This window comes from Sus scrofa, chromosome 8, assembly GCF_000003025.6.
Source record: "Sus scrofa isolate TJ Tabasco breed Duroc chromosome 8, Sscrofa11.1, whole genome shotgun sequence".
Taxonomy (NCBI): domain Eukaryota; kingdom Metazoa; phylum Chordata; class Mammalia; order Artiodactyla; family Suidae; genus Sus; species Sus scrofa.
The window spans coordinates 35,167,389-35,239,477 of NC_010450.4; the positions used below are offsets into that span (position 1 = coordinate 35,167,389).

The following is a 72,089-nucleotide window of genomic DNA, read 5'->3' on the forward strand; positions in this document are numbered from 1 at the left end:
CAATAAATTTTACCGCCTGTTTCCACTCAGATGTACCTCAATATTAGTGACAGCACAGACAACATGGAGAATACATCTGGACTTCTGGATTTTAAAAGTCACTGAAGTATTTTACCATTTGGTAAGAAGCTAAAACTCAACCTTTTGCTAAAAGCACGACACAGCTCCCGAGAGCTTCCCTCACGTGACTTCCCTGCAGCCTCGCGCGGAGGCACGCTGACGTCACGGCGACGTGCGACGTGAGGTCGTCGACGAGCGGCGCTGCGTCTCCAGTATCCCTGTCGGGGCTGCTAGTTGTGCGGCGCTGCCCAGCTATCGTTTTCTTCTCAGCTTCTAAAAGCCCGATTGAATCTTGTCCGTTTGCCGGGAGCCGGACGGATTTGGAGGAAACTGAGCCGCGGGTGATGGCGCTGTCCCCTCTCGGGACCCTCTCGTGACGTCTCCGCGCGGGGCGATGTGGGCTCGTGCAGGGCCGGGCTGGTGGCCCGGACGGACGCTAGCGGCGTGGGCCAGCCGGTCGGCGGGTCTTGGGCCGCCCGGGGCTCTCCCCGCGTCTGCCCTGGGCCCTGCCGCCGAGCCCAGGGCTCCGGACAGGCCCTTCAGCTCTGCGGACCGCCAGGTGACCCCCCCTGAGTTTCTCCTTGGCCAGGTTTTAAAACTTGGGAAGGTGCTCCTGTTGTATTTGGGAATGTGGACGCAGGTTGCGCTTCTGTAGAGGAGGCAGTGCTGGGACGGGCTCCTCTGGGGTTCCTGAGTCTTCCACTGCTCACCAGTGTGACCTTGGGCAGGTGGCGGCCTCACTTTCCTACTTTGTAATATCAGAACTGTTTGTGTGATGCTTTGGGCTAAATATGTATTTAAGTTTAAAAACTTTTTTTTTTTTTTTTTTTGCTTCTTAGGGCCGCACTCCCAGGGAGTATGGAGGTTCCTAGGCTAGGGGTCAAATCAGAGCTGTAGCGTCTGGCTCACACCACAGCCACAGCAACGTAGGACCCGAGCAATGTCTGCGACCTACACCACAGCTCACAGCAAAGCAGGATCCTTAATGCACTGAGCAAGGCCAGGGATTGAACCCGCAACCTCATGGTTCCTAGTCGTATTCATTTCCACCACCACAAAGGGGAACTCCTGTTTGTTTATTTGTTAAATGAGGTGCCAGTGGAGGTCCCATTGTGGCTCAGTGAAACCAACCTGATTAGTATCCATGAGGATGCATGTTCCATCCCTGGCCCTGCTAAGAATCAGGCTTTGCTGTGGCTGTGGTGTAGGCCGGAGCCTGGACATTTCCATATGCCTCTGGTGTGGCCCTCCAAAAAAAAAAAAAAAAAAATGCTAATAAAACCTCCAATGGCTATGCATGACTTAAGGAGTAGAATTTTTAGGAGTTGCACTGTGGCAAAACAGGATTGGAGGTGTTTGTAGCGCTGGGGTATAGGTTCAATTCCCATCAGGGCATGTCGATTTAAGGATCTGGCACCAACTGAAGGTGAGATATGATCCCTGGCCAGGGGACTCCATGTGCCTCAAAGTGGCCAATAAAGGGGGGAAAAAAGAACTTTTAGTCCAGTATCAAGGATATAATAAGTGCTGAGTATGCCTTAGCTTCTGTTTTTCATTATTTCATTTTACCTCAAAGCAGACTTGTTCATGTCTGAGTATTCTTGCGGTTGAGGAAGGTAGGCGTTCAGCGATTCTAAAACCTGTACTATTGGAGTTCCCTGCGGCTCAGCAGATTAAGGATCTGGCCTTGTCACTGCTGTGGCGTGGGTTGGGTCCCTGGCCCCAGAACTTCCACAAGCTCACCAGTAGAGTCCAAAAAATAAATAAGTAAATTTTTTAAAAAACTGTACTATTTGATAACTATGAAGAGATAATTTAGGCAGTAAAGTGAAGCAGTTAAATGCAGGTTATGAGTAGCTAGGGAAAAAAAAGATTATATATAATTAATCAGTTTATTTATTTATTTTTTTTAGGGCTGCAGTTCTGGCATATGGAAATTCCCAGGCTAGGGCTCGAATCAGGGCCACAGCTGCCTGCCTGCGCCACAGCCACAGCCACACCAGATCCAAGCCTCATGTGGGACCTACACCACAGCTCACGGCAACACCAGATCCTTGACCCACTGAGCTAGGCCAGGGATCAAACCCACATCCTCATGGATACTAGTCAGATTCGTTTCCACTGCACTACAATGGGAACTCCCAGTTTTATCCTTTTTAAAAATGCCTGTGGAATGTAAAATGGATCTATATTGTAATTCCAAGTTCTTAAAAATGGTGCAGTACTGTATGTCTTTTGAATTGAATGGTTGAGGGAAAACCCACCAATAAAACAAATCAGGTTTAGTTTTTTGCAGAATTTTTTTCAGATGTAGCTGCAACCTTATTGTCTGCCTTGTATTGGAGCACTTATAAAGAAAGAAGGAAAGGTTGGCTCATGAGAATTGTGTATTGTAATTTCACTTTTTTTTTGTTGATTATGAGATAAATTTGGAAACAGTGGAATGTTTTTAGTACAAAAAACTTACGTATTTTACTTAGACACTGATTTTTAACAATTTGTAGTCTCAATAAAACAGTAAAAAATATGTGTGCAACTAAAAATTCCGAGTTAACATTTTTAAATATTTTAAAAATTTAAGTGATAAATAAGAACTTTTTTTTTTTTTTCTGATGTGATCATTGTTTTTTCTCTCCCTAGATAAGTTGTCAAGGAACAAAATTGAATCTAAATTAAACCTTTGAAGGTTTTATTAGGAGCACAGTTTTTTGTTTTTTGTTTTTTTGGGGGGTTTTTTTGGTCTTTTTGCAATCTCTTAGGCCTCACCTGTGGCATATGGAGGTTCCCAGGCTACGAATTGTAGCCGCCAGTCTACACCACAGCCACAGCAACGCAGGGGTCCCAGCCTCCTCTGCAACCTACACCACAACGCCGGATCCCTAACCCACTGAGCAAGGCCAGGGATGGAACCCGCAACCTCATGGTTCATTAACCACTGAGCCATGACGGGAACTCCTAGGAGCACAGATTTTTAAGTTGACCTGACTCTAGTCATTAAATGTGTGATGGGAACAAAGATTTTTTTTTTTTCTCCTAGCTTTTCTGTAGCTTTTTTGTTTCAAGAGGTTTTGTTAGACGAGGTGCTCTAAAACTGTTCAGAGTTCTAGGTATCTTGAATTCTCCATTCAGTTCCTTATTGGCCCTCAAAGTTGTGGAACTATTATAATGGACTTTTATTTAGCCCTCTGGTCATCTCTGACAGTGGAAACTGATGTATTTGATGGGTCCTCTTGTAATTCATTGCTTGCAATATGAGTTTGGCCGTACATCTCTTTATTGTCAGGAACATAAGCAATATGAATGAAATCGTTCAAAGACCAAAAGAATATTCTTTGATTTTGTATACTTGTTTCATATTGTGCACAGTTTATACTTAAAAATGTGCTATTTCTCTCCCTTTTCTAGGAAAAAATTGATATGTCTAGATTCCCTGTTGAAAACACTAGAAATTTCAGTATCATTGCACATGTGGATCATGGCAAAAGTACTTTAGCTGACAGGTTCCTGGAACTAACAGGTATTTTCATTTTGTGTTACATAATTATGGTGAATAACTGATAATTGCTTTTACCATGCTTTTAAAGTTTTGGTTTTAATTTTATGTGCAGTATTGTCTCTTTAAAAGCTCATAGAAATATTAATAAATGTTTCTATTATAGGGGCAATTGATAAAACAAAAAATAATAAACAAGTTCTTGATAAATTGCAAGTGGAACGAGAAAGAGGAATCACTGTTAAAGCACAGACAGCATCTCTCTTCTATAATTGTGAAGGAAAGCAATACCTTTTAAATCTCATCGATACACCGGTAAATTGATTATCAGTTTTTGTTAAAGTCAGCATTGTATTAATAGTACAAACAAATCCTTTGTTCAGTTTTTGAACTGAACACTAAACATCTTACTTTGCTTTTTTGTTTTCTCAGTGTTCCAATGTTAGTGTAAATTGTTTCACAAGCATAAGCCAAAATATTTACTAACTTTTTTATGAAGTGGAATAAATAGATTTGCCATAATGTCCCTCCCTAAGAAACATTTAAACTCTAACATTTAGAGGTATTAATATTTTTTTTTCTCAGGGCCATGTTGATTTTAGTTATGAAGTATCCAGGTCACTCTCTGCTTGCCAGGGTGTTTTACTTGTGGTTGATGCAAATGAGGTAGGTGCTTTTAATTTTATTTGATGCGGCATGCTATTTGGTTGTTGCAAGCTTTTCCTTAAAATGTATTTTGGAAATAGAATTTTTGTGTTTGAAGAAAAGATTTATTTTATTACTTAGCCAAAATTATGTGTTTTGGTCCTGTTAATTTGAAGTTTTATTACACTAAAGTGGTCTGTGAAATTGATCCTATTCATCCTTTAAAAAATTTAAGCTGATCAGAGGAATTGTTCAAGAGATTTTTGAAATATGTCATATTACATATACATCCTATCAAAAAAACTCAATTTTAAGCAGTTCTTAATCTGAGGTTTCGATTTCTAGCAAAACTTGAAAATAAATTTTTATTTTTGAGGTTATTTTGGATGTTTTTAAGTAATAAATAGAAAATGTTAGGTTTAAAGAAACATGTCAATAACATTACCAAGTTCTTTGATATGAGTATAGCCATAAAAACATATTGAGGTGAGACTATAAGAGCTGAATCTACTATTTAAAGTAAGCTTTTGATATATTTCAGTTTCTCACAAGTTCTTCATTGAAAACCCGAAGTTTTTTTGTTGTTGCGTTAAACCTTCCATAATCCTGTCTGGGAAAGTTAGTCTCTACATATTTAGTATGGGCTTTTTAAAGTGCCTCTCATGACTTTGCCCTTTGGTAGACTAAGGTGTCCTGGAGGATCCTTGTTTTAATACTTTGCCTCCAGAGCCTAACACAGTGCCCACTGAAAAACGTTTCCTGAACTGAAATGAATTTTCACAAGGAATGATCCAGATGCTTGGAAGTATAGATACCATAGTTTGCCTTATACATTTGTTTTTGATGAAGATGTGTGGGATGATCTTGAATTACAACTTTCGTGATAGACTGTAGAATGATCATCTTAGTATCTTGTTTCTTGGTATTTCCAGGGTATCCAAGCCCAAACGGTAGCAAACTTCTTTCTTGCCTTTGAAGCACAGCTATCAGTAATTCCAGTTATAAACAAGGTAATTTGTTAGCACAACAGTGCTATTTATTTACTTTCTAAAAGTCTTCTATTTGGATATTACTTGTACTATTTTTTATATGAGGAATCTTTAGCTATTTATTAAATGGAGTTGACGCTTAAACATCATGGAGGTTAAGGGTGCCAACTCCCTGTACAGTCAAAGTCTTAATGTAACTTTTGACTCACCACAAACTTAACTACTAATAGCCTATTCTTGACTGACGCCTTACCAATAATTTAAAGTCTGTTAACGCATAGGTTTTATGTTATATGTATTGTACACTTTATTCTTACAATACAGTAAGCTAGAGAAAATGCTAAGAAAATCATAAGGAGGAAAAAAAATATTTACAATTCTCTATCAATATCCTAAGTTTACATCCTTTGTTTATAAGGTGAATTGTCTCTTAATACCTCAGTATTATCTTTTGTGATATAAAACACTTTAGATGTTATATGTATTACTGACACCAGACATCAAAAATAAAAAGATAATGTGAAAAAGAATTTCACATTTATTTGCAGGTGTAACAATTTGTGTATTGATAACAATAAAGCAAAAAGATGATTGCTGGGGAGTTCCCATTGTGGCACAGAGGAAGCACATCTGATTAAATCCATGAGGATGAGGGTTCAGTCCCTGGCCTCACTCAGTGTGTTGGGATCAGGCGTTGCTGTGGCTGTGCTGTAGGCTGACAGCTGTAGCTCAGCCCCTAGCCTGGAGACTACCATATGCCACAGGTGTGGCCCAAAAACACAAACAAACAAATTATATTTTATATATATATATGTAATTTTTTTTAATTGAGAGTTTCAACGTTTATTTCAGGTTCTGTTTTGTTTTGTTTTTTTGTATTTTTTTTCTTTTCATTTTTGCCACACCTGGAGTATGTGGGAATTCCTGGACCAGGGATTGAATCTATGCTGCACAGCAGCAACCAGAGCCACAACAGTGAGAACACAGGAGCCTCAACCGGCTAGGCCATTAGAGAACTCCCTATATATGTAATTGTTTTATAGCATACTGTAAGCTCTGTGATTGCTTCATGGTAACCTAGCATATACACTAATGCAGGGTTATAAATGTTTTATGGCATACAGTATTATGGTCATATTCATAGTAGTATTGGAAACATTGTTACATTAAAAAGAATGCTTATCTGTGATGATAAGCTGATGTGTAGTTTCTCTAAATATGAGAGAGAGACACACTCTATGATACTTTAATTCTTTGAAAGCTGTAAAACAGTAAGGAAACTGACATTACTAATTTTATGTTAAATATCCCTCATTATTCCTGTGTAGGGATAGGCTTATCCACCTAAATACAGGTCTTGCACGTGGTGTTCTACAAGTGTATTTTTATATATTTGTTGCAAAAAATCTGCAGATAAGAGGACCTGTGCAATTGAAATTCTATATTCAATTCTATATGGGTGGGATTTACTTCTTTGAATTTCACATGATAAAATTGTAACTCAAACTCCTATTCCCTGGCATGTAGTTGAGAAGAGAGTCTCCCTGAATTACATGGAGTGGTTGAGAGCTATTTCTGTAGGAAAGGGACGTTCAGAGCAGTCAGAATGTCTGTTAGACTAAACTATGCGAAGGAAAGGAAAAAGAGCTTATAAACTAGGAGGAAACATTGTAACATACGACACCTAACAGTTAAGTGCTAAACTGAGCACTGTTGAGAAACTTTAACATTTATATTTTGAAATTAATAAGAATCTTAAAAATCTGCAAAGCATTCACTTTTATTTTTTGATATTTGAATTGTTTAAAAGAAGCAAGGTTGCTCATGTGTAGGACGGTTATATCTAACATAAAATGAGTTTACATGATGTTAATTGTTTTTTAACTCTTCTGCCGTGCGTAGCTAACCATCTAAATTTCTTGCTTGCTCCTTTATATATATATATATGCCCTCTATCTTCAGTGTCCATACCTCTTAAAATTGTATTTCCTTTTTCTAGATTATTTTTGTTTTAATGCTTTTGAAAATAAGATCATAAAGTGGTCAGTTTGGTTAAAAGTAGGTATCTTTTAACTTTTCCAAATACTATTAATATGTAATACATCTTACTTTCACTATACTAAGACATAATGAATTTTTTTTTTTTTTTTTAAGATAGATCTGAAGAATGCTGATCCTGAAAGGGTTGAAAAACAAATTGAAAAGGTGTTTGATATTCCAAGTGATGAGTGTATTAAGGTAAAATACTTTTTTTGGAAGACTTGGTTATACTTTAAAAAAATCTCAGGTAATTGACCTAAGTAAAATTTCATAGTATTTGATAGCTCATCATTATTATATTTTTACAAAGTCTTTTTACTGATACTTCATTTGATCTTTGCCAAAAGTTCTTGGTTAGGCAGATAGGAATTACTCCTTTGATACAGTTGAAGGAAATAAGGTTCAAAGATTTTATCACTTTCTTAAGATTATAGATCTAGTTAGCTTATGTGCCTGGACTGAAATGTAGGCCTCCTGCAACTCTTTACAGTATTATTTCTTGTATGTCAAATACTGTTTTGCGCCTATGGAAATACTGTCTTTTAAGGGTGGGGTCAGACTAATTTCAAGGCATTTGTACGTATCATTCATAGAAATAGATTTTATTTATATCAGAGGTGATACTATTTTAAATTTGAATTTTTAAATCTACCTTTCAAATGATGGTTTGTGTTAAATAGCCATAGCCAAACTGTGCTTTGCTACATGCTTGTGTAGTATGTTAGTGCAATAATAGAATGTTTAGCTTCCACTTTCAATCTTATTTGATTTTTGAAAAAGCAAGTTTCAGCTGATGAAGTGGGTTTTTTTGTTTGGTTAGTCTTATTACATTGGATGATAATATACAACTTGGTAATAACTAGAAAAGGCATTTTTTAATATATGTACACATAGGTTTTATTATGAAGAGGACCTTGTTGTAAGGCAGTTCTGGAATTGTGATATTATGACTTATTATGTTAAAGTATAATTGACTATTCAGATTTTAATAAATCTTTGCAAAATTCTTTTATATACTTATTTGGTATGTGTCAGCTAGGGCCACAGCAATGAACAGCATAGGTAAAACCTGTCTCATTTTGTATATATTCTACTTGGGGAGGTAGTCATTAAATAAGTAAGAGAGAAGTAAGTATAGTAATTATTGAAAGAGGTAGATGTTTCCTACCAAGGAAATTCATTCAGCAGAGCGTATTGTTCCATGTGGAACTGCCATATTTAACAATGAAAAAAATCATTTTCTTAGAGAAGAGCTATGATGCAGAGTAATTTAGGGAATTCTTCTCTGATGGACTGAGACTTGAAATAAAGAGCTAGGAGAAATGCATTTCTGGAAGGAGAAAGAACAGAAAGGAGGCCAGTTAGATGAGTTGGCTTTGTAGGGATAGGCAAGAATCAAGTTATTTTGGGACTCCTGCTGTGCTAAAAAGTTTGAAAATTATTTTAAGATAATGAAAATTTTAAAGCAAGAGAGAAAAATAAATTAATCATTCAGGTTGCCTTATAGAGAATGGATTAGAAAAGAGTAAGAAGAGATATGGTGAAACCAGCTTGCGGTAGTAGCTCAGGTGCAAAATGATGGCTAAGTATATGGTGGTGCTGATGTTGAAGAAATAGGCAAATTTGATGTGTACTTTGGATACAATAGATTTTGCTGGTGTGCTGTGTGTAAGTAGTGAAATAACGACTCAAGGAGGCTTTGGGTTTGAGCAGCTGGTTGAGTACTGACATTTATTAATATGGAGAGGACTCGGGGAGGAACAGATACTGTGGGAAAATAAATAGCTCTGTTTTGGACACAGTGGGTTTGAAATGTCTCTTAGACATCCGGTTAGAAATAGTGCATAAATCTACAATTCTGGCATTTGTTGAGAGGCTTGGGTTGGAGATATTTAGGAGTCATTAGCACGTAGTTTTGAGGCTATGGAAATGGGTCCATTTCCTAGGGAGAAGTGTAGGTAGAGAAGCGGTTGTTGAAGTAGACAACATTATTGTCAGTTTGCATGGTGTTGTAGAAACTGAGGAGGATTAAAGAGGAGGATTCAGAAGAGAAGGGTGCAAGGGTTGCATTTTCAGAGATGGAAATACAGATTGTAACAAGGGAGAAGGCAAAGAGGTTTTGGATATAGGTGCAGATGGATTTGCATGTTTGGATAAAAGAGTTTCTGATGTTTTCTGTTTCCTTAAATGAAATAAGAGGGAAAGTTATCAATTGAAAGTGAAATGGCCAGAGGGGAAAGTATGTAGATTGAAAATGAAGGTAGTGTGAATTATCTTAATGAGTGGTAATGTGAATTTAGTAAGGGATGTGTCCTGAGGCTGTCAAAAAGTGTTAACTGCACGTTGAGGTCTGTGGTTGTGAATTCACAAAAACAAATAAGACTGTTTACTTGATTTGCTCCAGTAATGTTAAGCTGCTCTGATTATAAACATAGAAAAGGCAAAGAGTTGGATGCAGTCACAGTTGCGGTTTTACCAACTGCTTATGGTATCTATATATATATATGGTATGATATATATAATGCCCATGATATATGTATACACACACACATATTTGTAATGCTTGTGAAGATAAGAAGTAGTTGAACAAAATGATTTTAAATAGTGGAACCTTGGAGTCTCTGCTGGGAAAAGAGCTAGGGAGCTAATGGATAACGAAAAAAAAAAAAAAAAAGTACTCCTTGATTTAATGGATTGGAGTTTGTGATCTTAAGAGATTGTTGCAAAGAATGTACTAGAGTCTGAAGCAGTGATTTCTCATTAGGGGGTAGTTTTGCCCCTCCAGGGAACATTTGGCAGTGTCTGAGGATCTTTTTTGTTGTCACACTGGGTAATGGGTACTACTGGCATCCTATGGGTTGATGAGACTCCATGGATGCTGTTAAGCATCTTAACGTACACAAAGCAGCTTTCAAAACAAAAAATTGTCCAGCCCCAAATGTCCTTAGTGCCTAGTTGAAAAACTGATCTAGAGGGATTTTGAAAGGTAAGAGAAAATATTCAGGGAATTAGATTTGAAGTCAAGATTGCAGAGGTGGTCCAATTATTGGTAATGACAAAAGTCAGATGCACCTGTGTTTTGAGTCTTTTGGCCTGCTTTTTCAGTAGGAGAACAATAGCAATAATATGCCCTAGAGTTACCTGTATGCCATCCATATATATTGTTTATTCACACAGTAACCTTGAGGTTTAGTAAAATATGAATACTTCGTTTATCAGATGAAATTAGAAGTTTAAAGAAATACATCTTGGTGGAAGTTACAGTACATGTAGAGTCATGATTAAAGCCCAGATTTTCTGAACTTTTAGTCCACTGTTCTTTCAGTACCATAATCAGAATCTCTTGTAATTTAATCCAAGAACCAGAGAATCACCTAACTGTATTAGAAGGGCATAATATGTGGATATATTATATGTTTTATGACTTCTTTTATAAGTTCTTCTTTATGACTTCTTTTACAAGTTCTTCAAGCAAATTGAGAACTTTTAGAATTCTTTTTTCTAATCGTAAAGTTAAGTCACAAGGTTAGAAAAATAAAGTCTTAACTGTTTATTTGTTTTACATACATATTTTTAGATTTCTGCTAAACTTGGAACGAATGTTGAAAGTGTTCTTCAGGCAGTCATCAAAAGAATACCTCCGTATGTATTTTGCTCTTTTTATAATAAACTATTCATTTATCTCTAATAGTACAAAGCCTGTCAGTTTGATCTGTTTTTTTAGCGTAGTAACTATGGTAGATGCACTCTGTGTGGTCAGTGAGAGTAAATTTTTAATTTATTTTTAGTAATATATAGAAGGTGAAAACAGTACAGAAAAATTTTTTAAAAAGCAAGGATAATATGGGTCTCATCAGTTATTGTAATAGACTTGAATACATTGGTAATTATTGTTTTCTGTTTTAATCCGGAACAAATGTATTCCATCAATTTCATAAGTAATTTAAAAATGGTCACTTAAAATGTATTTAAAACTTGAGGTTGAATTAAAACTAATATAAATATAGGCATTATACTTTACAGAAAGGTCCTTTGGCTGTCAGTTACCAATTAAGCATAATATTTGAGTTAAAAATAAGCATTTTATTAAGATTTCAATTTATTAAGTGTGTATTCATTCCTATTTTTAATAGTCCTAAAGCACATCGCAAAAATTCCTTGAGAGCTTTGGTATTTGACTCCACCTACGACCAGTACAGGGGTGTGATAGCCAATGTAGCATTATTTGATGGAGTGGTTTCCAAAGGAGATAAAATTGTATCTGCACATACTCAAAAGACATACGAAGTTAATGAAGTAGGAGTTCTGAATCCTAATGAGCAGCCAGCTTATAAACTGTAAGTAATCTGCATTAGTAACTGAAAAACACTTGTATGTGTTTCTGTCCCTGCCTTTCTTAACTTAGTATGCTTCGAATGATCTCAATATGCTAACCTAGGGGAAAAAAAAAAGCCTGATTAGGAAATGCAGCTACATGGTGAATGCTCTTTTCAAAAGGAACGTCTTGGGAGGGACAGTAGGAATTCTTTGTATTTTTTTGTTTTTATTCCTTTTGACCAGCTGTAACTAGTTTTATGTTCTGGTGCAGACTGGGTCCAACACTGATGTATTGATGAGGTAGTGGAAGAGATCCCTTATCCATATCCATACTGGGTCACACTTAATATTTGAATGTTGTGTGTCTCAAACTAGCATTATTTTATCTTTTTTTTTGTTTAAAAGTCATAAAGACTTTTAATTTTTACTCAAATATTTCTAAAGTTTGTATTCTTATGTATAGTTGATTTATATGAATACATTAGTTTCAAGTGTACAGCATTGCAATTCATTTTTTTTTATAGATTATGCTCTCTTAAAAGTTATTACTAGATAATGGCTATAATTCCTAGTGATGGTCTATGTCGCATGTGTATTGAGGATTACTGAATCTTCAGTAAAGATTTTTGTACCTCATCCTAAATGGAAATTAGTTTCTCTTGTAGGAAATTTCCTTTTAAAAAAAAAAAAAAAAAACTAAGATGAAATCTGAAATCTTGAAATTTGCCCTTTTCCTGCAAGAAGCACATCAAATAGATAATCAGATTTGTTGACATTTATATTTTTTTGTTTGGTTAAAAATACTGGGTTTTTTTTGGTCTTTTTTTAAAGGACATTTCTAACACTAAGAAATATTGCAAGAAGTGTTTATGTTTCTGCACTTTCCAGTGTCACCATGTTTACATAATATTTTAGAAGCTAGTGTTTAATATGTAGAAGTGGGCAGGGTCATGAGGAAGGGCCTAAAACTTGTGGATTGCAGAGTCTTGGATTGTAAGGCATGGGATGTTCTTTTGCTGACAGTCTTTAGGGTTGAGAATTGATATGTAGCACTTGGTTTCGGCTTGATGAGGTTTTGTTTGGAAAGTGATCATTTCCTGGAAAAGTAGAGCTAATTATGCATATGCACTTGAAACATTAAAACAGTAAATATTTCCATATAATAATTTTATTTAGATATGCAGGACAGGTGGGCTATCTGATTGCTGGGATGAAAGATGTCACTGAAGCACAAATAGGAGATACATTATATTTACATAAACAACCAGTGGAACCCTTGCCTGGGTTTAAATCAGCGAAGCCAATGGTATTTGCAGGTGAGGAGCTCACATATTCAAAGGATAAAGGCCAATTTATTCTATAAATTGAAATAAAAATTAGTAGAAATACTCACTTTAAATAACAGCTAATTCCTGTTTAATAGCTTCTCTGTTTTTACTTGTGTGTGTGTGCTGTTTACGTATTGGTTAATTGCATATATATGGTGAAACTTTATGTGGGAGATCATGTCCCAAATTTGTTAGGACTTCTTAAGAAATAACCTCTTGAGAAACAAGTTCTCTGATATTTGAAAGTGCACAGTAATATTTTCTTCTTGTTTCATTAGAGAGTAGGTCATTATATTTGAAATACTTTTAATTAGGATAATTTTATTACTTATTATCACTGGCATTTACTGAATGCCTTCCCCTTAGTTGGCCTGTCTTTAATACTGTATTATACTAGTGTAGACATGGCAGAGGATAATGTCACCTCACAGGTGCATAACTTCAGAACCTTTTACTTCTATGTAGTATCACAGACATTTGAAAAAGGAAGACTTGATTGAAGGTCATCAGGTTACACTGTGCTGGGTATCCTTCCTTGTTTTCTCAAACAAAATTATGAGTTTTGTTTAACTCTCCCTGCCCCTATTAAGACAAAGTTAGTCATTTGGATTTTAAAGGATTTAAGAGGTGAGGACTTGGGGTTGAGATGAAAGAGAATCTGATGAATCAGTAGTTTTTGGTTTATTTTTACTCCTGTTTTTTAATCTGCTAATGGAGTTTCATTTGTGGTTGTGGGATGGCTTGCACTTCTGTTTCCTAAAATAAGCACAGGGTATTTTCCTGTTAGGCCTAATTCCCATGGTGGTTTTTCTTTTTTTCTTTTTTTTCTCTCGTATATTCTTTGCAAAAATAAAATCATCACTTTGAGTATGAATCCAATGGTAATTTCAAAAGTCTTTGAAACTTGCAAAATATTTCAGAGCTAATTTAACTTAATATTCATAGTTTTCTTGGCAAACCAATATTTTAATTAGTGAAAAACAGAAAATAAAAACAAGTGATTAATTTTGTACTTGGCAGCAGTGTATATTAGGTTTTCTAGGCAGCATTTCACATGTGATAATTAGAAACCATTGTGCCCCCAGGTGTGTACCCTATAGACCAATCTGAATATAATAATCTGAAGAATGCTATAGAAAAACTGACTCTGAATGATTCCAGTGTGACAGTTCATCGAGATAGTAGCCTTGCCCTAGGCGCTGGCTGGAGGTAAGATTCATTTATGTTGTAGGGTTCCATTTTTATTGAAAAGTAAAGTTTAAATGGTTTATTGCTCTTAAACATTTCTGAAGATAAGTTCATAGTAGTGTAAAGTGAACTGAAACAGTGTCTGCCTATTTCTCACTGTGGATTCATATTCTTCGGGTGAGTTTTATAGCTATTTTAATTAATCCCAATGGAAAATTTAATCTTATTTAATAAAATTATGCTAGCTTAATTGATGTGAATTGATTTGCTCTCTTGATTTCTACCCCTCCCCCCAAAATTAACAATATATTTGTCAAAGAAAATAGAGCCCATGGAACATAAACATTTTGGAGTTTGGCTTTTTCTCCCCCAGGTTAGGATTTCTTGGACTGTTGCATATGGAGGTTTTCAACCAGCGACTGGAGCAAGAATATAATGCTTCTGTTATTTTGACAACCCCTACTGTTCCATATAAAGCAGTTCTTTCATCAGCAAAATTGATAAAGGTAACTGTTGTGAGCCAGCATACAAGGGAAAACTAAATAAATGTGTGTGTACGTGTGCATGCAGAATACAAGAGAAACATTTTAGTACACCAGTAGCTAACTAGTTATCAAAACTAAGTATTTCTGGATTAGTAGTAATAAAAGTTGAATTACCTTATGATGGAGAAGTTGAGAATAATTCATGCAGTATTTTTCTTAACCTGATAAAATTGCCACATTATTGCTAGTCTTTGACTGAGGGTAAAAAGTAGAATTAATACTGAAAATACTGTTCTAAATTCAGCACAAAGAGTAAGAATATAACTTTGGTCATTATGAAAATTGAAGTATTCTACATGGTTGTTAACAGTAGCTTGTATTCCATCTCAGTGGCAATCTGATCATTTTAAACATATTTACTGTGGCATCTGTAAATATTTCCTGACAAAATTAACTTAGGAAACTATTTACAGTGCATTATAAGGGGTAGATTAAAATGTATTCTTATATGAAATGTGTTTAGTAAATGCCAATAACCAGAATATATTAATAATTGTTATTAATATTAAATTATTACAATTGGAGAGGGGTTTTTTTGTTTTTTTTTTTTTAATCTAAAGTATGTTAGGATAATATTCTCACCTTTAGGAATTCTTCTGTTTTCATTAATTCCAACACATTCAGTAACAAAATTCTAACATACAATATAATTAACAGTAAATCTTAAAGCATGGTAATTGTTAAGATATCTTTAGTAATTGGTGATTTTTATTTTTAGGAATACAGAGAAAAGGAAATTACAATCATCAACCCTGCACAATTTCCTGATAAGTCAAAAGTAACAGAATATTTGGAGCCAATTGTTTTGGGCACCATTATCACGCCAGATGAATATACTGGAAAAATAATAATGCTTTGCCAGGTATAAATGTAAGAGAGGTTAATGCAAAAGTAAATTTTAGCCTTCTCAAACAGTGGTACCCAGCTTGGGTTTTGAACAGTTTCTCTCTATAGAGCACATTGAATTTAAAGAAATTTTCATGGAGCTCTATACTTGTATATGTAGATACACATAATTAAATTATTTAGATTTTTAAGAAGGTAAAACCAAAGTTTTTGCTCATTTCTGTTTACTGAATTGATATTTTAGCCTAAAGAAAATAAATTTGATGCCTTTTTATCCTGAATATCTAAAAGTATAATTTCCCTTAGCTTTTTTGAGTATTTGAAATTGAGTATTGTTTGAAAGATACTTATAATACTTTAGAGACCTTTCATTGGAAGGTATTCCCCATTTTGCTTTGGTTTTTGCCACATTGTAATAACTGATTTAATCCATAAATTTGATATAATCATAGTCCTCAGAAAGTACATATTTGAAATATTCTGACATATTGGAAAGAACTCTCAAATGATTCAAATGATGACTAGTAGACTTGTATTTTAATTCTCTTGTCACATGAAAAATTTAACTTTGGTCACTTAATTTCTCTGGACCTAAATTTCTTTTATTTGCATAATAAGAAATTAGAACTTTGACTTTATCTGTAGCTAATTTGATTTATTGTTAAATGAAAAATTCTATAATTAAAAAAGATAAAAATGTTAAAGACCAAGGATTAAAACTTTGGTAATAAGTATATTGTAATTGAAATACAAAATGGGGAGTTCCTGTCGTGGCTCAGTGGTTAACGAATCCGACTACGAACCATGAGGTTGTGGGTTCGCTCCCTGGCCTTACTCAGTGGATTAAGGATCTGGCGTTGCCGTGAGCTGTGGGGTAGGTTACAGACGCGGCTCAGATCCCGCATTGCTGTGGCTCTGGCGTAGGCCAGTGGCTACAGTTCTGATTTGACCCCTAGCCTAGGAACCTCCATATGCCATGGAAGCAGCCCAAGAAATGACAAAGAGACAAAAAAAAAAAAAAAAAAAAAAAAGAAATACAAAATGGTTCTCCCTGTATTATAAATACTGGTCAGAAGTTTTTACTAGACTATAAAATATTCCTTCGTTCTGGCCTCTCTTTAGTAGGATTTATAAGGAAATTGTTAGGTTGAAGATTGACTTCTGTCTGTGTTCATTAAGTAAGTCATTATTTCAATAGGTTTTCGTTAAATACATTTCTTTCTTCCCTTTTCAGGCCAGAAGAGCAGTTCAGAAGAACATGATGTATATCGATCAAACTAGAGTGATGCTTAAATATCTCTTTCCTTTGAATGAAATTGTGGTAGATTTTTATGATTCTTTGAAATCCCTGTCTTCTGGATATGCCAGGTAAAAATTCAATGGGAAACTCAGATACCTGGACAATTTTTTTGAAATATTGACTAGCAAGAATACACTAATACAGCACTTCCTTATCCTCAGTGCTTCTAAAGATGGTTAAGAGTCACACTGTAAAGTTAGAAAAGCTTGGGGCAGCCTTAATAGTGTTAACAGAGTAATTTGGTTAATGAAAGAAGGAATTCCTTTGATTCATCAAACTATTAACTCCTCTCTTAATGACAAACATTTAAGTGCCCTTTTCATGGGAAGAGTTATACTCCTATGTGTTGATTAAAAATTATACATAATTTGAAAAAGTTACTGAGTGACTCTTATGACTCAGTGGCACTTTTAAAATGTATTCGTGTGTTACATAATCCTGGGAGCATCTGTGTATATTGGGAAAATAGAAGTACATATTTAGTCGGTAGAAAGTGCTGGCTATGCCCCAGTGTTTGAGAACACTTCAGTAACATGTTCTTCCTAGGAATAATTGAAAGCCATTATTTTATCCCATAGGAGTACATGGAGGAATAGTGTAAAAAAACTGAAGAGTTAATATTAAATAACAAAGAATTCCGTGTATAGCAATTTGGAATTTTTTTTTTAGGGCAAATATCTCTAGATGCCCTTAATATCCTAAAATCGTAACATTACTGGGTAGCATATATTAGAGTATGAAATATAAAACATAATGGTGGTAAGTTGAGAGACAAATGAATGTTCACATCTGTAAAACACATGCACACATGAATATGCATGCACATTTAAAATTCACATTCAGAGAAAATTCCCAGTTTTCAATGAACATGCTATCCTGACCTGGAAGTTTACTTTATGAAATGAGTTTTTCAGTGAAGAGAGTCAGCATGACTTATGATACAAAGGAATCTTTATGTTTATTTGTATTGAGAATTTATATTTTCCTGTTAGGTCACTCAGTTTTTTTTCTGTGTCTTCTTTCAGACAAGACCTCGAGCAAATAAGTAGCAATATGATTTAAAATAAAACAAATTGAGGCAGCATGTTGTTAAACAATTACTGTAATTTAAAGAATAATTACTAGTGTTATAAACACTTCTAGCAAAAGTCTGAATTCTAGTTTGCATTTGGGTACCACTTTCTGACTTAGGTGGTCTTAAAATCTTTTAACGTGGAAACTTAAATGTATTTCACATTTAGTGATAGAATGTGGTTTATTTTAAACTAAGTTAAAGTAAAATAATTCTGGGTTCCAGAATTAAGGTAATTTCATATTGTTAAGAATGCACGTGGATATTTTTTCATATTCTAAAAACCTATAAAATTTTGGCATCACAGAACATTTTAAAGCTGTAAATAAGGTGAAAGCCTAGGGACTATGTCTTTGTCTTATCTCTCTATTTTGCATAGTACTTAACATGGTACCTTTATGTAGAACATGCTTAATGATGTATTTATTTATTTTTGTCTTTTTGCCTTTTCTAGGGCTGCACCCATGGCACATGGAGGTTCCCAGGCTAGGGATCTAATTGGAGCTGGAGCCGTCGGCCTACATCAGAGCCACACAACGCTAGGTCCGAGCTGCGTCTGAAACCTACACCACAGCTCATGGCAACGCCAGATCCTTAACCCACTGAGCAAGGCCAGGGATCAAACCCGCAACCTCATGGTTCCTAGTTGGATCCGTTAACCACTGAGCCAGGATAGGAACTCCCAAAGTAATCTATATTTAGAGAGTACTAATAAATAATCTCTTTTTAGAGAGAGGTCACCTTGTGACTTTCCTGCTGAAAACCTTTAGAAGCCAAACACTTGCAACTCTAGGCACTGGTTTGTTTTAAAATTAAGGCAGTAGGGGGAGTTCCCATAGTGGCTCAGTGGTTAACAAACCCAGCTAATCCATGAGGATGTGGGTTTGATCCCTGGCCTTACTCAGTGGGTTGGGGATCCTGCATTACGGTGAGCTGTGATGTAGATTGCAGACGTGGCTCGGATCCCTAGTTGGCTGTGGCTCTGGCATAGGCCGGGAGCACAGCTCTCCGGTTCGACCCCTGGCCAGGGAATGTCCATATGCTGAGGGTGTGGCCCTAAAACGACAAAAGACAAAAAAAATAAAATTAAGGCAGTAGGAATACACACATTTTTGGCAATAATTACAAAGACATATAAGCATAATTGAAGTTTTCGTTCTCATCAGATTTCAATTTGTAAGTTAAACCTGCCTGCTTTGATTAGCATTGTAAGCTTTGACCATATTGGTAATAGGAATAGCTAACACTTACTAAATGCTCATATGTGCTAGGCTGGCTTTGTTCTTAACGCTTTTTAAGTACTAGGCAATGTTCAGGTGATTTACATGTATTAATTCATTTCGTCCTCAAAAAAGCCCTGTAAAGGTTCATACTGAAGAGCCATTCGAGAAGTCTCATTTATTAACGGCTGTTTATCACTGACATATCATTTATTTAACTAGTAATAGGAAACTAAACAGAAACCCAACTCATGAATCTGAGAAAGACTCACTAGTATATAGTCTACCAGCCAGCCAGCTGCTAGGAGGGAACATTGGGAAGATGGCATTTGCGTTCAGTGATCCATCCTCCCAGCCTTGCTTAACAGTTTTTTTTTCCTTCCTCAGTAAAGCATGTTCCCCTTTGTACCTCATTTCATATATGTAGAAAGATGAGGGAGTTTGTTCCTTACTATGGTCATTTAGATCCATTCATCTGAAATGTCTTTTGTAATATTTTGTTGGAAAATTAGATCTTTTGGGGGGAGTATGGGAGGAGGTAGAAAAAAGATATTCTGAAAAGAAAAAATATGTAATCTCTTGGAAAATAGAATGTTTATCTACCACTTGAATTTTTTTCCTTGTTAGTTTTGATTATGAAGATGCAGGCTACCAGACTGCAGAACTTGTAAAAATGGATATTCTGCTGAATGGAAATATTGTAGAAGAGCTAGTAACTGTTGTACACAAGTAAGTTGCATAGAAACTAATTACAGAATGTGAAAGTAACCACTTTTGACATATTTTTATTTAATGACTGGTTGCTTATTTTTATTTGACAGCTACATTTTGCAAACTTAAAGGTAATTAAATTTCCAGGTACTAGTTTTTCCTTCCATTCTTTTTCCTTGCTTCTCTTTCCAAATTGTTAAAAGGAGAACAGAATTACAATAAACAAAAAGAGTAGTGTCATGGAAAGAAATGTTTACCTTATTATCAGGTAAGAAAAAATAAAAATGTTTTTTAAACTTTGATAGATTTAGAATAGAGAACAAAAGGTTTTATTTTCATTAAAAATTTTATAAAAATGAAAAATGAAATCCCCTTTTCTGTAATAGATCATGTTCAAGAAATAGTGGATTGGTTAAAATAAATTGTGGAGCACCATATAATCTATCATTTTAAGCCATTACAGTTATATTGTAGAGAGGAATACTTAACGTAAAATTGTCTATTAAGTAGAAAGATAGAATATAACATAAACACTATCATCCAAACTGTAAAAACAATCAATATGTATGCAGAAAAACAACTGCAAGGATGGATTTATGTTTAACATAAATATTGTAAAATGTTTAACAGTGGTATTTTATAGGTGAGGGAAGGGCATCAAGAGTGGTTTTATTCTCTAATGTATGTTTCTGTAGATTTTTCTGTAAGAGATTATGTTATTTTTATAATCACAAGAGGTCATATATGATCCGGCAATAAAGTAGTGTTTATGATAAACAAGTTATATTTTCCTCTCCTTAATAACCTTTGCTTTGATAATGTGTATCAATCAGAAAGCTACTTTAAATATTCTTATTTAGGATTTATGAATAGTTGCATTTTTTTCCATCTCAGAGACAAAGCATACTCTGTTGGCAAAACCATATGTGAACGTCTGAAGGATTCTCTTCCAAGACAGCTGTTTGAGATAGCAATTCAAGCTGCTATTGGAAGTAAAATCATTGCAAGAGAAACGTGAGTTGAAATTCATTTTTGTTTCCTGGTTGTTGTTAGCAATGATATACCTAGAAAGTTAAAAAATATTAAAAAAAATTTAACTCTACATTGTCCCAAGATTTATTACTATTTTAGAAACATCAGTCTCTTAATTTGACTAATTTGAGTGATGACTGGTACTTTGAATTACTTAAATGACAGTTTGGGATGGTAGTTATTTATAGTTATCAGTATAATGTATATGAGTTTGAGGAATTTTATTTCTGCTTGTTTTATTGAATGACACCACTGAATTTTCTGGTTAAGGAATTTCTGTAAAGTTTCTTATAATTTGTTTTATCCCTTCAAGTAGATTATAAACTAATAGGAACAGGAATTAAAAAGGTTTCAGAGATAGGCTTCTAAAAGCCCCCCCCCCAAAAAAAAACCCTAAATTATGGTTTTTGCTTGAAGCATTTGGTATCACTTGCTCAGAGCTAGTCAGGTTCTAAATTGGAAAGTTGGGAGAGGAATGCTGATAACATGTTAGGCTTTGGGGTTGTCAATAGTCTTGGGATAAATTTAATGCCTGTATTTGCAATGAACTTCATTTTCTATACTATATTTTACTTTAGTTAGTTATTCTGTTTCATGATTACCCAGATATTAAGCAGGGTAGAGTTTATAGTCAATATCCAGAAAACTATAATTTAAAATAGTTAGTGGATAATCATTCAAACATAAGTTTGTTAAGGTAGAGAATACCTTAAAGAAAAAGAAGAGATTTATTTTCTTATGGTATACAAAAAAGTAGAGCTGTTTTCAGATTTTTGATCCTCTCAATTTCTCAGCTACAACATAGAAATGGATTTGTTTATAGCTGCTTGAATGAATATATTAAAATTATTTAGTTGCCCCTGAAATGGGTTTTATAAAATACCTGTTGTTTGTATTCCTAGTCACTCTTGACCCACATTTGATATAGTAATGAGATAACTGTTTCAGTAATTTGGGAAGTAGTAGTGACAGTAGTATTTTTAGGTTGAGCTGGAAGTGACCTTATATAATCAAGGTCATACCATGCATTAATTTGGCATCTTCAAGACTGCCCACAAGCCTTGATTTTTTTCTGTTCTTAATAAAGCCTGTATTGATATTCATATTGAATTAATTTTCTATTTTGTTAAAATACATGAAAATAAATACAAGAGCATTTGAGCTAATTATTTGCTAATGGCAATTTTATGTAAGTATGACCTGGTCTTAGTATCTTTAGTAAAGGGGAGATTATTTTTGAAAATGAGTACTTTTAAATAGTATAATTCAAAGTTACATACTTAACGCAAAATTTTCTTTTTTACAGTGTGAAAGCCTATAGGAAAAATGTTTTGGCCAAATGTGTATGTATCTACATGTGTTCTACTTTGTAATAATGTATTTATTTTATAAGCTTAAAATCAAAAAGGGTATAAATATATTGGTTTCTGTTGTTGGTTTTTATAATACCTTTTTTTTCATCTGCACATTTTCTTTTCAAATAGGGAAATTTCAGCTTGACTTTAATGATAGCAATTCATTTTGATCACATTCTTAAATATTTTCCTGTCTTATAAAAATTTCCTTATATGCAACTAAGAACATTTTTTTAACAGTTATGATCAGGATAACATTTTATTCATTTAATTTCTAAGGAGAGATTGTGAAGACAATACTGTCTTACAGTGGGAGTTGAAATTGAAATCCATCTCTCTTACATGCTTTTCCAAGTCTGCTATTTTATCTATTAAAAAAAAAAGATTCTTATTATGAGAATTAAATGATAAATTTTCTAAACCCTTAGCATAGGGACTGACACATGTAATCCTATGTGAGTTTCTGTACTAGGCTACAGCTTTACAATCCAAAATTTCAAACACTTGAGTCAGTAAGGAGATTGATAACTTTTCCTTAACATGCATATTACAGCAATTGATTTCCTTGAGGATCTTCATTTCCATCCAAAAAAAAAAAAAAAAAAAAAAAAAAAAAGACTCATTCTTTGAGAAGATAGTAAAATTAGGATGTGCTAGGAGGGGGATTGGAGGTAACTTTGCAGATGTCTGCTTCACAGATAATAATTGTAAAGTTGTTGTAATTGTATTAATGTTCCTAGGTAATTGTAAGATTTTCTGTGGAGTGATTTGGACTTCCAATTCTTAAAAATATTTTTCAGTACGGTGGTGATATTACCCGAAAAATGAAACTTTTGAAGAGACAAGCAGAAGGAAAGAAAAAACTGAGGAAAATTGGCAACATTGAAGTTCCAAAAGATGCTTTTATAAAAGTTCTAAAAACACAATCTGATAAATAATTGGTGGGGATATATACATTTCATACATTAAAAATTGTGTATCTTTTAATTTTTCTTAGTAATTTATAATATGTTGAAAACAACAGAATGAAAATTAAAAATTTTTTTTGTTACTTTCAAGGTTTTCAGTCTTGGGTTTTTTTTTTTTTTTTTTTTTTGGCTGCTCCTGCAACATACACAAGTTTCTGAACCAGGGATTGAATCTGAGCCACAGCTGAGGCAGGGTGGGATCCTTAAGCCACCACACTACAGTGGGAACTACAGGTTTTCAGTTTTAAATAACTTCTTGGCTTTTCTCTGAGAATAGTGGGTAGTTAAGAGTTTAGATTCTGTAGCCGTATTGCCTAGTTTCAGATTTTTGTCCCACCACTCACTAAGCAGTGTGACCTTGGCCAAGTTATATATTACCCTATGTACACTGTAGTAATATCAGGATTATACTGTTACTTCCATGGGCTCTGAAGATTAAAAGAAATATGTTTCAAATATTTAGAAGACTACATGATACATAGTAAGTGTTCAATCTTAATTTGTTTTCAAGCATATTCCTTCCTCAGGCTAAAAGGCCCCATACTTAAGATTCTATCTAGTTTCAAGGTAAAATATTTAAAAAGTCACATTAAGTATCAGCTTGTTAGCTGGATATATTTAGATGATACATATGAATATATTATTAAAGTCAAATAACATGGTATCTAGACATGCTCTAGTTTTTCCTGTAGAACGTTTATAAACGTTTCTTTGAAACTAGACAGTTTACATAATAGTTAAAATAAGCGTAGAACAAAATAGTCTAGAAATACCCACAAAATAACTTGTGTTTTTTTTTTCTATAACATGCAGTTTAAAATAAGACTTAATCTCTACTTGGTGAGAATATTCCGTGTCATTGGTTACCTCCGTTCTTGTGTTTAAAATGGGTTAAAATCTTTTTATGCAAAAAAGAGAGGGGCAGAGTGCTCTCTTATTTCTGAAGATTAAAATGAACTTTTGCGGGAGTTCCCGTCGTGGCGCAGTGGTTAACGAATCCGACTAGGAACCATGAGGTTGCGGGTTCGATCCCTGCCCTCGCTCAGTGGGTTAACGATCCGGCGTTGCCGTGAGCTGTGGTGTAGGTTGCAGACGCGGCTCGGATCCCGCGTTGCTGTGGCTCTGGCGTAGGCCGGTGGCTACAGCTCCGATTCAACCCCTAGCCTGGGAACCTCCATATGCCGCTGGATCGGCCCAAGAAATAGCAACAACAACAACAACAACAACAACAAAAAAAAAATAAAATAAAATAAAATGAACTTTTGTAAAGTAATGTTTCTTATATGAGCAGCTGTTATTAATGATGGTTTAATAATTACTAATGACAGTATTTGATAATCCAGGTTTCATAATTGAGGAGACTGAGCTTTAGAGTAGATAAGTAACTTACTTAAGGTCACATAGCCAGAAAATGGCTGTCTTACTTCAAACTATGTGCTTTGTTTACTCAGTCAGTAAACACACCAGAGGGCAGACTGTGTTATATAGTAAGATAAAATAATTTAGCCATTGATTTTTGTCCTTTACCTTGAATGGAATGAATGAGGTTAAATGTCTATTATGGATAAGAGAATCAGTGATAAACTTTATACAGTTATTATGAGATAATTATAAACTCAGATAGTAGGGATTTACTTAAAATTTTGTATGGAGGTTAAATAATCTGTGGCTTAATCCTTAGTCACATGAATTAGTCAACTGTCTTTCCTGTTTCTTCTAGTTCTAGTATAACAGATGAATTAGGAGATCTCCCGACAACAGTATTTTGGAAAATGGCAGTATTTTTGAAACCAGATAAGCATTTTTAAATAGTTTTTAAGACAAGATGTTCTCTTCTACCCTTACCGCCAGGGGAAAGTTATAGGCTGGTACCTGGCACGTAGTGTGATCTGCTATTTAACATTTGTGCCTTATTACTATGCTTACAGTTTAGACACATGTTTTTTTCTCTAACCTCTGACTTTTTAGGAAAATTTTATTTGTAGTAATAGTACAAAAAGTGTTTTTCTGATTTTTTTTTTTTTTTTCCCAGCATACTCCTAAGTTCTCTCCCCTGGCCACTCTCTGAACATGATTTCAAGTTGTGTGTCCCCCAGAGGACCTTATATTATGAAGATTTGGGGGTACATTAAGATAATGTAAACTATTAGAATAGCCACCATTTATTGAATTTACTACTGTTGACAGGTAGGATTCAAACAGTGGTTTCTTTCTGCTACAGTGCTTTCTTTCCTTTTGTGGAGATATCTTCAGTAAGCTTGTTTCTTTGCTTAACAGGACAGCTTAGTTCCTGAGTTAGCGTGCCAGAGTGGCCAGAAAGCATTTTGGTGTGGACCTAGAGAACATGGACTCCACAGTGAAGAAAACGAGATCTTTCAGACTTTGTTTCAGCTAGCACATTTAAACCATAGAAATAACAGCTGAACCGTGCACCAAAACAGTTTAGCTTTTTCACTGACACTGTGACCTTCTAATGTAGTCTGCAATAATCAATACTTTATTATCAGTTATAAGACTGGGAGATGATACTGATTTCACTGGTTATTCAAAAACCATTTATAATACTTAAGGCTCTTAGAACTTTATTATCTAGAATTAAAGCAGTATATTTTATCCTATTACTTTTACTTATTTTTATTATTTTTTAAATTTGGTTGCTATTTAAGTATTTTAAGGAATGTAACTGCAAACACATTTCAATTACATAAGCAGTTAAGCAGGTATATAAGTGATGCTTCTACTAGTTGGACTTAAAAGAAACAAAAGATACAGAGGAAAAGGAACATTTTTTTTTTTTACTCCCCAAGGAGCAGAACTAAGAAATAATAGGCAGAGACATTGTCTTTTAACTTAAGTCTTCTAATTGGATGATGACAGCAAATAAAAAGTAAAGGCAGGCTCATAGCTACTATTAACTGTTAGAATCTTTCAGATGCATGTGTTCACTTTCACTTCTAGAAATAAAATTTAGTAACTTTTGCTTATTATAAGCTTTATTTGAGTTAAAGATAGAAAACAAGGGAGTTCCCGTTGTGGCTCAGTGGAAACAAATCTGACTAGGAACCATGAGGTTGCAGGTTCAATCCCTGGCCTTGCTCAGTGGGTTAAGGATAAGGCTTTGCCCTGAGCTGTGGTTGTAGGTCGCAGACACAGCTCGGATCTGGCCTTGCTGTGGCTGTGGTGTGGGCTGGCAGCTGTAGCTCCCGTTCAACCCCTAGCCTGGGAACCTCTGTATGCCATGGGTGTGGCCCTAAGAAGAAAAAAAAAGATAGAAAACAATATATTTTTATTTGCAATTTAATGATGCAAGTTGTTATGGCAATCTAGTTTACAGTAATTCCTTTTATATTATACTTCATCATATTATCCTTTTAAACATTATATGTAAGGAATAAAGCTAATCATTTATGAAGTTTAACAATAATCAGAAAATTTACTTCAAAAAATCTTCCTTAAGTGTGTTACTAGGTATAAAGCTCATAATTGCCAAAATACTTATATGAGGTGCATGAACCCAAATCATTAAATAAAAATAAGAGCACATTTGTAAAAAAGTGCTATAGAAGAAGGTGCACAAAAACATGCACTTACACATACTTTTCAAAAGGGTGTAAACTGTATTGTTAGGCACAGCCATATCTTCATATTTTCTATATCAACGATTTATAGCAGGACTTTTGATGTCCAGATGCTACTGCAGGAAGATGACTAAGGCAACCACGTGCAGAAAGCTTGTGTGTGATGAAGAGAAAATATAAAGATAGCATTCCAGAAGCCTTGCAATGACAGTTGCTTGATACCTGAAAGGCTTGGAGTGTCTTCTGTATTTAAAAAAATTGAATCTAATAATGCCAATTTGAGTCATAGGAATGGTACTTGTAGAGAATCTTCACCTTTAAAATTACTTGAAATTTGTAAACAGGCAGACATTTCATTTCTGTGCTGTTTTATGTGGCTTCTGTAACAAACAGCTGATCAGTTGTGAGAGCCAGGTACTTCTCAACCCTAGTATAAAATGGATATTCTAAATATGGAATGTTTAACATATAGATATTAGACTTCAAAAAAAATGACAATATTCAAAAATTCCCCAAGTTTTTATCATATTGCATAGCTGAAAATTCATCTATAATATGAAAGTATACTGTTCATTCAAGCAGAATTTTGATCCAGTCTCCTTCAATTTCCTTCTTTCATACTGTATAGTGGATCCACAAGTTTATTGTGCACATGCATTAAACCTTAAAGAAAAAAAAGCACAGTTCTAGTTGTATTTCTAATTTTGAACTAAATCTCATTTACTGAAAAAAAAGAATAAGATACAAGTATCCTGCTTCCCCTCTAATATAAAATAGTTAAATTTACTGAAGAAATGCAAATAAAAATGTTTCAGAACATTTAGTTTTAACTACTTTAGGAAGTATCAGTTATTTATGAGACTGTGGTACTAATTATGCCTAAAAGTCTGGTATTTTTTTGTTTGTTTATGTATTTTCATCTTCCTCCAACTCCCATCCCATATCCATGACATGCAGAAGTTCCCTATAGCAGTGACAGTGCCAGATCCTTAACCTGCTGAGCCATCAGCGAACTCCCTGAAAGTCTGTTGCATCTGACTTTGGCAGATAATCCACCAGACTCCCAACAAGGGACTCAGAACTACTGTTAGACTAGTTCTCCAACATACTACCTTATACATTCACCTGGAAAATTATTTTCCACTATTCTGACGTGAGTATTTACAACAGAGGTTGTTTACAAGCCACATAGGGAGTTTACTAAAACAAGTAGATAACCTATGTAAAATACTGATTTCCAAGTAAATTTTCATTTCATCTTATAATTGGTATGCTTGTAAATTGTCCTTACTAAAGCCTCTTAGGAAATATCTTCTAGTTACTCATGCCTTAATGCATATGTATTGTATTTCTTTGGGGGGGAGAATCGTCCCAATTAATGAACTAGATTTTATATTTTGGAGGTTAAAAAAGTTCACTTTACCAGGTTGTTAAGAACATGGAGGCTAGGGAAAGGGATTCATAACGTGGTTTTCTTAGGAAATGGGATTAATGGATTGAGGAGACCGGGTACGTGTTAGTAAGAAGGTGTTTTATCAGAAAGGCTGAAGAAGGGTTCTGAAATCCAAACTGTAACAAGACCCCCTTTTAAGAGGTAAGTAAAGGGACATGCAAAGAACACTAAAGTGTATCTGTAGCAGGAGAAAAAACCAAGAGTGGAACAGTCTTGAGGGGAAAGAGAAATATTCACTAGTGTAATTGAAAGGATTCTAACTATTCAATAGCCTACTTCAGTGTCTTGATTAGCACTTCAGACTTATTAACAAGGTTCAGATCCATATTTCCCCTCTAAACCATTTCTTTAAAAATCTTGGTATGTGGTGTTACCCTTCAATGAACTGCTAAAGCCAGACATCTAAAATTCTGTAAATTTTTTTTTCTTTTTTAATTCAGCAGCACTGGTTGGCACTACTTTCAAAATATATCCCAAGTTAGCTACAGGTCTTCATCTCCACAGCTACTGTCCTAGTCAAAGCCACTTTCATCGCTAATCTGACTACCAACTCAACACTCTACTTTCATCATTTTTCTCTGTTCCGTCATATAGTTTTCGCACAGCAGGCACTATGGGTTGTTTTTTTTTGTTTGTTTTTTAAAAGACAGAAACTAGATTATAACATTTCCCTACTTAAAATTCTTGAATTGCTCCAGTTACTTAGAAAATAATTTAGGTTTTATTCTACTGTCTTTGTTTATCCTTCTGAACTGACATCCTCTCACTTTCCCAGTATTCCCTTTTGTTACACTCAACCTTGGCTTTGTTGCCAATAACTCAGAAAGACTAAGCCTGTTTCCAGTACAGGGTCCTTACACTTGATATCTCATTCAATCTGGAATGCTCTTCTCCCTGAGCAAGGCATGATTATCTCCTTTTGCCTTATCAGGTCTCAACCCAAATGTCATCTTACAATGAATTACTATTTATCTTTCTTTAGAGCAATTTTCACTCTTAGAAAATATTTTTCCTCCCATGTTCCAGGTCTAGGACCTTATTAAGTTCACTGTTCTAAGTCCTGGGCCTATAAAGGTCATGACATGGTGGAAGAGCAATAAAAATTTTTTCAAAATCTGAAGGTTCAGAGAGATGGCCTCTAGCTTTTTTTTTTTTTTTAATTTAAAATGAATCTAGAATATATATTGTTAAAAAGGAGAACATGGAGACAGATTCTGTAATTCAAGATCCTTAAGACTGAAAAGCATCAAGGGCACTGGCAGAATGACTAGACATGAATGGATGCTTAATGATTAGTATAAGTTTAGGATCTTGGAGGTAGAACTGTGGAGGGACAGAAGTTAAGCCTTCCATGCAGCACGAGGGACAGAAGGGACAAAAGGTTAAAGTGAGTAATAGGAAGAGTTTGAAGACAGCAAAACAAGCACAACTAACCCGGTAAATGAAAGGGGTTTTGTATAAAAAGTACTAAACAGTCTAAAGGCACCTGATTGATTCTGCTTCCACCTCAGGTGTATGGCAGTCATTTAGCTATCTGGCCTTATTTATGAAATGGAGTAATAACCTCAGCTCAAAAATTCAAAATAGAAAGCAACTCACCCAAAATAGTGTATAAAAGTCTTACAAGGATGTTAGGTCTATATATATTAAATAATGTCATATTATCTCTAATACTTGAATGTTCTATAGTGACAGTTCCATAAAGATATACAATCCTCCCTTCCATGCTTACTAGTGGCTTTGAAGACAAAAAGCCAATGATAAAAATCCATGAATATGTAGACAAACCAACAAATACTTCATTCATTAGACTGTTTTATGCAAGCTATCCCTGAGGCTGGATTTGAAATACAGTGATTTACTGGCATTTGTTCTTTGCTGAAAAAATGTTAATACATAAAAATATTTTTCTCAAGGCTAATAACCCCTCTCCTCCAATACTTTTTTGGTGCTACTAAGGCTGCTGCTAATTACGTATCTTCATAGGGAAGAGACTAGCTCTTGGGTGTTCAAATGCAAGAATTCTAAGGGAAGCCAGGACAGAATGAATCTACAAGCCTTCTGTCTGTGAATATTCTCTGTGTTCTTCATAGAACCTAGTTTTAAACTGCACTGGCCCTTTTACATTTGGGCTATGTTCCAGTACTGAGATTCCCAAGGTTAAAAAGAAAATCCAAGGTACTATCATTATTTAAAAAGTTAAACATTCCATACTTAAACATAACAAAAGAGTTAAATTTTGAATGCAGGAAAAAATAGAGCAATAAATACTGAACCATTCTGACTTGCAAACTGATGACAATTAGATGTCTTCTTGGAAAGCAATCAAGTGTATCATGAACTCTTAAGTAGAGCTAGAGAAGGTTCAAGGAATTCTCAAATCTCTCCAGTTAATATACAAATGTGTGTGTACATATGTGTATACACACATGTGCATTTTTTGAAGACAGTCTGTTCACCAAATTCTCAAACTGGTCCATGACCCAAAAATGATGGAAGGCCACTGACACATCCTCATTTGCCTTTTTGTTCTTAATTTATACATTCCCTTTTGTTTTTAATGTATAAGCTAGCCCCACTGTATCAATATATTTTGTTCCCTATTCTACTGAGGAGCCTTTTCTGCTACCGTGTTAGCTCATCCTTACATCTGTGCTGTTGATTATGCTACTTCCTTCTAATCTAAATGGGATTCATCTTCCACAACTCTAGTCCCATCACCTCAAAGTTTTCTTCAACTACTACTATAAAAATCTCTCCTTTATTTAATATCCCTTGGACTTCACAATGATTTACATTAAATTTAGCATGTAAACTAAAATGATACCATCCATGTAGTGTGTTCATCCATCTACCTGCCTAATTACCTACAGTTTTCAAATGTCTGCAATGTACTACGTACGTACACCTTGACATGCTGAACTAATGCAGTGAACCAAAGCTAAAGTTCCTACCTCCATGAGCTACATTTTATTTTCTTAAATCACTTAATGAGCCACTTTTTATGAAGAATGCCAACTACTTTCAGGCAGGGATACCTCGTTTAACTAATACCACATAACACAATATACTGGAAGACACTGTAACCCATTTTCTTGGCTGATGACACTTATGTTGAAAACATAATTTACCTTTACCAAAAACAGTAATTTTTTATACTGCACAAGTTATCTACTAATGAAAAAAATTACCAATTTTTTTAACCAATGATCTCCAAACAGAACCAATCTTATTTAAAACAAGATTTAACTGAAAGGTTTAATCCATTTTCAACAACCAGTATGTAAGAAGCAGTGAAATGGAGATTGGAAAGACCTGAGAGAGCACAACAAAGACAACGGTAATCTCATCCATATGGTGTAGAAGAAGTCTTCTAGAGTATCAGCTCTTAGAGGATTATCTACTTGATATAATTCATCTATCATTTGTTTAAAGCTTTGGCCATGGAAGGAATAGATTAAGAGCTTAAAAATACATGACTTAAAACATTAGGATAAACATTAAAAATCCAGTTCCTTCGTAAAGTTTTTTAAAAAAATCAAGCCTTGGCTATAACCTATATTTAAGACAGAGCTAGTTCCAAACTAGAAATTATTTTGGAAATTTTAGTACTGCTTTTATATTTCAAATTACTAAGAAGCTAGCAGTTTTCAGTTTAATTTGGTGTATTTATGGCTTGCTGGAAACTTGTAATTTAACTAATAAAATTTGGAAGTAATCCAAGTATTTAAAAAGGAAACATTTAAGTAAAATATGATATGTATATTTTATAGCCATTAAAAATACTTTTGAAGAATAATAAAACGGGGAAATGCTCACAGTAGATAAGTGCAAATTCAGAACTCTATACATATGATCAAAATTTCATTTAAAATATTAGACTTTTTCACTATTTGTCAAACTTCATTTGTGTATCACCTTCAAAAATTTTTGATACACAAATATTTAAATGAACTACAAATTACTGGTTTCCTTTAAATCAACTTAAAATTTTCAAGTTATACACTATCTCATGAATATGAGATGTTAAAAACTCTAAGACACACTATTTAGTAGTACTATATTATGTACTACTAAGAAAAAACTGCTACCAGGTAAACTATGGTATGACACTAATTTTAAACATATCCCAATTTTATATGAGATAAATGTGAAAAAAGATGTCTTAGAGGTGGTAAAAATATGGTAATTTCTTTAGCTTTGTCAAATCAATGATATCCATGAAATACAGGTTTGATTGGTTCAGTACTTTTTTTCTAATATGCATTAAACACCTAGTTAGAGTAAAAAGATTAAAAATATATTTTCATTCACATAATGTTAGCAGTACACATACTAAATACTTTGTGAATTACTGACCTGTATGTATGACTGATTACATAATATTTTCATGTTAGCTACACAGATACACGTGTGCTCTTGTAAAGATTACCTATTTATACAATTTTTTTATGTGTGTTTATTTACATGTGAAGTTGACTCTTAGCCAGGGAATGGCTTGCAAACTTGAGTGTAGTCAAAAGTTTTCCTTGAAAATCTCTTATACAGCTATCACATCAAGTACATATGGTTTTATATGTATGTGTGTGTGTGTGTATAACCCAGTACAGTAAGGTTTAAAAATTACTGAACTAGACTACAGGAAGAAGCAAAAGGAAAATAAACATGCAGAAGTCTTGGCAATCAAACTCTTCCTTACTTGTAGAATTTACTCCATACTGTTTGACATTTAGTCATTACAAATTTAATACACGGGGATAACTATTTGAAATTGTGACAATTATATGAGAGAGTGGGCAACCCATCTTATGCCCTGATTTCATTCTAAATGTAGCTGGGGGCATGGGGTGGGACAGGTAAATAATAAAAAAAATTAAAAGGACATATACTAATTTCCTTTGGGGTTATTATTGTACACACAATATAAAAGTAAAATATTTTATTAAATTTTGGATTTCAAGAAACATCTTGTTTACTGAAAATATAGACTGAAGAGATTTTCTTCAAGAATAAACATTAGGAAACTACTTTGAAAGCTAGTATTCTCTGAAGTGAGACAGTTCTCTTCCTCAGCATAGTACTAGTTTTCAGTGGGCCACAATGCAAGATGTAACTCCACACCCAATTAAGTTTTATTGACATCTGCCATGAAACATTTTCACAGTCTGGTTTTGAAATTTCAGTGCTCACCTTTAAAGTATTTCACAGTTTTAACTCTTAATTCTAAAGTAGCATCTTCATCACATACAAAAATAGTTCGGGGATGCTGCTGGAAAGCTGAAACAGTCCACATGTGATTGACTCCTTCTTCTATTGCTTTGTAGAGAGCAAATGCTTTGTGTGCACCTGTTATAAGGATCATTACCTGAAAAAGCATGAATACTAACTGTTAATTCTTACAACTTGTTCCAAATGACTAAGCAGACCTATTTTTATTTTAAACACAGACTTTAGCACCAATATTTTCCTGTGGGTTAAAATAAATACCTCCATAGTTTAAGGTATTTATTTCTACTCTTTAAGGTAACAGGCAAGTACAAAGTGTATCTCTTCTTCTGGTTGAATAAAGTAAAACAGTATTTTGTCATGGAGTAGTACTGAATCATAATGCCTATGACAATTAAGATTAAAGACTGATGTGCAGAAGAGATCTGGGAGAATGAAGAAAAAGAAACTAAAGAGCTGTTTTGCAAAAGCAGTTACAGATCAAGAAAGAATTTCTATAACCAGGAATGATATACCAGTCTGCTCTAGTCCAGATAAGCAACAGACAGGAAAAGCAAAGGCTAAAATAATGGATATTTTAGAAGTAATCTAGGAAAAGGAGCCTGAAGACTGTTTCACTGCATGTGTGCGATCTAAAAGAGTTTTGAGACAAAACTAGATTTAAAGAAAGATTCAGAATCTACTTAACTGCAGGAACTGTCCTTTAAGCACTCACAATGGAAACCACCCTTATGTACAGAAAATCCAAGCTCCTGGTCCTAAAGCCCTAAACAGTGGATGAAATAATTTAAAGAACACGCAAATGTGAGTGTACAGATGTCTGAATGAATCTACCATTTTTGACAGTAAATCAATCCCATTTAACAAATTAGTTTATGTAATCAATCTTTCAGTATTTTTTCTCACTACAATAGTTAACTAAAAAATGAATGTTGAGGTGGTTGTAATTCTAAAATATCTGTAACAAATAAAAATTCTATCTTTCATATTTTATAACCAGACCTTATTAATGAAAGATTAATCTTAATTAAAGATTAATGAACCAGCTATTACTGTACTTCTTTTATATTAATTTTGAAGCTGTTTCTTAATATTAAAGCCCATGGATACATTAAGATATGTATGAATTTCTACTGTTTTTATTGATACTACTTTTTCTTACATATAGAAATCCAGGCTTAGTGAAGAATTAATATGCCATCACCTATAATTAAAAGCATTCTTTTTAAAATTAACAATGCTTAATATAATAAGGTAAGCACAACACTGATTAATGGATATATCAATTAGTTCTCCTTGCTGAAAATTAATATTTTTTTTTTCCTTAAGACTGATACATATGTCACAGAGGAGTTTTTTTAAAAAAACAACTAAGGAGTTCCCGTCGTGGCGCAGTGGATAACGAATCCGACTAGGAACCATGAGGTTGCGGGTTCGGTCCCTGCCCTTGCTCAGTGGGTTAACGATCCGGCGTTGCCGTGAGCTGTGGTGTAGGTTGCAGCCGCGGCTCGGATCCCGCGTTGCTGTGGCTCTGGTGTAGGCCGGTGGCTACAGCTCCGATTCAACCCCTAGCCTGGGAACCTCCATATGCCACGGGAGCGGCCCAAGAAATAGCAACAACAACAACAAAAGACAAAAAGACAAAAAAAAAAAAAAAAAAAAAAAACAACAACTAAACATTTAAGTTCTTTGCTCCATCCTGTCTTCTAATTCAGAATCTTTGGGGTCAGGGTCCCTTTAAGAGATTATCATGCAATCTGGCAGAAGTCCTCAATCTAGCACTTGAAAAGTCTCTAAAGCTACTTTAACACATACTACATTAAATGGGAATATGTAGTCACTGCTGATGATGGATATTTTCTAAGGTTTAATTTATTTTAGGAGCTCCGAAAAGTGATTTGAACTTAGCACTTTCCTTGATTTATTTCATTCAACTCCTCAAAACAATACCATGAGATAAACGCTATTCTTATTCATATTTTTCAGGTAGGGAACAGATATTCTACAACTTGCCCATGGTCTTGGTAAGGCTACTATATAAACAAGAAGTCTGATTCTAGCGTCCATATCCTTTCAACTACAATAAAACACATACAATCTTTAATTGAGAATTAAGAAGTATCTGGAAAAGAAGAAGTTGAAAAAAATACTCTCAGAATATAATCCGATGTGGGTAATATGTGATTAGTTCTACTCTGTTCCACTATTCTCAAAGACAGTATTCCTCATATCCTGAAAAAGTTCTAGAGCAGCTCCTCTCTGAAACCAAGTCTTAAAGATAAACCGAAAAGGGGACATTTCAGACAGTAATGGGGAGGTCAATTAAAAGCTAGAAGTTTGGTAAGGCTGGAGCATAGGTGACTGATTTGATGTGAAGAAACTGAGAATGACATATTTTTTGAGCTCAGATAATTTTCATGGAGAGTGCTGCTATTCACCAAGGGAGGGAAAGACAATTCTGATAGAAAAGAAGATTTAAATTTTGAATAGTTTAAGGAGTCAGGTGGATATATGAATTCCGAAGCTTCAGAAAAAAACTGGCTAAAGATACGTGTTGGTAGTTAGCACTGCATTCAGAAGAGTTGATCTTTTTAGAATAGTAATAAAAATACTGAGAACACTGCTCTAAAGTGTGAGTGCTACTGATGAGTTAATTTAAAAAACAAAAAAACAAAAATAAAAACACAAACAAGAAAAGGTAATGTATAAGACTGCCCAAAAGTATACAGGGTGAGTATACAGTGCTCGGATGAGAATTCAGAGAACAACATTCAAAAGTCAGATAGAAGAAGAGCCAGGGAAACAGTCTGGGAATGGCTGGAAAGAAAGAATAATGGTAGAGTTTTAAATGAGGGAAGAAATAGTTCATAGGAATAGATGATGAAAAGGAGGCTCAGTGGGATAAGATCTGTAGAAATGATGATGGTTTTAACAATAAAGAAATCTCTGGCCAACTGATCTGTAATAAAGGAGGCAAAACTACACAATGTGCAAAAGACAGCTTCTTTGTCAATTGGTGCTTGAAAAGGTGGACAGCTACATGTAAATCAATGAAGTTAGAACAAACTCTCACGCCATACACAAAAATAAAATCAGAATGGGAGTTCACTTGTGGTACAGCAGATTAAGGATCTGGCTTGTCACTGCAGTGGCTCTGGGTCGTGGGTTTGATCCCTGATCCAGGAATAAATACATGCTGCAGGCATAGCCCAAACAAACAAACAAACAAACAAAAAACCTCAAAATGGCTTAAAGACTTAAATATAAGACATAACATCATAAAACTCCTAGAAGAAAACATAGCCAAAACATTCTCTGACATAAATCCTTCCAATGTTTTCTTGGTCAGATGAAACAATGCCTCAAAAGAGATGGTGCATATTTTTTTAGTTTCCAACTTAAGACTTAATTTACTTGAATTCTAAAGATGGCAGTGAGACGGACAAATTACTGAAAGCTAGACAACAATTTATATTGCAAACAGGATACAACAATATCACTTACTCAACTCATAGACATCAAAGGAAAAACTTGAAAAAACTATAATTCTTACTTCTCTAGCATCCATCACAGTTCCCACACCAACTGTTAGAGCCATAGTTGGCACTTTTGATAAATCTCCATCAAAATATTTAGCATTTGCCAAAATAGTGTCCATTGCCAGAGTCTTTAATCTTGTCCTTGATACTAAACTGGATCCTGGCTCATTGAAAGCAATATGACCATCTGGACCAATTCCTTTCAAAAGAAATACATAGACACACATATATACATAAGTAAATAAGGTTTCTCACATAAAGTAAATTAAGGTTTCTCAAAGTTCAACATGATTTTTAGACCAAAGAAACAGTCGTAAATATGCTTACCTTGTTTTATTTCATAGCTGAATCTCTAATGCTGCAGTAAAATATTTGTTCCTGAATTTGACTCAAGTATTTCAATGTTTTCCATATGCACAGCATTGAGCTAGCATGAGTCTAACAGCAGCAAAATTAACTATCACTTGCTATTAGAATATTTTATACTTAAAGCATTTTCACATTTATCATCTCAAGAACAGATATATTTAACATTTTTCTGATGGAGTCAGAGTAGGCCTATCTATTTGTCTCATCTCTCCAACCTTTTTTTTTTTTTGTCTTTTTGTCTTTTGTCTTTTTTTGTTGTTGTTGTTGCTATTTCTTGGGCCGCTCCCGCGGCATATGGAGGTTCCCAGGCTAGGGGTTGAATCAGAGCTGTAGCCACCGGCCTACGCCAGAGCCACAGCAACGCGGGATCCGAGCCGCGTCTGCGACCTACACCACAGCTCACGGCAACGCCGGATCGTTAACCCACTGAGCAAGGGCAGGGACTGAACCCGCAACCTCATGGTTCCTAGTCGGATTCGTTAACCACTGTGCCACGACGGGAACTCCCCCCCCCCCAACCTTTTTTTTAAGCTTAAAAGGAAACTTTGCTGCTCAAGGATAATATTTGTTCAAGGTAATAATTTAGTAAATATTAAGACAAAACTCAATCTAAATCTTCTGATTCCCAACCCAGTGGTCTCTATATTCACATTTTAACTTGTCTGGTTATAATCTAGATGGGGCAACTATTGGACCTCCCTGTAGTATAGTTTCTGGACTATAACTACCGGACCTCCCTGTAGTATAGTTTCCTCCTTTTAAAAATGTCTAGATTGGATAAGGTATTATCTAAGGCAGTAGTTTTTTTTCAGACTTTTTGGACTGCAACTTACTACAAGAAATATATCTGACATTGCAATCTAGTACACATACAAATACAATTAAAACAAGAACTGCATGAACTAATACTTACCCGCACTAGGAGCCATTCAAGCTACTTTTGATTACATTCCATTTCATTAACAAAACATATAAAAGGATGCTGGAAGTGACTGACCACTCTGATTTAAAGACCTAATGATGTGTGATAATCACAATTTGACACACTGCTTTAAGGAGACCCCATGCCGGCTCTAGTATTCCAGGACTGCCTCTGAATTATAGAAGGTATATGACATTTCATATGTGAAAGAAACTGGAGGTAAATCTTTTTATAAAATCAAAAAATCTCTCTATGGCATAAGTAAATCAAGCTTTATATACATGGACCCTACTTGCTGGTCAGCTTTCTGGCAACTTCGGTCAAAAAACAAACTCAGGAGTTCTCTGGGTGAAAGTTTCTCTTGTACATATATATTATGCATATTTAATGATAGATATGTATATCTTATTGGCTCTTAACACACAATTCTAGGAAAATTTTCCCAGGCTACAATAAGGTAAAATATGACAAAAAGTAACCTGGTTTTGAAGGAAGAAAGAAGAAATGAAATCTTAGGAAGCAGATATGAACCACCAAAGCACAACAATCTAGGAGTTCTTTAAAAAGTACATAGAGTCAGACCTATACGTGGTTAATGTATGGTTTGTTTCCACTATTAAGTATGTAAGTTCTTTAAGTTTTAAATCATAGCTATGCATATTTCTCTGGATTTGTAATTCTATTCTTCTTTTTCTCTTAAGTATACATCTGCCCAGATATTCTGATTTATATTTCTCTATGGAGAAAAGGATGGAACCAAGAAAATAAGAGTTCCAGAAGTCCTCAAAGATCAATACTAGTGGTGTCACTGGTACAGCCAAGCTAAAATTATCAATCAGCAATGGTTCAGGATGGAGAAGGGTCAGTACATTCCCTTACTCACCATGAGTAACTAGCAAAAATTGAGCTTCCTCATAGAAAATTTGGTTTTTAAAATGTTCAGAATATTTTACGAAGCTTTATAAAATTTTCTTAAAAAATAACCACGAACTCTAAAAACTATGGTTAATTATCATTCAGCCTTTAAGTCTAGACTAAGATACCAGCACCTTTATGATAAAACACCCCTAAAACCTGAGTCTAGACTGTGTCTTTCCTCTGTCTATGGTAGTTCCGTGGGCTAGAATGTACTGCATGAGGGTAAGGACCTTCTCTGCTTCATTACTGTATCCTTACTATTTAGACAGCATGACACATAGAAGGCCCTCAATAAATAATGGCTGAATAAATGAATGAATGGGTAGTTGCTATTCTCTGTTATGTTTAATATAGCTTTTCCCTCCTTCTTCTACCCTGCTCTGTTCCCCTCACAACAGGGACTAGATAAACTGTAACACCCTATATCTCATCCCTTTTAGGCAGAACTGCTGTGATCTAGGGATTAATACCTGTCCCAAGCTGAAACATCAGAATTTTTCTCTAGAAATCTGAAACTTGACCAGGGATAGAGAAATAAAGCAGGCATTGAGAGCTGAGGCATTTGATGACAGCACTGCAGAGAAGGTCAGGTGAGTCCCTGCTTTGATGATCTGAGGCTCCTGGTTCTTATTCTAAAGACTTGTTTTTTTCAACTATTCTATCAATTCTGTGAGTTACCCCAGAATCATTCCAGTAAATTCACTTTGGAGCCCGTTGATAGATTACTGTTACTTACAAATCAAAGAATCTAATCATGTAACTAAAGTAGAGGGGTGAAATTTTCTCCAGTGTCTTCATTTATTTTTACCTTTTAAGTGCAAATTATCTTAAGATAATTTTAAAGTTAATAATGCTTTTAGAGTCTATTTATAGATCTCCATGTTTGTGTATTTTATTGCGGGGGGTAGATTAGGAATTGCATGATACATCTTACTCTTTCTCTCGACACTTTTGTCACTAAAGGAAGAACAAGAACTTCTGAGAGTAGGTATTTCCTCCCTTCTCCTCTCTACAGAGGGAAAGAAATCTCACTCCATTTCCCAGGAGTGAGCAATGGTGGATTAACACTCTTGAGCTCTTCTCTTGTCCTACTATTTCCAATTCAGACGGGAGGAGTAGGAAACCCCATTCTGGCCTCAAGCCCAACCTGCAATCTCTAATCCAACTTTACCTTTAATAAAGCTGATATTTTGATCCCATTTGGCTCAGTTCTTAGTGTTTTTATTAACCAAACCCTGGAACAAAAGAAGGGTAAGTGGTAAGACCCAGATACCAACCCTCATCTTGAAAATCCAGTGACAACAACCTAGATCAACAAAGGCAAAGAATCAAGTGAGATTCTTTCATGAGTACACATCAAATAATAGAGTACCCAGAACAGGAAAAAGGTCAAAGAAAATACATAAGCCGACTCTTCATTCCCTATATACAATTACATGTCCTTGGGTGATAAATATGAACTGCCAGACCCTGGATTATCCTATAACTAAGTGAATGAGTTGATGGAAGAGGAAAAGAAATCCTCTTAAATTTTTTGCAAGGGGAGAATTAAAGGAAGTTTAAGACAAAAACTGGTTAAAAAACAAATTTCTTTTTAGTAGTAAGAGTAAGTGGTAAACCAATAATGATGTTTTTGTTCCTTTAGTTTCAAAGGGAGAGCTAAGGTGGGTTACTGTGAGGAAATGCACCAAACATTTTTAGCTAAAAAGAAACAAGAAAACTATGGGGAAAGAAAATTCTACTAGAAATCTCTGAAAAGGGAGATTAAACCTTAAACATTACATAAAGCTAAAATGGGCAAAAGTAGGGAAAAGGACAAAATGGAGTTAAAGAGATCTAGGTTTTTTCCCCCCCAGTAAATTCTACTTCCTGGCATTGAGTGCCCAAGGGATTTGTCACGAGGATCCTTAGGTAAGTTCAATAAATTAACAGGAAAATGTAATTTCTCAAATAAATAGTAAAAAAAAAATTTATGTTATTTATGAAGACATTTTTTACTATTAAAGTTTTAATAACTGCCTTATCTTTTTGTGTAATGGTAAATGAGGACTGTATTTCTTGATATCACTAAGATAAACAGTTTAAGTATATTATTTTTCAGTAATTTACTTGCTTTTAGTGTAGACTTCAGAAAATCTAAAGAATGCACAGGTAGTGCACACCTTAAACATTTTAAATTTATCTACTGCCTTGGCCTTGATATTGGTAAATGCAAGTGGTAACTACCTTAGAATTAAGTCATATGGGCAAAACTGGAATGCAAATGGTATCTAGGAATACTGAAGGGATATTAGCAAGTTTTATTTAAAAAAAGATACTTTCTACTTTGAAAAGCAAAACAGTCTAACTTGTATTCTTGCTCAGAAAAAAAACATCCCATCTACTTAAAATAACTGACATTAGTTCTGCTGGGTAGAGATAACAAATTCCTCAAAGAGAAACTTTCAATCTTGCTGGATACCTTTAGAAGTAAATCAGTAAAACAACAGGACATTCAATGAACTAAGGAAAAATTACTTCACAATCTACCTCAGAGACAAAGATAAGAGCAGAGTAACACTTCATGGATTAACAACTACACACCAAGCACTGCACAGGGCATTTTGTACATGTTATAACAGTTAATTCTCATCCATTCTGAAATGGTTAATATAAATCCTATTTTACAATGACTTTATTATACTGAATTAATATAGTGAACTCAGGAAAGTTCCCAAGATCTTATAGATAGTAAGTGGCCAAAACAGGATGCTAATTTTTTTGTCTAACTGTAAAGCCTGGTTTTCCCCAAGGGCAACCAAAACACCTCAGCAATACCTGGCCACCTCAACTATGAATCAGCCTCAACACAACTCTATAGAAGATCCAATTCATATAATTTTGAACAGTCTTCTAATAAATTAATTATAAGATATATTTATATTTAATGGATCTATCTATCTATATCTAATGTTAATTTAGGGCTTTAGTATGTTTAGTTAAAAACTAAAGAAACTGGCAAAAAACAACTTTGGCTTCAGTTTATATGATGTACTATCAGATGCTTCATACTGATGACAGAAAATAATACTGTCATTACAAAGAAACTCTTTACCTCTTTTCAATGGCAGATCATAAATACAACATAAAAATCACATACATGTGTGTGTGTGCACGTGCAGACACATACGTATATTTCAAGTGGAATTTAGTTAACTAAACATTCATTTACTTTAGAGTTTATTAAGACAATTACAGAAATTAGTTTGTATGAACCACAGGCTAATGATAAATTAAATCTTACATTCTTAACTAATAACTTAATCCAATGAAGCAATTTAAATTATCAGTAGAGAAATGTTAAAATCCACCTGTTCTACATGCAAACTTTTATTAGAGATTTAGCATTATAATTTGATAAGAAAGCTGGGTTGGAGTTTTAAAGAAACAGTAAAAGAATAAGAGTATCATTTAGGAAAAACACATCACTCATTTTGTTAGAACTGGTAAACTGTCCATTTTAAAGAGATAACTAGAGTTATTTAGCAGGGATTAGGGTCTATTTCTCAAGGCATGATTTAAAAATTCCAACTTGTGACATTCAGGTTATTTCTTGATGAAAAGAAAGTAAAACAGAAATCAATATCTAAATAAATGAGTACTACAGTCACAGGTGTTCTTTCCATTACACAATGGTAATTTTTTTTTATTTAAAGCACCTAATCCAAATACTAACAAATGATCAATGACAAAATGTTTTCCATACCTCCAACAAAAAGATCAATTCCTCCAGCTTCCTTTATTTTCTTTTCAAATGATTCACATTCTGCTTGTAAATCTGTAGCATTCCCATCGAGGATATGAGCATTATTAGGATCTATATCAATATGCTTAAAAAAGTTATTCCACATGTAAGAATGGTAGCTTTCAGGATGATTTCTGGGAAGTCCTAAATACAGAGTTAATGAATAAAAATATACTATTTCCAGAAATTAATCTAAAGTTTACTTTTCTAATTAAGCTGTAATTGCCATTTAAAATATATAACCATTCTATACCATATTCAATTTAAAAGCATTTTTATATGGAATATATGCTTATTATGTTCCAGGTCATTATTTTAACCACCGTACATGTATGTATTAACCCAATTAATTTGTATGACATCTATGGAAATACTAACATCAATCTCATAGACAAACAGAGTCACAGAAAAGTTAAGTAACTTTCCCAGGGTCACAAAGCTCATAGAAGGGCTGGAACACAGAAGTTTAGTTCATGTGCTTTAAATCACTATCCTCCACTTCTCAAATACAAGATATTAACCAATAAAACTGATATATGTGTTAAACTCAACATAAATTGGCCATACAACTGAAATCTTGGTCCATGTTCTTCCACTGTTATTCCTATTTGCATGCAAGATAAATTATAACAGTTCTTTGGCAATCACTTAGGCTTCCATTAAAAATGTATTCCTACAAAATTTAAATTTTAACACAGAGTTTACATGTATCTCAAATCTTCCCAGTTAAGCAAGTTAACAATCAATAAATTATAAAGCTTCATGGCTACAATAGCCTTCTATTTGAAAAGCATTTTACTAATTACTTTTACATACACATTATTTAATTTAGCTCCACAAAAAACATTGGTTTTAACCTTGCCTTAAGAAAAGAAGAAAAAGCAAGAATGAGAAATGTAAATGAACTGGCTCAGAGTTGATAGAGCTCTGACTATTAACTGGCACAGCTGAAGATGAATGCAGATCTTCTGATTTCTAGTCCCACATTCCTTCCACTATGCCATGCTGTCATCACAAAAATACAGCATTTTTACATAAGCCTCCCAACCCCATCACAAGGTAGTACATTATACTCTAAAAATACATTCATAGTACCTTAAAAAATGTAAATATATTAATATTTTCAAAATATATTCATTTTATGTAAAATATAACATATGCAAGTAATACATTCAAATAACATAGCTTACCTACATATTCATCCATGTTAAAGGTCTTCACATATTTAAAAGAAAGATCTCCATTCTTGTGATATTCTATTAGTTTTTTATAACATCCTAAAGGTGTACTCCCTAAAACAGATAAAGATTATATTTGCTAATGTAATTTGAAAATCCAATTTTAAAAAAGTTTATATTAACCTTATTCTTACTTAATGGTATTCTGTCAATTATTAATTTAAATACATATTCAATTAACAAATAAATGTTGAATTAGTCTCTTTACAAGGTACCCTAAAATTTTATTAAACTAGAATTTGCTGAATAAAGTTGGGAATCTGACAAAATAATGTATAGTTTGGAAAATTATTCCTTTTTTTTGTCTTCTTATGGTCACACCTACAGCCTATGGAAGTTTCCAGGTTAGGGATCAAATCGGAGCTGCAGCAGCTGGCCTATGCCACAGCCACAGCATCTGCAACCTACACCATAGCTCATGGCAATGCTGGATCCTTAACCCACTGAGGAGGTCAGGGATTGAACCTGCAACCTCATGGATACTAGTCAGATTCATTTTAGCTGAGCCACTACAGGAACCCCTGAAAAATTTTTCTTGAGTTGTTGGATATTTGGAATTAATGTTGTATATTCTAGGACTAGAAACTCCTAGAGAGTACATTTGAATCAGAATAAACATCCCACCTTTAAAAAAATATTTAGAGAGGAATTTGTAGCATAAATGATAATATAAATAGGTCAAGTGATGACCATTAAATGAACCAAAAAGGGAACCAAAGCTAAATTTAAATATTGCCCCTACTTTCAAAACACACTGGCAAGGTTTGAGTGAGGAACACTTGTTTTTAACTGAAGCACCTGTTTCTCATTTTGTGTAACTGTCAGCATGTACCAGCTAAAATGTATGAAGTAAAATGATTTCTAAGAAATGGGATCTTAGCTTTGGGTACTTCATCTGAGTTCTTAATTTTATTATTTTATAAATGTGATTCTTTTATGTTTTATAAAATTAAGATCTATTTGAGAGTATAGTAGTGCTCCATGAAATACACAATAAAGATAAATTCATTTAGTCACGTGAGGATGGCCTCCCCTTGTTTTTAAATTTGCTGTATTTTCTCATTTTAACTATAAATTTGAAGACTAGACTAAGCACATTCTTACAGCAAGCAATTTGGCCCACTCAATCCTGGTTGCAATATTGATTCCTAGTCCACCTACCCTCACAAAACACCTGCACACAAAATTTTTACTCAAGAGGCAGGGGGAAGTATGGCAGAACCAAACACTTTCTGGGGAAAAAAAATACAGAGCCAATTCTGGAGTAGTAAAAAGACTGCCTCTTGTTTAAGATGACAGAATACAAGTGGCTATAAATAATAAATATCACATAGACAGGTTCAGGGAAGAGAAGACTAATAGGTTTTCTTAAAGTTAACCTTACATATTGTTTTAAATTGTCATTAATAATTTAAATTTATGTAGTTAAACTTTACAATTCCTTCTCAAAGAACTACAGCCCACTAACATGAAACCTGGCTAAAAGATGGATAAATACGCTTTTCCTTTTTCCTTTCTAGAAACATAAGAAACTTTCTTATGTCTATCTTTCAATGCCAAGAGAATAGTTATAGGACTCCCTCCTTAATTTAAGGACATATGAATTTATTTATTTATTTATTTTATTTATTTATTTATTTTTAATCTTTTTGCTATTTCTTGGGCCGCTCCTGCGGCATATGGAGGTTCCCAGGCTACGGGTCGAATCGGAGCTGTAGCCACTGGCCTACGCCAGAGCCACAGCAACGCGGGATCCGAGCCGCGTCTGCGACCTACACCACAGCTCACGGCAACGCCGGATCATTAACCCACTGAGCAAGGGCAGGGACCGAACCCGCAACCTCATGGTTCCTAGTCAGATTCGTTAACCACTGCGCCACGACAGGAACTCCAGGACATATGAATTTAAAAAGGAAGAAGTTCTCACAATGGTGATGACCAAAAAAAACACATTCATTTTCTACTTTTTAATCAAAGTGACTGAAGAAAAAAAACAATGAAAGATATAGTACAGGGTGAACTGGTTAAAGAAACTTCATTCTAATATATTTACTTTGCAATACTCATTTACTAACATAACTAATTTAGCAAGTGCTTGCTATGATTAAGACTATACCCTAGAAGAACTCATAATACAGAGATAGGCAAGTACAATATAACCATAACACAAGGGAAAATATTATGAATAACCTATAAGAAGTACAGAGAACTATGTGGTGAATCAAAGAAGAAAAGACTATAGTCTTGTTTGCTGGAGAAAGGATCAAAGATGGTAGTTCAACTCTGTCTTTGAAAAAGGCATGAAATTCCCACAATCTAAGAATGGGGTAAGTTTTAACTGAAAACAGAAAAAAAAGGGGAGAAAGGTCAGAGATGACATTTATATACTTACCATCTGCTAGATGCTTTGCTGATGTTTCATATATTAGCTAATACAAATCTCCCAAGTTGGGAAATTGGCATTATATCCCCCATTTTGAAGAACTAGGTCAAAAAGGTTAAGGAATGTACCAATTATCACACACATGGCAGTGAAGCCAGAGATTCAAGAGCTTCTGCCTGGTCCGAGCTCATAAAGTTTTTCTTACACAGTATGCTAGCAATATGAGTGAAAAAAAAGCCAGCAGGTTCAGGCCTGTTCTTTGAACCACAAGCAGTCTAATTTGCCTCTCATGAATCAGTGTAGTGGAATGGTGGAAATAATTCCGGAAGGCAGGTCAGGCCCACAGCACGCAGACCCTCAAATGTCATGCTTGTCAACATCGACAAATACATACTGAAGAGATATTCCCCAGAACTGGGCTTGGAGGGGCATAATTACAACACTGCATGTTATTTACAATTATAGAAATGTATGTTCAAATTTCAAAAGCACAGGATTAAGAACGGGACATGATTTAATACCGTCATCACTCAATGAAGGAGAAAAGTGGAAAACATCAACAAAGGTTTTAAAGAAATACACCCTTGTCAGGTATATCATTACAGTTATACTATCCAAAATAAAGCAAGAGTATATATCTAAATATACAAAAACATGTTTAGCACTACTGGCATTTATGACTGTGAAACCTTTCTACCCCACACTCAAATTATGGTTTATTTCTTCAAAATTAAAACAGTGATTAAGGCAGCTAGTCTGAGCACAGCCCAGGTTTACAGTGTGCAGAAGCCATGTTGAACCACTGAGGCTCACACATCAGGACAGTGTGTGCTGAGGGGGCCCATTTCTGGAACTTAAAAAAAAAATCCCTCTTTGCCATTCTCACCAACATCTACTGCTTTGGACCAAAAAACAAAAAGCAAAACAACAAACAAAAAAAATCAATCTGGTGAGCTAAAGAGAACCTTTCATGGAAACTATGTAAATAAAAAAATTATGATCGTAGCTTTATGTAGTTAGCATGTATGGGGGAGGAACAAGAGGAGAAAATACTGTTTAAATAAAACACACTTATGAGAACCTTAAATTTATATATACAGTTTTACAGCATACAAGAGACTTGCTCTTATTTGAGTCTCAAAACAGCATTTGTGAGCTATTTAATTTCCTTATCTTCCTTGATGGTAAAGAAACCAAGAATTGGGGTGTAGAATAAATGCCCCGCAGTCACCAACAAAATAACTGCTCTGATTCCACGTCCAATAATAGTCTTTCCTGTAGAAGTCAACAATATTAAATAGATTACCAGGACATCAATGACACTACTTGGTCATTTAAAAAAAAAAAAAAACTTTAACAGAGAACTAAATCGAATAAAAGATATAATTAATGTTTATATTCATTCTGTCATGAAGACATCTTAGGCTTCAATTTTTCACTTATAATACTTCTAAAATAGAAAGAAAATGATCTCAGTAATAGCAAAGGACTAATAAGATAACATGAAGCATGTGAGGTTAAATTAAAGGGCAACAATACATACTTTAGGTACCTCTTAATGATCAATAAGAAGGCTAATCTAAGAAGCTGCATGAATAGTGAAAGCAACATCCCTAAATATAAACAAAAGACTATTAGACTATTACAAAAAGTACCCTGATCATTATTTGAGCTATTATTTGGCACTCTGGAGCAGTAGGTGAGACAAAATTTTAACAAATAGTAATGAAGTGTAGATATTAGATATGGCTGTGTTTGGCTTGGAGTTCCTGTCGTGGTTCAGCAGAAACGAAAACTGACTAGCATCCATGAGGATGCAGGTTTGATTCCTGGCCTTGCTCAGTGGGTTAAGGATCTGACATTGCCATGAATTGTGGTATAGGTCACAGACCCAGCTTGGATCTGGCGTTGCTGTGGCAGTGGTGTAGGCCAGCGGTTACAGCTTCAATTCGACTGGTAGCCTGGGAACCTCCATAATGTTGTGGGTGTGGCCCTAAAAAGACAATGTATCTGGCTTTATATACTAACATGTTAAATCAGTGATATGACAAGAAATAAACAGGGAACGTATTTTACTAAGGAAAATACCTAAATCCCACAACTTTGTTTATCTAACATGGAAAAAAGGGTGTATTACCTGTTGGTAATCCCAGCGTAAAATATCTGTCCTGTCCAGGTCTGAACTGAATGATGCGATTACAGATGTATTTGGCTGCCCATTCACTAGCCAAGTCATAGTTATCAAGAATTACAAGCCTCATTATGGTGATGCACAGCTTCTAGGAAAAGAAGTTCAAACCTGAGAAAAGTCCATCATAAGCACTTTAAGTAATTTATAGACAAACAGAAGTTTAATACATTGATGACTTTCAAAAGGACATTACCTAAGAAAGACATGCATGTATACAAATAAAAGCTGTATTTTTTAAACAGCTGTTCTCCTCTGACAGTGGGTTAGGTCATTTAAGTATTAATCTTTATAACAACCTTCTGAAGTAGATACAATGTCCAGTTTTAGATGAGGATTGAGACTGACAGTTTGACTGAGTTCACATAGTTACTAGTGACAAAGCCAAAATGTATCTTAAGACAAATTTACTATAAAGACATTACACTGCACTGTCTCAAGGGGATATTATATTAAGCAACATAAAACAAATCTAAAGGCAAAGCAGCACTCGTTTATTGATTTCAAGTTAATGGTAGTAATGATTACTCAGCAACTTTTGGGTCACTTACTAAAATCCAGAACTCTCCCAATGAATGATATAATAACCAAACCTCCCTTCTGTTTAATGGTGTTTTTATAAAAGTGATACCTGTACTTTACTCTGAAATAGTTCTCATTACTATTAGGTACACATCATTCTAGGTATCTAATATACACATATTAATAGGATGTATAGAAATAATTTCTAACAAGGATATCATAATAGACATGCTATTTTTAACAAAAAGTGAAACAAGTATTTCTGCATTCAACAGAAGCAAAAGAAAATAGACTAAGGAAACTGCTGATCTCTGGGGAAAAAAAAGAAATTCTTCACACAAAGCAATTTCAGTTCCTAAAAGGATATTCTAAGATTAAGAAAAAATATACTAATATTAAGGAATCAGTCATGTAAAAACTATGATTCCATTTTAGACCATGTGGATTGACCAACTAACAGGAAAGATGTGAAAATTGTATTCTTACAGTTCCACCGCCTGATTTCTGTGAGATTAGTTATTTTTATTTATTTATTTAGTCTTTTCAAGGGCCGCACCCAAGGCATATGGAGATTCCCGGTCTAGGGGTCTAATCGGAGCTGTAACTGCCAGCCTATGCCAGAGCCACAGCAATGCGGGATCCGAGCCATGTCTGCAACTTACACCACAGCTCACAGCAATGCTGGATCCTTAACCCACTGAGCGAGGCCAGGGATTGAACCCTAAACCTCATGGTTCCTAGTCGGATTCGTTAACCACTGAGCCATGATGGGAACTCCAGATTCATTATTTTTATATTGTCAAGATTTATAACATTTACACTATGCTCTACAACCATAATTTCCAGATTTTTCTTAGTTTTATATTTAAATGGATCCATTACCTACACCAATCCTTTTACAAATGGCTTCAGCAGTCCTAAATTATGTACCCACAAACCTTACATACAGTAGTAAGTAAAATTCTTTACATTAATGGGAGTAGTATGTCTTATTACAATAAATACATGGAATCTAAATATGTCCTTAAGAACATAATGACTTAGAATTCTGGCCTAACAACCAAAACAATCACCATGATCTAGAATTCTGGCACAGTAAAAAGAGATAAACAGCATTTACAGACAGTAATATACATAATAAGTCACAAATCAGTCCAACAAATGGGCTTGACCTCCATTTAAATTCATTAATATTCTAATGCCAGAAATAATTTCAGAGTTACACCAAAGAATAAGAAACATTTCCTGGCTGTTTTGACCATCAAGAGATGTACTTATTTCTAATATGAGAACTGAGCAAAATGACTATGGATAAAAAGGGGAAAAAGAAATATAAAGTGAGGAGGAGAAAGATACTAAAGCCTTCCAAGTGTCTGTGTTTGGGACACGCTATTTCTTATCTCAGTTCAACACACTTAGAGCTTGTCCTGTTAAATGCCATGCACTAAGCTCTGTAGACACAAAAATGACTAAAATAAGGATCTTACTATCAAAGGCTTAGATTCATTTAATAGGCTTTGGGGTAGAACTTATCTTCATTTTTCAGATATAGAAAACTGCAACTCAGAAGTTTATTACTGAAGTATAAAGCTATTAAGCGGTGGAGGATCTATCTGACTGAAAGATATATGCTCCAAAAATGCCTTATAAAGAAGAACCATTTAGAATCCTTGTTAAAAAGATTCCCAGGGCCCTTCCCCTGGACATGATGTTTCAACAGTTCTGAAATAGGGTCCAGAGAATCTGGACCTTTACAAATACAAGTGATTCTTACAATCAGGATAAATTTGGAAAAGAACACCATATAAGATGAGTTCATTGCACAGAGGATCAAGAAACCTCTCAGACCAAGTACAGGCATGTTTTGTCCTCTTAAACTCTTCCCTGAGCTCACAGTTCACTTCCAAATTCCCAAATGAATCACTGCACCCAGAAGAAAGTAGAATGTTTTTGGAACATGTGTTTAAATTTTAAAATGTGTCTTTTGCCAAAATGTGGTTTTGCCAATCCTCAGAAGTCCAAACTGCTGTGGCCCTCGACCATTCTCTGATATCACGACCCAATAGCACTCAGAAAATGACACAGCGTCACCCTGCCCTCATATTCCTCTGGTGCTGATTCATTTGGGGTATGGATCCCTTGGAAAAAAGAGCCATGGAACACGAATCTGAGAACTCTAAAGCTGGATGGGAACTTCTAGATGACTTGAGTAACACAGCTATTTTAGAATCTATACTAGAATCTGGAATCAAGACTTCCAGAATCCCTGCTCTGAGCTTTTCCGAACACCACATCACAGCTGACCTGAAAAGACCTCTGAAGCCCGACCAGGAAGGGGGCCTGCAGGGCAGGGGTCTGGATCCCGACGAGGGCTAAGAAGCGGCAGAGAAGGCCGTGGTCCCTACCCAGAAGGCGGGGGCTGCAAACCCACACTGCCGGGCTGCCAGGCCCCCGTCTCTCCGCAAACCGTAACGAATACAAATGAGGATGACTATTAGGAATTTTTAAGAAGTGTCAGGAAAAGGCCGCCAAAGGGAGAGACGGCTATAGCCCTGTCCCAGAGACCCAGTTCGAAGAGCACACCCAGCCAAGTTGGAGGGGGGTAAGGCTGAGGACACCACGGCCCCCGCCTTGAGACTTCCCGGATCCTAATCCGCCCCGCGTCCCCATCTCAACATAAAGCCCTCCCACGGGGACGACGCCCAGCGGGGCCCCTAGCCGACTCCCCTTCTGGGTCCATCCCGGTGGACTCACCCGCCGACCCACTGACTCTCCCGACGCCGTAACAGGGGGAAGAACCAACACCCAGCCACTCTGGAACCAGCAGAGCCGGGCGTGGAGCGCGGAGCTCAAGGACCCGGATGTAAACCTGGCGCAGAAGGGACGGCGGCGCGGCCTGTGGGTGCTGCGCATGCGCGCGCTTCTTGCTTGCTAGGGATGAGCCGCGTAAAGGTCCTTGTGAGTTAAGCAATACAGGAAACCCTGCCTTAACGTGAGTCTCGAGATCCTGGGCCCTTGCCTCCACACTTTTTTTTTTTCATCCCTCAGAGGTTGAATTGCGATAGAGTCTTTGGGTTAATGAGATTTAGCATGTAGGACTGCAAGGCCCGTACATCAGCATTACTTTAGTTGCTGCTTATAATAGCAATATGAATTCTCTCTCTACTCCAAGCTGTTGAATGTCTCCTTTGCAAGCAGAGTGACAGCTAAGCGCTTTTTATCAATAAGCTCATCAAAGTCAAGTTTAACGTGCTGCAGAAGGGCAAACTGTGTACCATGGGAAACCTTGAAGTGGTTCAGAGGCGATTTTGATGAGATACGAACTTGTGCTGAGGTTGTAGGAAAGGGAAGCAGAATCAGCTTTGAACTGAGTATTGCAAATCTTTGTTCATGAGGGAAATGAGGAAGTTGTTAAGAAAGTATCAGTCACTCAAAGAAGTATCATGTGAGTCCCAATAGGAACATTTAGAATTCTGATAGGACCTATAATCTGACTACCTGCATGAGGTGACAGGCAAACTCGTTTCCTTGTACACTACAAAGTTAAGATAAATGTGTAACACTATGTCCCCAAATTCCTTAACTGAAGTTCTGCACCTGAGTTGTAAATCCAGCCAGCTTCTCTAAGTCAAATGAATCCCCCAACTTACATTTTTTAAGGCAAGAACAGTGTTCCATTTCCATATATAACTTCAAACAGCAACGTTTCTCTGCACTATAGCCTTGAGTTAGCTTACAAAGGCAGTTTTTAATACCTCCCCAGTACTATAATTTATCATCTAACAAAAATCAATTGTACAACTACTGTAGTCAAAAAGACCTGCAAGTAAAAAAGAGCCTTGCAGGGAATATTCTTGGACCACAGAGGGATGTTTTTGTAACATATTCTTTCTCAGCGGTTCTACTTATGTGTTTCTAACACTAGAAGAATAAGTTCTGCTCTTGCTATAAGTGCTAACAATGGTTAATTCTACTTTAACTGCATTGTGTCATATCCTGTCTTCCTTTTCTCTCAAGCTGGTGTTTCTCACCTCTTGCAACTCATATGCCATGCTCTTTGTACCAGGATGAAAGCAAGCAATTACTGCCATCAAAAGCAAAATATGTAATACTAAGCAGGAAAATTGTTTTGACAAGGACAGGGATGAATGTGCTGAGTCATTCATTTGTCCATTCGAGAAATGTTTACTGTTTAAGTACCAGACACCAACACAAGGAAAGCGGACACATATTTCCTTGCTCCAGGTAAACCAAGAGTTTTGTGGGGATACAGACATCACCTAGCAAATCCTAATAAGGGAAAGTATTCTCAGTCATGAGAATCTAAATTTGAGATATTACTTTATGTTTGGGAATGACCTGAGTGTAGAAAGGACCTGTGTCTTGTCTTCTAAATAAAGCCCCATGGAATGACAGGGTTACCAGAAAGTTCCCCTGAACCAAGGTTTTGGATGAAGAGTTTGGTAGAAAATTTTAACAGTCTGTCACCCAGGGAAGGTGACAGATTTACAGGAGCACAGGAGCAGTACAGTAGAACTGGCCAAGTAGGTGACAGGAGTATATGCCTGATGACAGCCCTGGTCTACTGCAAGTCACAGAGAGAGAAGCATCAGACAGCAGTCATACTCTGTGATCCTGAGTTGCTGACTTGCAGCTGAAATCAGCTGGTAGAGAGCCTGAAATAGTGTTCACTCAACATGTATCATGCAAATGGATAATGGACAAAAGATGTTTCAGGAGACACCAATGGGGATATATATACTTAACACCGAACACACAGGAAGAGATGCTTGTCCATTAAATAGATGTCAGAGAAGAGAAAATGACTCCAGCACAGATTCCTTCACTGATGTAGACACCTGTAATCTCCCCACCTTATCCTGAGTGAAAGGTGGGGAAGAGGGATACTTACAAATGATAGACTTTACACTTGAAATGGCTAAGGAAACCCTAAAACAATTAAATGAAGCTGAAAATAACTTTTAAGTTGCCTGCCCTCCTGAGAATGGGGCTTGAAGGAAAGATTTAAGGAAAAGTTCCATTAAAGCTGTGTATTATGTAGCTATATTACAGAAAAATAAGAGAAGTCACATTGGAATTTACAGCCTATGAAATTTCTATGTGCTACAAAATGTTTTAGCAGGGGATGTACTGTGATCAGATTTGTGTGTAAAACAAAAATCACCCTGTATACCTGTAAAGAACAGGTTGAAGTTGGGTCAGGAATACATCAGAAAGGCTGGATTTTGTCCTTACAGAGGAGGACCCTATAACCCACCAAAATAGTTTATACCAAGGCAGGAAAATGAAAGACACACATATGGAATTCTGAATGATTCCCATGTGACTAAGAATAGTATGTAGAATAGGTGGGGGATTACATTATAGCTGTGAAAATCCAGACACAAAAAGAATCCAGGCTCATTTTGTATTTTCTCTGTCCCATCCCTACTAGTAGGCATTTCACTAGTGGCTGACGGTGTTTGGTTTTATTTTGTTTTGTTCTGTTTGTTTTTTTTTTCATCAAGAATGTTGGGTTTTACCAAACACTCCTTCCATGTATTGAAATGATGGTATGGTTCGCTCTTTCAATGTGTTGGTGAATTACAGCGAATTGATTTTCGAATGTTAAATATGCCTTGCATTGCTGAGATAAGCCTGATGGGGGCCATGATTTTTCTTGGTCAAGGTGATGGACTTTGTGCCGGAAGCAACATTTGCCTGTAAAGTTTTTGACAAATGCCTCTTTTCCTGTGGGAGTGGCTTTAGCACTAAACAGTTGTTGGGAAAACTAAAACAAGCCTTTCAGTGGCTTCTTTGAAGATTCTGTCTTAAACAGAGACTAAGTAATAAGAGCTGTTCTTTGGGAATGAGGGTTTGAAAGTATTCCTGCCCAGTTTTTCTACCTATAGTACCAGGAATGTAGGATTATTTGTCTGCTTATATCGGCTGATTTTATGTTACTTATTTTATCAATTAATGAGAGAGTAGTGTTGAAAATATAGACAATTATTATGGACTTGTGTATATTTTTGTTGGTATTTTATCAGTGTCTGATTCATGTCTTCTGATACTCTGTTATAGGTGCATAAATATTTAGGTTTGTTATGTATTCTTGATGAGTTAACCACATTATTACAAAAGGATCTTTATCTTTGGTAATATTCTCAGTTTTCTTTGTCTGATGTTAATATCATCATTCTAAAAATTTTTATTACTATTTAAGTGCAATATATTTTCCATTCTCTTATGTTTAACTTATGTCTTTTTGCTTAAAGTTGTTTTTTAAAATAGTTATGGAGGTATGAGTGCATGTATTTAAGGTGTACAGGTGGATGAATTGGGGCATATGCATACACCTGGGAAACCATCATCAGAATCAAGGAAATAAACATACCTATTACTTCCAAATGTTTTCTTATGTCCACCTCCTGCCTTTAGTTAATATGAGATCTACTCATTTAACAAAAATGTTAATTAAGTGTGTGGTACACTCTTGTTAACATAATAGGCAATATGTTACACAGTAAATCTCTAGAACTTACTCATCTTATATAACTGAAACTTTATACACATTGATTAAAAAATTCCCATTTCCCTTGCCACCTAGCCTCTGGCAGTGAACAATATATTCTCCCCTTCTCTGTGTCTGGCTGTTTTAGATACCTTGTATAAGCCAGATCACACATTATTTGTCCTTCTGTGACTGGCTTAATCTCTATTAGCCTAATGTGCCCAGAGTTCATCCATATTGACTCATATTGCAGAATTTTTTTTCATTTGAAGGTTGAATGATATTTCATTGCATGTATATATCATATTTTATTTATATATGTTCATTTGTTGATGAACATTTGAATTGTTTCCATATTTTGGCTTTTGTGAATGGCTCTGCAGTGAACATGGGAATGCAGATATATCTTTTGATACATATCCAGAAGTGGGATTACTGGATCATATGGTAGTTCTATTTTAATTTTTTGAGGAATCTCCAGACTGTTTTCCATAGTGGCTATACCATTTTACATTCCTGCCAGCAATGAACAAAGGTTCTAATTTTTCCACATCCTCACTAACATTTCTTATCTTTTTTCTCTTTTTTTGTAATAGCCATCCTAACTGGTGTGATAGGATATCCACTATGGTTTTGATATGCATTTCCCTCATGATTAGGGAAACTGAGCACCTTTTCATTTTGGTCATTTTTGTGTCTCCTTTGGAGAAATATCTATTCAAGTCCTTTTCCCATTATTTGATTGAGTTAGTTATCTTGCTATTGAGTTGTAGGAATTCCTTGTGTATTTTGGATATTAACCCTTTACTGGATATATAGTCTGAAAATATTTTCCACCATCCTAGGTTGCATTTTTTTTTCATTCTGTTGATTTCCTCCTTTACTGTGAAGAAGGTTTTTGGTTTGATATAGTGTTGCTTGTTTATTTTTGCTTTTGCTGCCAGTTATTTTGGTGTTATCTCCAAGAATCATGGCCAAACCAATGTCAAGAATATTTCCCCCTATATTTTCTTCTAGGAATTTTATCATTTAAGGTCATGTATTTGTCTTCCATCTATCTTGAATTGATTTTTGTGTCCAACTTCATCATTTTGTATGTGAATATCCACCTTTCCCAGCACCATTTGTTGAAGACACAATTCTTTCTCCATTCTGTGTAGTTAGCTGCCTTGTCAAAGATCAGTTGGCTGTTTATGCATGGGATTATTTCTGGGCTCTCTATTCTGTTCCATTGGTTCATATGTCTATCTTTATGCCAGTTCTATACTGTTTTAATTACTATAATTTTGTATTATATTTTGAAATTGGGAGGTGTGGTGCCTACAGCTTTGTTGTTCTTTCTCAAGATTGCTTTTGTTATTTAGGATCATTCTGGGTTAATATGAATTTTAGGACTTTTTTTCCATTTTTATAAAAAATGCCATTGAGATTTTGAGGGGATAGCATTGAATTTGTAGATTGCTTTGGATAGTATGGACAGTTTAACAGTATTAAGTCTTCTGATCCATTAATGTGGGCTATCTTTCCATTTATTTGTGTGTCCTTTAACTTCTTTCATTTGTCTTTTATAGTTTTCAGTGTATAAGTCTTTCATCTGCTTGGTTAAATTTATTCCTAAGTATTTTATATTTTATTTTGGTACTATTGTGAATGGGATTGTTTTCTTAAATTCCCTGTATGGATAGTTCTATGTTAGTATAGAGAAATGCAACTGATTTTTTAATGTTGATTTTATGTTTTGCAACTTTACTGAATTCATGTATTAGTTCTAACAATTCTTTTGTAGAGAGTTTTCTGCATATGGGATCAGGTCATCCACAGACAGACATAATTTACTTCTTTCCTTACATTCTGGGTGCCTTTATATATTTTTCTTACCTAATTGTTTTCACTAGGGCTTCTACTAATTTTATGTTTAGAAGTGGCAAGAGTAGGCATCCTTGCCTTGTTTCTGATCTTAGAAAAAACTTTAAGTTTTTCACCATTTAGCTTCAATGTTAGCTTTGGGTTTAGTGTATATGGCCTTTTTGAGGTAAGTTCCTCCTACAAATTGTTTGTTGAGAATTTTTATAATGAAAGTGTATTGAATTTTGTTAAATGCTTTTTCTATATCTATGATGATAATCATGTGATTTTTTATCCTTTATTCTGTTAATGTGAGATATTATGTAATTGATTGGCATATGTTGTGCCATCCTTGAATCTCAGTGATAAATCCCACTTGGTCACGATGTATGATTTTTTTTTTTAATATGCTGTTGAATTCAATTTGCTAGTATTTCATTGAGTGTTTTTGCATCTAGTTCATCAGTGATATTGGCCTGTAGTTTTTCCATTTTCTCTTGTGTTTATTGGTGCTCCAACATTTATCATTTCTTCTGCTAACTTTGGGCTTGGTTTATTCTTTTACTAGTTCTTTGAAGTGCAAAGTTACGCTGTTTATTTGAGGTCTTTTCTTATTTTTTAGAGTGGGCATTTATCACTATAGGCTTCCTTTTTAGAACTGCTTTAGTTTCACCCTATTAATTTTGGTATGTTGTGTTTTTATTTTTATTTGCCTCAAGATATTTTCTAATTTCCCTTTTTATTTCTTGTTAGACCTATTTGTTATTCAGAAGAGGGTTGTTTAATTTCTACATTTTTTTATATCTTCCTTCTACTCAAATTTCTAGTTTTATTCCATTGTGATCAGAAAATATATTTAATGTGGAGTTCCCGTTGTGGCTCAGTGGTTAATGAATCTGGCTAGGAACCATGAGGTTGCGGGTTTGATCCCTGGCCTTGCTTAGTGGGTTAAGGACCTGGCATTGCCATGAGCTGTGGTGTAGGTTGCAGCCACGGCTCGGATCCCGCATTGCTTTGGCTGTGGCATAGGCTGGCAGCTACAGCTCTGATTAGACCCCTAGCCTGGGAACCTCCATATGCCACAGAAGCAGCCCTAGAAAAGGCAAAAAGACAAAAAAAAAAAAAAAAAGACAGAAAATATGTTTAACATGATTTGTCTTCTTAAATTTATTGACTCATTTTAAGACCTAGTAAAATACAGAGTATTTTCCATCTCAAACATTGTAGTTTTTTTTTTGTCTTTAAAATTTTGTTTTGTAATTTTTTTATTGTCCATGTTTTTACTTAACATATTCAACCTTTCCTTTAGCTTTGTGAATATAAAGAATACAGTTAAAATAACTTTTTAATGTCCTTGTCTACTAAGTTTATTATTTATATTATTTCTGGTTCTCTTTCAATTGATTGACTTTTTCCTCATTATGGTTCATATTTTCTTTCCTGCTTATTTGCATTTCTGATAATTTTTCATTTGATTTTCACATCATAAATCTTGCCTTTTTCTGTGCTGGATATTATTATTTCCTAAAAATATCCTTGGGGTTTGTTCTGGAACATGGCAAATCTACTTAGAAACAGTTGATCTCTTTGAGTCTTGCTTTTAGGCTTTTTAAGGTAGGAATAGAGCAGGACTTTTTCCAGAGTTAACTTTTCCTACCTCTAAAGCAAGAACCTGCTTAGTAGTATTACACCCTTATCTCATGCATTATGTTATTTTCTATTCTAGTTGTGGGAACAGGAACTATGTTTGTCGCTATGAATGCCTCAGACACTGTTCCCACTAATCCTTTCAGGGGCCTCTCTCAGCCTCAGGTAGTTTCCTTACCTGTTTATTCTGATCAGTACTCAATTCATACTCCAGTGGAGTACTCTTCAGATCTTCAGAATTCTCTCTGTGTGTGTCTTAGTTGCTATAGCTAGTGAACAAAAAATACATTTTCTTCTGCCAGTTGTTACAACATATTTGCTTCCTTTCAAACTGACTGTTAAACTTGCAGTGAGTTCTTCACTAAAAAGTCATTCTCAAGAAATTGCATATATCCACATCAAGCACAAAACCTGATGGAAAAAAAATGTTATATTCATGGAATCAAGTTCTCAGAAAATAAAAAGATTTCATTTGGAAGTTTTCTATAAATTAAAATTGAATGTCTTTCTTAATACTTTATATTTTGTTTTTCTTGTCTTGAATTATGTAAGATGAAGAAATTAATAACTTTCCACTAGCCTGGGCAGAGATGCCCTTAAAACTCCTCTAGTTTACCTCCATGTCTGTACCCATATGATCTTTCTCTTTATGTCCCATTACATGAAAAAATTTGTAACCCCTCATGTGAACTGTGAGTCTAAATCTCGAAAGACTCTTTGCTGTAAGTAGCAAGCAGCCATAGAGATGGAGATGGGCATGTGTGAGAGCATCCAGAAAGTCTGTGTGTGCATATACGTATGTTTTAGATGTCTTTGTTCAGAATGTATAATAGAAGCAAAAGGAAGGTCAGATTTGATTTAGAAAGGAGATAATTTTATAATCATCATTACATTAGTGAACATCTTATAGCATACTGACTGCAAAAATGGCTTCAATTCTCTATCATTGATCCACACTCTTTCTCATGGAGGTGGTCTTGGTGGTGGCTTATTTCATATGACTTCATAGCAATGTCTAACTTATACATAACTGTTGTAATGCATCGGAGAAAGACTTTGACCAAGTGTGGAGCCCTCCACGTGCAAACAAGATGACAAAGTTCTCACAGATGTTGGATATACCTGCTGAGGTGGGCTTCTTGACTCCCAATCAAAGATGCTGCCCTACCTTTTGCATCATACAGGGGTAATGTTTGTCAGACAAGGTATCTTGGCTTATGACTCAGGATCCCATGGGCAAGGCAGGCAATGAAGGCTACCTTAAAATTTAATAACCTTTCATTCATAATTTTAGCCAGATATTTGCATATGCAATAAAATTGGCAAAAGCATTCCTAGGACAAAGTGGAAAATGCTCCTGTCATCTATTTTTTTTTTTTTTTTGTCTTTTTTTTTTTTTTTTTGTCATTTCTTGGGCCGCTGCTGCGGCATATGGAGTTTCCCAGGCTAGGGGTCGAATCAGAGCTGTAGCTACCGGCCTACACCAGAGCAACAGCAATGAGGGATCCGAGCCGCGTCTGCGACCTACACCACAGCTCGCGGCAACGCCGAATCATTAACCCACTGAGCAAGGGCAGGGACCGAACCTGCAACCTCATGGTTCCTAGTCGGATTCGTTAACCACTGCGCCACGACAGGAACTCCCCTGTCATCCATTTTTTAAAGGAAATACAGTACATGGTCTGAGAAGGCCAATGAGGGGTTTTGATTTTGAATGTGAGTGGGCATTTGAGTCAGTCATTTGGTTGTAAAGAGAAACTGGAAATTGGACCTCAAGCTACATTTGCATAGCAGGCTCATTGTTTTCATTTAGGTTTTAGGTTTATTTGGGGTTGTTTAGGTTTGATATACTTGGAGGAGGGGTTAAGTTCACCACCCTAGGACTCACCTAAATTAGAGCCCCTCCCCCCCCCGCCCCCAAACACTAAGGTAGAATTAGAGAATCTTACAGTAAAAATAAAAGGGATTGGGCAATTGATTAAATTACATGCACAGTGGTCTTCACACTTAGGAATGAGGAGACACCCTCCTGATACAGAGATATGAGGATTTCATTGTTAAGGGTGAAACAATAGTCCTCTAAAATCTAGAAGGGAAGATTATTGATTTAAAGGTTTCATTGAAATCAAATTCTCCCCAATCTGCCCACTGTGGTTTTACATCTTATCATAGGAGGTTTCCTTCTGGATGGTGTGATTTGTAATCTGTCTGCAGCCATCACAATTGAGTTGCTATTCTATTCCTTTAAATTAAAACAAGAAGTTTTGTTTTCAAAAGCCACAAAGACCAGGCAGTGACATTTGAGGAATTTATGTCAGCTCTGAGATTTTTAGCAGATTTCTTTACATAAGAATCATAAAAATGCAGATGGTAAGAATACATAATAAGATTTAGGGAATTTCAATTTTAATAACCTAGACTAAAACACTGTCTCTTGTCTATAATTTAATAAGGAAAATTTTCCTGGGATCATAAACTATGAAATTATAGCCTCAGAGGCTTTTCAATGACAACTAACACTAAGATTAAATAAGATCTTTTGAATTAAACATTACAGCATCATTGCATTAAAGATTATATCTTTGTAAATAATAGCTATAAAACTAAATCAGTGTATTATGAAATTTTTACCACTAGAAGTTAAGGAGAAAAGTTTAAGGGCCAGATGAGTCAATAATTTAAGACTAGAGAAATTAGCGGCAATGTAATTTTTTAGCTGATAGAAATATTTGTATCATATAATGAAATACTTAATCTTCATACAGAGGTTTTCAAATGGATTTTAAACTTCTGTAATAATGAAAATAGGTCCAAAATAATCTCCATGAGAATAGGGACCATGTAGGTCTTGTCCACAGCTGTGGACTCAGCACCCAGCCTAGCACCTGGCACAAAGCCAGTGTTCCCTATTCGTTGTATTCAATTTGAAGTGGAAGCCACTATGCTACACTTATACACAAGAGGGCGTACTTGAACCTGATATAATACAGGTTGTGCTGCTACTTGTGCATTTACTTTTAAACTGTGGGTTTTGTTTTATCCATTGTTCTTTATGGAGAGCAGATCACTCTGACTGACCTTCTATAGCATAGCAGTAACATGCAGTGAAGACTATTAAAAAGGTGAATTTACTGAAATTTAAATTTGCTATAATATAAAACTTAGTGTCCACTTTCACTTATAATATTTGAAAGATTTACCAGAGAACTGAAAAACACAAAATGCAGTAATGTAAAATTTTAGAATTTTTTTTTTAAATGACTACTCTTCATGCAAATTGGGAATCTGCCTCAGATCACTGCCATCGGAATCTTTTATTTGGCTAGAATATTCATTTTTGCCCATTTTTGTGGGTAGTGGATTGAGGCAAATTAGTGTAAGAAAATTAACCTTGATAAAGAATATATATTCTTCAGCATATAAAATAGTGATGATAAGCAAGGGGTGTAGTTGGAGCAGTGGCCCCCAGTAATATTTTATATGTTGGGGAGATGAAAGGCACTCTATTGACCATTCTAAACTCTCTCAGGAGGTGTCTGTGCTGCCTCTATAAAGATCCGAGGTGCAGACACTTCCTGACAATTGTACATCACAATTGTGTAGCCATTGTAGGTCACGCTCAGTCCCTGACTCCCAGCCCTCTCCTCCATGGGCTCACATTGCTGTCATTAAAAAATAAAGCGCCTGGGGGTTCCCGTCATGGCTCAACGGAAACAAATCTGACTAGCATCCATGAGGACGAAGGTTCAATCCCTGGCCTTGCTCAGTGGGTTAAGGATCTGGTCTCACTGTGAGCTGTGTGTAGGTTGCAGATATGGCTCAGATCTGGTGTTGCTGTGGCTGTGGGTGTAGGCCAGCAGCTATAGCTCTGATTCAACCCACAGTCTGGGAAGCTCCCTATGCCAGGGGTGGAGCCCTAAAAAGCCAAAATAAATAAATTAATTAACTTAAAAAATAAAGACCCTAACAAATAACCAATGAAATCGCTAATCTATAACTAATTCCTTATTTATTTTTCTTCCTTGGCAATGGTCATCATGCTATATTTGTGGCTAAAATTGATAGACATTGTTCATTTTATTTTATCTCTGGAAAGCATTTAGTACCACTGGTCTCTTTTTCCATCTTAAAATACTGCTCTCTCCTGCTTTGTTACGTTCACGGAGTTTCCTTTTCTGTCTGTCAAATGGGCTTCTCTCTCCAAGCATCCTTCTTTGACCCGCTTTAGTCACAGTGTCTGAACAAACACTTTTCTCTGTGACTTCAGTTATATTGTCCTAAACTTCTAACTCTAGCTTGGTTCTCAGTCTTGAGCTCTGGACTCCCATGAAACTGAGCTTTGGGCTTTCTAACTAGAAATTCAAATGTATTCAAAGAACTCTTATCACCCCCTACCCTAAACCTGTTCCTCTCACCTTGTTTGGTCCATGAATGACAATACCATCCAGACAATGGTCCAAGCCAGGTGTTTAGGCAATCTTTTTGAATTCTCCTTCTCTCTCAACCTCCACATCCAATCAGATACTCTAGGAGACACTATTGGCTGTCTGTCCAACAGCCAATTCCATTCTCTTCACTAGTGTTAGAACCTGTTTCCCACTGTAGATCCTGAATGAGCCAGATTTCATTATCTCAAGTTTTCATGCATTGAAAGCATGGGCATTTGGCCCAATCTGATTAACAGGCTCTGAGGGGAAACCGGCTGAAGGCTTCCAAGAAAGATCTTCCTCTCTGATTAAAAGACAAAGAAATGCCTGGACAACAGATGTCTCTTCTTCTTTCCTGTTGTTATGGAGATGGATATTTGAAGATCTGATGCTCAAGGCAACTGCTTGAGGCCATGAGCAAGAGGAAAACCACATGGACACGTCAACACAGAGTTTTGACAGGGATGCTTAGAGTTTTGACAGGGATGCTTATCTCTACTTTTCTTGTATGAGAAAGGAACCCCCTTGGTTAACACCTCTGTTTGGTCCTTTTTCATTTCATGCACGGATTGCTGCAACAACAACCTGGCTGGTTTTTCTTCTTCCACTCTTTCCCTCTCTAGTCCTGCTTTCCCTCTGATATCAGAGAAATTTTAACTTCACACTTCAGATCAGATTATACCTCTTCCCTTGTTACCAAATTTTCAATGGTTCCCCTTCTATGATAGTTAAATAGTCAAATAATTCCTAAGCAGCAGCTGCTACTTTGGCTACTAGATCAACTTCCCACATTGCCATCAGTGTGGTTGGTAAGGAAACCATGAGCTTAGTGGATCAAGACAGCTTATTACTCATGGGACATCAAGCAGCACGAGCTTCTCCCTTGGTCTCATCTCATGGGGGTGACACAGAGTGGATCCTGGTGGACATTGCACACACCATGGGTTTGTGTCACAGCTGGGCCTGGGAAACAAATTTCCTAAGGGGGTGGCCAGCTGCAAGCCAATCTGTCTGTTTTTGCTTCCAAGGGAGACATTATTTTAAGTACCTTGATCAGGAAACAAATTTGTCCTAGAGCCTAGAGGGGGACACTCTCTTAGTCACCAAGGAGATTTGTTGTATAAACATCCTTGAAAAATAACCTGAGACATTTAGAAATACAAGAGAGAACTGCTCCCAACAAATAGGTTTGAGAGCTAGGTTTGAGAATTAAATTGATCTGGAATTAAGTTTATGTGTAACATTATATTAAATTAGTTTTATTTATTCAGATTTATTTCTCCAGCCTTAGAGTTTCCCCCCTAAACTCCAGCCCGATATATCCAATTTCCTACTTTACAAATACACTTGAACATCTAATAAGAATATCAAACTTACCATATCCAAGTCTGAGCTCCTGGTATTTGCCACTAAATCTCTTCCTCCCCCAAATTAATTGCAATTTATCTTTCTGGTTGCTCAGCCTTCAAATCTTGCTGTCGTTTTTCACTCCTATCTTTCTCTTTATGCACTGTATTCAATCCACCTGCAAATCCTGTTGACTTTACTTTCAACTATGTTGAGAATCTGACAACTTACCACTCTTTGACAGTTATCACACCTGTTCAAAGTGCTACCTTCTGTTGTCTGGATATCGAAGACATGTTCTAACAATCTCCCTGCTTCCTCTCTTCAGATTGTTCTCAGCATAGCAGCCAAAGGGATCCTGTTAAAACAGGTCCCTCTAGGATTGAAATCCCATTTTCTTAACTGGAGCAAATGCCGAAGACCTGACTGAACTCCAAGGTCCTATATCATCTGTCCCCTCTACCATGACAACCAGATTTCATTACCCACTGTGCTTCCCTTCTCTGCCTCAGCTTCACCCACATCGACTTCTGATCTCAGGGTCTTTCTACTTGCTGTTTATTCTCTCTTAAATGCCTTTCCCTTAGATAGCTGCTCATCCAACTCCCTCACTGTTTTAAGCAATTACTCAAATGTTGCCTCCTCTCCTGTACTCTCTGCCTACTTGACAAACACTCTTGGATGCCCAACAAGCATGTCAAACTTAACATGTTCAACATGAGGACTTCCCTGAACATCTTATTCAGAATATCAATCTCCACCTCCTAGTTTACTTCCATTTTTCATTTATTTTAGTGGGCATTTATTATATACTGTGTGGAACAAGCCTCACACAGAGTAGGTGCTCAATAATTATTTGTTATTTGGCCTTATTCTTTATTTTTCTCTGACTTTGGAAAAGTTAATTAACCTAAGCTTTATATTTCTCATCAGTGAAAAAGGAGAAACAGTAGCACTATATTGTTGGCTTATTGTGAGGGTTAAATGATACAATGTGCATAGAACACTTAGTATGCATAGTGACCGGCACACAGTAGGCACTCTGATTCCCTATGAATGGTGGTAGCTCACTCTCCTCCTTCCAGTTGTGTTAGCCATGAATCTTCATTCTGTGTCTTATATTGTACTTTGTTTTGTTTCTGTGTTTTTGGCCGTGCCCATGGCGTACAGAAGTTCTTGGGACAGGGATTAAACCCACACCACAGCAGTGACCCAAACCACTGCAGTGACAACAACAGATCCTTAACCCACTTTGCTATAAGAGAACCCCCTTATATTGTACTCTGATTGTGGAAGTTATTGTCAAATTCTAGTTTGCCTAGCTTGTGTTTGACTTATTAGCAACTGAGGGGGAAAAAGTAAGTTGGCAGTTTATAATTTGCTTTAAATACATTATCTAATTTGACCCTCAGAACTAAGCCAAGAGGGTAGTAGGCTGGTAAAAATCCAAGAAAAAAACTGAGGTTTCGAGGGATTCACAACATTGCCAAATAGTGTCTGGTGATGATTTTTGTTGTGGCTTGGATGAAGAATCTCACATTTCCTAAATGATACTGAAATGAAAGCAGCGAACTGCAGCAATCCATATACCCATGAACCTACGTTTGAGTTCTCCAGTTCCCAATTGTTTTGGACCTTTGAAGGCATTTAAACCCATTTTTACCATTTTGGTGAAACTGTTAGAAATGGGATACCACCTTTATTCTCCTCATTCTCCTATGCTTCACTTACAAACCTGTTATTGGTAGATCAAATAAGCAATGCCTAATTTTGTTAAGTAGTTTGTCCTTAAAGAAGAGATCAACTCACAACACAAATAGCATTTGTCTTCTCAAACATAAAATAGCTCATTATTATGTGCTATTTGAGGATTTAAAAATATATTTTGATTCTAAATTAGTGTCTGACATTAATTGAAATAGGTGTATAATCCTAATTTAAATATTTATTAAGTATTTGGGAATATCTTCCCTCTCATTTATTTTGACAAAGCAGTTTATAGAAAGTATCACTATCTTATCAATTTATAATTATCATTTCACAAATAAAGATATTTTGGGAGTCCTGACAGGTGATTGAAAAAGAAAAGATACTTGATGAGAAGGGAATAGTTTCTGGGCATCTGGGGAAAATCGTCATAATTTTTGTTGGTATATTATTTTCCTTTTGCTGCTGCAAAAATTACCACAAACTTAATAGCTTAGAGGAACACAAATTTATTATTTTCAGTTCTGGGAGTCAGAAGTCTGCAGTGTGTCTGTTTGGGCTAAAGTTAAAGTGTCGTCAGGACTGCCTTCCTTTCCAGAGATTCCAAGGAAGAATCCATTTTCTTGCCTTTCCAGCTTCTAAGAGTTTCCTAGGCTTCTTGGCTCATGGCCTCTTTAATTTTCAAAGCCAGCAAAGTCTTTGTCATGATGCCTCTATCTGGTTCTGACCCTTCTTCTACCCTCTTTCATATTTAAGGAACCATTGTGATGAATTACATTGAACCCAGCTAAGTAATCCAGAATAATTTCCTTACTCTAATTTCAACTGATTAGCAACTTCAATTCCCTCTGCAACTGTAATTCCCCCTTGCTATGTAATATAACATGTTCACAGGTCCTGGGGATTAGGATATAGACATCTTATTTTGTCCACCATGGTGAGAAAAGCAAGATAGAGGCCTAAAATGATATATGACTGTACCATATAGTTATGGTTGCTTGTTTATGTAAAGAGTTAAGGGGTCATTCACACTATAATTGAATACTTGTTCATACCTCAGTTTGCTGTTTAAGAAATTCTGATCATGTTAGAAAGTTCGGATCATGCTTTGTAATCCAAATTGAACCCATCACTGGCAGTTTCCTTCTTTAACAGTACTTACTTTTCTGCTGGCTTGCCACTTCTATATTTTTTAGCAAATGATTTTACAGTTATCAATAATACATGCCAGTTGAACGGATATGAACTTTCTCATACTCAACATCCCTTTATTGTTACCTTCTGGCAAGTAGAGAACAGTATTACTCATTATACTATACTAATTTTAGCTCATATAGATTTCCGCTCACTACCAGGAGAAAGGGGTTGAATTTTGGGGTTGTTTTTGTTTTCTAGTTGACAGATTTTATAGTTAAATCACAGAACTTATAGTGCAAAAAAAAAATTTGTGAAGTTCATTTAATAGCAACAGCATGTCTTGCTGTCTCTGGGCAACCAGAAGTGGAGCAAAAGGGGATGCAGCCAAAGGGGAGAGGAGGCAGGGTGGCAGCCAAGGCTTGGGAACAGCACACCCAGCAGACCCTCTACCTGGAAGCTCAAGGCTTAGGAGCTTGTCATCCACATTTATTTGCCGGTCAAAAAGAACATCTATAAAATGGGGCTTGAAAGGAAGGGGAATGTACTGCCCAGAGCAATGGTGGCCCTGGGCAACAGGGTGGACACAAGAGCAGGCATGAAGCGGTCACCACTGTCCATTCAGAATATGCAAAAATAAGTAAACAGAAGTTTTAAAATATTTTAAAAATCTACAGAACTTTTCCTTCAAATGAAATATTCTCTGGAAGTCTGTAGACCATTATTTTTTTTTTAATTTTATTATCATTCATTTACATTATTTTGTCAATTTCTGCTCTACAGCAAAGTGACCTAGTCATACATCTATCTATACACAATCTCTTACTCGTATTGTCTTTCATCATGTTCCATAATAAATGATTGGACATCATTTGTTACGGAACTGTATAGCATCACCTCATTGCTTATCCATTCTAAATGTAATAGTTACATCTACCAACCCCAAACTCCCAGTCCATTCCCCTCCTTCCCCCTCCCTCTTGGCAACCACAAGTCTGCCATCCATGACTTGAGTCTGTTTCTGTTCTGTAAATAGGTTCATCTGTGCCATATTTTAGATTCTGCATGTAAGTGATATCATATGGTATCTGTCTTTCTCTTTCTGACTTACTTCACTTAGTATGAGAATCTCTAATTCCATCCATGTTACTGCAAATGGCATTATATTATTATTTTTTATGGCTGAGTAGTATTCCATTGTATATATATACCACATCTACTTAATCCATTCAACCATCAATGGACATTTAGATTGTTTCCCTGTCTTGGCTATTGTGAATAGTGCTGCAGTGAAAATAGGGGTGCATGTATCTTTTTGAATGAAAGTTTTGCTTGGATATATGCCCAGGAGTGGGATTGCTGGATCATATGTTAGTTCTATATTTAGTTTTCGAGGAATCTACAAACTGTTTTTCATAATGGTTGTACCAATTTGAATTCCTACCCACAGTGCAGGAGGGTTCCATTTTCTCCACACCCTCTCCAGCATTTGTTATTTGTATTCTTATTAATGATGGCCATTCTGACCAGTGTGAGATGGTACCTCAGAGTAGTTTTGATTTGCATTTCTCTAACAACTAGTGATAGTGAAAATTTTTTTCATGTGCCTATTGTCCATCCATATGTCTTCTTTGGAGAAATGTCTATTTAGGTCTTCTGCCCATTTTTCAATTTGTTTTAGACCATTATTTGAAGCAGATAAACACTGAACTGCTTTGTTGCCAGCGAGAAAGCTCTAACCTTATTCCTCACTCCCTACTTTTGGCAAACCCAACTTGAAAAAGAGCAAATTCATGTGTCTTCAGGAAAGATTTTAGGAAGTTGAGGATGAAGCAAGTAATAACTTATTTTATAGTTATTTTTTATTAAAGATGTTTTCCCTAGATTTACTGAGATATAATTGACATATAGCAGTGTATAAGCTTAAGTTCTGAAATGTAATGTTTATATGTAGATATAGATTACAAAATGATGCCACAGTAAGGTTAGTTAACACATCTGTCACTGCACATCATTGAAATTTTTGTGTGTGGAGTGAGAGCTTTAAAAATCTAGTCAGAAAGACAAACATCATATGGCATCACGTATATGTGGAATATAAAGAAAGGATATAAATGAACTTATTTGCAGAAATGGACTCACAGATATTGAAAATGACCTTTGGTTATCAAAGGGTCAGGTGTTGGGGATGGCTGGACTGGCGGTTTGGGTTTGGCTTATGCACACTGTGGTGTATGGAATACGTTGGCCATCATTGGGAACTGTATACCATGAGGAACTCTACCCAATATTCTGTGATGGTCTGTGTGGGAAAAGAATCTGAAAAAGAAGGGACACACACACACACACACACACACACACACACACACACTCACACACACACACACACACACACATATATATATATTTGAATCACTTCGTTTTAAGCAGAATTATCAAAATATTGTAAATCAACTATACTTCAATAAAACTTAAACATTTATCCTACAGATAAAGTGAAAAAATCTACTCTCTTAATTTTCAAATATGTGATACAGTATTGTTAACTATAGTCGCCGTGCTGTACATTTCATCCCCTGAACTTCTTCTTATTGTAACTGGAGTTTCATACCCTTTGACCACTTTCACCTTACCCCCTACCTCCCACCCTCTGTCCCTGGCAACAAATAAAAACTTCAGTAGGAGGCAGCCTGTCCAGGGTAGACAAGTGAGGTACAATGTGGAGCAGAGGTTCAGGAAACAGAAAAATCATAATAACCTGCAGGAATCTGTGGGTATCGGAGTCATGACTTACACAGATAGATAAGGTTTTGGAAAAGTTGAGAAAATGAGGAAGCAGCAGCACAGGCTGAGAGTAAAGAGGTGAGTGAGGGCACAGAGACAGACAGGGTACGTTTGTGGACCACACACAGTTCCGCTGGACGCTAGCATTAGCTGAATTTAAGAGAAGATTGAAAAATATGAGTCAAGACATGAAATGAGGAAGGCTGGGGAAAACCTTAAATAGCAGAGTGAAAAGACTGAATTTATTTTATTTTCTCGTGGGAAACTTGTGCTAAACATAGGAGTCAGGAATTAGAAGCAGGTTGGATTAAAAAAGTGAGCCTCATTTATAAAACGCTTTGATAGCATGATCATCTCCTTTGAGCTAAGCAAAGAATGCATCTTGATGCACTATGACAGATACTTTGTCTCTCATGCAGTAGTGTGTCCTAGCTTGTGACAGTGAATGCCCTAGCCCTACCCACTGACTCCAACGACGATCTTTCTTACAACCCACTGTGCTCTTTTCTGTAAGAGCACACGTGAAATTTTTCTATTCCTAGAAGGGCCTTTTACTTGATTTAAACATAGAATTCAGTGACTATAAAGCTTATTTATATTGCATCCTTGACAGTGGTTTCATTGTGGTGAATTCCCACAAGAAGATTGAGCTGGCAGACGTGAGCGAGACTTTATATGACTTTAGACCTTCAAGGAAATCATGGCTTATTTTCACACATCCTGTCAGTGTTTGTTATAAAAGTTCAGTAGATTCCACTGTCATATCATACAATGCGTTGTTTTCCAATAACAACTTTTTCTTTTAATTGAGTCTTCAGCTGAGTATTCACATTCTTTCAGTTGTCATGGCTGTGTTGTTTGTGTAAGTTTCTCTTTTGCACCACTGGAAACCTGCATGGAAACTTTCATTCACTTTCTGGGGAAGATCAATGAGGGGCCCTGTTGGCCCCATCTCCGGCAATGGCACCCTCATCCACTCAGTTTCTTAGGCAAGAGACCAGGGAATCATCAGTGATGTTTCCTTTTCCTCTCTCCCATTAACTAGATGTTTTAAAATGGTGACAATTATCTACCCTTTCTTTCTCCACACTTTACAAATGTGACTTTTGCTCCTCCCATCAAGAGAAGGATCTACTTCTCCTCTCTCTGTTTTATTTTGAAGTATAGTTGATTTACAAGGTTGTGATTATTTCTGCCGTACAGTGACCTAGTCATACATATACACATATCCATTCTCGTTCAGATTCTTTTCCCACATAGATTATCACGGAATGCTGGGTAGTATTCTCTACGCTATGCAGCAGGTCCCTGTTGGTCAATCATTCCATATACCTCAGTGTGCATATGCCACCTTGCAAATCCTCTTTGGAGAAATACCTTGTAATTCACTTTGATTAATAGATGATGTTCTATTTCCAAGCCTAGGTGTCAAGCAACCTTGTGTATATTGTCTTT

The 72,089-nt window shown here is 35.6% G+C and overlaps 2 protein-coding genes across 8 annotated transcripts; one reads left to right on the forward strand and one right to left on the reverse strand.

The window, feature by feature from the left end:
• GUF1 (GUF1 homolog, GTPase) lies at positions 227–23,199 on the forward strand. 4 transcript variants are annotated; one of them, XM_003128951.5, is made up of 17 exons: positions 231–619; positions 3,466–3,577; positions 3,720–3,868; positions 4,139–4,219; positions 5,131–5,208; positions 7,342–7,425; positions 10,805–10,869; positions 11,361–11,564; positions 12,721–12,860; positions 13,958–14,081; positions 14,434–14,566; positions 15,324–15,467; positions 16,686–16,819; positions 19,671–19,772; positions 20,649–20,768; positions 22,093–22,129; positions 22,942–23,199. In XM_003128951.5, exons 1-17 carry the CDS (start codon positions 455–457, stop codon positions 23,077–23,079), a joined length of 2,010 nt encoding a protein of 669 aa, XP_003128999.1. In that variant the 5' UTR covers positions 231–454; the 3' UTR covers positions 23,080–23,199. The 4 variants fall into 4 exon arrangements, 3 of the variants coding, with proteins under 3 accessions (XP_020956822.1, XP_003128999.1, XP_013834095.1); XM_013978641.2 differs by having other exon boundaries at positions 22,882–23,062; XR_002346623.1 differs by lacking the exon at positions 12,721–12,860 and having other exon boundaries at positions 227–619; positions 7,346–7,425; positions 19,671–20,768; positions 22,942–23,062.
• On the reverse strand, positions 25,121–52,139 carry GNPDA2 (glucosamine-6-phosphate deaminase 2). 4 transcript variants are annotated; one of them, XR_002346624.1, is made up of 8 exons: positions 51,984–52,094; positions 48,657–48,818; positions 44,089–44,190; positions 42,860–43,042; positions 40,286–40,349; positions 36,920–37,104; positions 33,331–33,505; positions 25,121–27,350 (listed from the first exon to the last, which is right to left on the reverse strand). XR_002346624.1 is itself a non-coding variant. In XM_003128949.5 (7 exons), the coding sequence occupies exons 2-7, from the start codon at positions 48,778–48,780 to the stop codon at positions 27,289–27,291; spliced, it is 831 nt and encodes a 276-aa protein (XP_003128997.3). In that variant the 5' UTR covers positions 48,781–48,798; positions 51,984–52,139; the 3' UTR covers positions 25,121–27,288. The 4 variants fall into 4 exon arrangements, 3 of the variants coding, with proteins under 3 accessions (XP_003128997.3, XP_003128996.1, XP_013834096.1); XM_003128949.5 differs by lacking the exon at positions 40,286–40,349 and having other exon boundaries at positions 48,657–48,798; positions 51,984–52,139; XM_003128948.4 differs by lacking the exon at positions 40,286–40,349 and having other exon boundaries at positions 51,984–52,133.

Coding starts and splice junctions, on each gene's coding strand:
- GUF1 (XM_003128951.5), top strand. CDS start 455: ATGTGGGCTCGTGCAGGGCCGGGCTGGTGGCCCGGACGGACGCTAGCG. Junction 3,869..4,138: donor TAAATCTCATCGATACACCG/GTAAATTGATTA, acceptor TTTTTTTCTCAG/GGCCATGTTGATTTTAGTTA. Junction 5,209..7,341: donor TAATTCCAGTTATAAACAAG/GTAATTTGTTAG, acceptor TTTTTTTTTAAG/ATAGATCTGAAGAATGCTGA.
- GNPDA2 (XM_003128949.5), bottom strand. CDS start 48,780: ATGAGGCTTGTAATTCTTGATAACTATGACTTGGCTAGTGAATGGGCA. Junction 43,043..44,088: donor TAACATGGATGAATATGTAG/GTAAGCTATGTT, acceptor CTCTGTATTTAG/GACTTCCCAGAAATCATCCT. Junction 37,105..42,859: donor AATTGATCTTTTTGTTGGAG/GTATGGAAAACA, acceptor TTCTTTTGAAAG/GAATTGGTCCAGATGGTCAT.